Source organism: Engystomops pustulosus, chromosome 5, assembly GCF_040894005.1.
Source record: "Engystomops pustulosus chromosome 5, aEngPut4.maternal, whole genome shotgun sequence".
Lineage (NCBI taxonomy): Eukaryota > Metazoa > Chordata > Amphibia > Anura > Leptodactylidae > Engystomops > Engystomops pustulosus.
Genome location: NC_092415.1, coordinates 5281716 through 5353804, shown reverse-complemented (window position 1 = coordinate 5353804; position 72089 = coordinate 5281716).

The window sequence follows — 72089 nt, the reverse complement described above, 5'->3', positions numbered from 1 at the left end:
AGAGGGAGGAGGAGGCTGAGGAACCACTCACCAGAGGCAGGAGGAGGCTGAGGAACAACTCACCAGAGGGAGGAGGAGGCTGAGGAACATCTCACCAGAGGGAGGAGGAGGCTGAGGAACAACTCACCAGAGGGAGGAGGAGGCTGAGGAGCAACTCACCAGAGGGAGGAGGAGGCTGAGGAACATCTCACCAGAGGGAGGAGGAGGCTGAGGAACATCTCACCAGAGGGAGGAGGAGGCTGAGGAGCAACTCACCAGAGGGAGGAGGAAGCTGAGGAACATCTCACCAGAGGGAGGAGGAGGCTGAGGAACATCTCACCAGAGGGAGGAGGAGGCTGAGGAACATCTCACCAGAGGGAGGAGGAGGCTGAGGAACATCTCACCAGAGGGAGGAGGAAGCTGAGGAACAACTCACCAGAGGGAGGAGGAGGCTGAGGAACATCTCACCAGAGGGAGGAGGAGGCTGAGGAACATCTCACCAGAGGGAGGAGAAGGCTGAGGAACAACTCACCAGAGGGAGGAGGAGGCTGAGGAGCATCTCACCAGAGGGAGGAGGAGGCTGAGGAACAACTCACCAGAGGGAGGAGGAGGCTGAGGAGCAACTCACCAGAGGGAGGAGGAGGCTGAGAACAACTCACCAGAGGGAGAAGGAGGCTGAGGAACAACTCACCAGAGGGAGGAGGAGGCTGAGGAGCAACTCACCAGAGGGAGGATGAGGCTGAGGAACATCTCACCAGAGGGAGGAGGAGGCTGAGGAACATCTCACCAGAGGGAGGAGGAGGCTGAGGAACAACTCACCAGAGGGAGGAGGAGGCTGAGGAACAACTCACCAGAGGGAGGAGGAGGCTGAGGAACATCTCACCAGAGGGAGGAGGAGGCTGAGGAACAACTCACCAGAGGGAGGAGGAGGCTGAGGAACATCTCACCAGAGGGAGGAGGAGGCTGAGGAACATCTCACCAGAGGGAGGAGGAGGCTGAGAACAACTCACCAGAGGGAGGATGAGGCTGAGGAACAACTCACCAGAGGGAGGAGGAGGCTGAGGAACATCTCACCAGAGGGAGGAGGAGGCTGAGGAGCAACTCACCAGAGGGAGGAGGAGGCTGAGGAACATCTCACCAGAGGGAGGAGGAGGCTGAGGAACAACTCACCAGAGGGAGGAGGAGGCTGAGGAACAACTCACCAGAGGGAAGAGGAGGCTGAGGAACAACTCACCAGAGGGAGGAGGAGGCTGAGGAACAACTCACCAGAGGGAGGAGGAGGCTGAGGAACAACTCACCAGAGGGAGGAGGAGGCTGAGGAACCACTCACCAGAGGGAGGAGGAGGCTGAGGAACATCTCACCAGAGGGAGGAGGAGGCTGAGGAACAACTCACCAGAGGGAGGAGGAGGCTGAGGAACAACTCACCAGAGGGAGGAGGAGGCTGAGGAACATCTCACCAGAGGGAGGAGGAGGCTGAGGAACAACTCACCAGAGGGAGGAGGAGGATGAGGAACATCTCACCAGAGGGAGGAGGAGGCTGAGGAGCAACTCACCAGAGGGAGGATGAGGCTGAGGAACATCTCACCAGAGGGAGGAGGAGGCTGAGGAACATCTCACCAGAGGGAGGAGGAGGCTGAGGAACATCTCACCAGAGGGAGGAGGAGGCTGAGGAGCAACTCACCAGAGGGAGGAGGAGGCTGAGGAACATCTCACCAGAGGGAGGAGTAGGCTGAGGAACATCTCACCAGAGGGAGGAGGAGGCTGAGGAACAACTCACCAGAGGGAGGAGGAGGCTGAGGAACAACTCACCAGAGGGAGGAGGAGGCTGAGGAACATCTCACCAGAGGGAGGAGGAGGCTGAGGAACAACTCACCAGAGGGAGGAGGAGGCTGAGGAACATCTCACCAGAGGGAGGAGGAGGCTGAGGAACATCTCACCAGAGGGAGGAGGAGGCTGAGAACAACTCACCAGAGGGAGGATGAGGCTGAGGAACAACTCACCAGAGGGAGGAGGAGGCTGAGGAACAACTCACCAGAGGGAGGAGGAGGCTGAGGAACAACTCACCAGAGGGAGGAGGAGGCTGAGGAACAACTCACCAGAGGGAGGAGGAGGCTGAGGAACATCTCGCCAGAGGGAGGAAGAGGCTGAGGAACATCTCACCAGAGGGAGGAGGAGGCTGAGGAACATCTCGCCAGAGGGAGGAGGAGGCTGAGGAACAACTCACCAGAGGGAGGAGGAGGCTGAGGAACATCTCACCAGAGGGAGGAGGAGGCTGAGGAACAACTCACCAGAGGGAGGAGGAGGCTGAGGAACATCTCACCAGAGGGAGGAGGAGGCTGAGGAACAACTCACCAGAGGGAGGAGGAGGATGAGGAACATCTCACCAGAGGGAGGAGGAGGCTGAGGAGCAACTCACCAGAGGGAGGAGGAGGCTGAGGAACATCTCACCAGAGGGAGGAGGAGGCTGAGGAACAACTCACCAGAGGGAGGAGGAGGCTGAGGAACAACTCACCAGAGGGAGGAGGAGGCTGAGGAACAACTCACCAGAGGGAGGAGGAGGCTGAGGAACCACTCACCAGAGGGAGGAGGAGGCTGAGGAACATCTCACCAGAGGGAGGAGGAGGCTGAGGAACAACTCACCAGAGGGAGGAGGAGGCTGAGGAACAACTCACCAGAGGGAGGAGGAGGCTGAGGAACATCTCACCAGAGGGAGGGGGAGGCTGATATTATACAAGTCATACAAACAACAAAGAATTACATTGTACATTGAGGCTGGAGGACGCAGCTATGAGATGCTACATGAAACTCATAAGAGGAGTCAGGATGACCATCACAATTTACTACTGAACTGCAGATCTTCCTCAGTCTTGGGGCCTTGTGTGCCCATCAGACACTGTAACCACTAAGCTGTGTGCCCATCAGACACTGTAACCACTAATCTGTGCGTCCATCAGATACTGTAACCACTAAGCTGTGCGCCCATCAGATACTGTAACCACTAAGCTGTGCGCCCTTCAGACACTGTAACCACTAAGCTGTGCGCCCATCAGACACTGTAACCACTAAGCTGTGCGCCCATCAGACACTGTAACCACTAAGCTGTACGCCCATCAGACACTGTAACCACTAAGCCGTGCGCCCATCAGACACTGTAACCACTAAGCTGTGCGCCCATCAGATACTGTAACCACTAAGCAGTGCGCCCTTCAGACACTGTAACCACTAAGCTGTGCACCCATCAGACACTGTAACCACTAAGCTGTGCGCCCATCAGACACTGTAACCACTAAGCTGTGCGCCCATCAGACACTGTAACCACTAAGCTGTGCGCCCATCAGACACTGTAACCACTAATCTGTGTGCCCATCAGACACTGTAACCACTAAGCTGTACGCCCATCAGACACTGTAACCACTAAGCTGTGCGCCCATCAGACACTGTAACCACTAAGCTGTGTGCCCATCAGACACTGTAACCACTAAGCTGTGCGCCCATCAGACACTGTAGCAACTAAGCTGTGCGCCCATCAGACACTGTAACCACTAAGCTGTGCGCCCATCAGACACTGTAACCACTAAGCTGTGCGCCCATCAGACACTGTAACCACTAAGCTGTGCGCCCATCAGATACTGTAACCACTAAGCTGTGCGCCCTTCAGACACTGTAACCACTAAGCTGTGCGCCCATCAGACACTGTAACCACTAATCTGTGTGCCCATCAGACACTGTAACCACTAAGCTGTGCGCCCTTCAGACACTGTAACCACTAAGCTGTGCGCCCATCAGACACTGTAACCACTAAGCTGTGCACCCATCAGACACTGTAACCACTAAGCTGTGCACCCATCACACACTGTAACCACTAAGCTGTGCGCTCATCAGATACTGTAACCACTAAGCTGTGCGCCCATCAGATACTGTAACCACTAAGCTGTACGCCCATCAGATACTGTAACCACTAAGCTGTGCGCCCATCAGATACTGTAACCACTAAGCTGTGCGCCCATCAGACACTGCAACCACTAAGCTGTGCGCCCATCAGACACTGTAACCACTAAGCTGTGCGCCCATCAGACACTGTAACCACTAAGCTGTGTGCCCATCAGACACTGTAACCACTAAGCTGTGCGCCCATCAGATACTGTAACCACTAAGCTGTGCGCCCATCTTACACTGTAACCACTAAGCTGTGCGCCTATCACACACTGTAACCACTAAGCTGTGCGCCCATCAGACACTGTAACCACTAAGCTGTGCGCCCATCAGATACTGTAACCACTAAGCTGTGCGCCCATCAGACACTGTAACCACTAAGCTGTGCGCCCATCAGACACTGTAACCACTAAGCTGTGCGCCCATCAGATACTGTAACCACTAAGCTGTGCGCCCATCACACACTGTAACCACTAAGCTGTGCGCCCATCAGACACTGTAACCACTAAGCTGTGCGCCCATCACACACTGTAACCACTAAGCTGTGCGCCCATCAGACACTGTAACCACTAAGCTGTGCACCCATCCCACACTGTAACCACTAAGCTGTGCGCCCATCACACACTGTAACCACTAAGCTGTGCGTCCATCAGACACTGTAACCACTAAGCTGTGTGCCCATCAGACACTGTAACCACTAAGCTGTGCGTCCATCAGACACTGTAACCACTAAGCTGTGCGCCCATCAGACACTGTAACCACTAAGCTGTGCGCCCATCAGACACTGTAACCACTAAGCTGTGCAGCCATCAGACACTGTAACCACTAAGCTGTGCGCCCATCAGACACTGTAACCACTAAGCTGTGCACCCATCAGATACTGTAACCACTAAGCTGTGCGCCCATCAGACACTGTAACCACTAAGCTGTGCGCCCATCAGACACTGTAACCACTAAGCTGTGCGCCCATCAGACACTGTAACCACTAAGCTGTGCGCCCATCACACACTGTAACCACTAAGCTGTGCGCCCATCAGACACTGTAACCACTAAGCTGTGCGCCCATCACACACTGTAACCACTAAGCTGTGCGCCCATCAGACACTGTAACCACTAAGCTGTGCGCCCATCAGACACTGTAACCACTAAGCTGTGCGCCCATCACACACTGTAACCACTAAGCTGTGCGCCCATCAGACACTGTAACCACTAAGCTGTGCGCCCATCACACACTGTAACCACTAAGCTGTGCGCCCATCAGACACTGTAACCACTAAGCTGTGCACCCATCAGACACTGTAACCACTAAGCTGTGCGCCCATCAGACACTGTAACCACTAAGCTGTGCACCCATCAGACACTGTAACCACTAAGCTGTGCGCCCATCAGACACTGTAACCACTAAGCTGTGCAGCCATCAGACACTGTAACCTCTAAGCTGTGCGCCCATCAGACACTGTAACCACTAAGCTGTGCGCCCATCAGACACTGTAACCACTAAGCTGTGCGCCCATCAGATACTGTAACCACTAAGCTGTGCGCCCATCAGATACTGTAACCACTAAGCTGTGCACCCATCAGACACTGTAACCACTAAGCTGTGCACCCATCAGATACTGTAACCACTAAGCTGTGCGCCCATCAGACACTGTAACCACTAAGCTGTGCGCCCATCAGATACTGTAACCACTAAGCTGTGCGCCCATCAGACACTGTAACCACTAAGCTGTGCGCCCATCTTACACTGTAACCACTAAGCTGTGCGCCCATCAGATACTGTAACCACTGAGCTGTGCGCCCATCACACACTGTAACCACTAAGCTGTGCGCCCATCACACACTGTAACCACTAAGCTGTGCGCCCATCAGATAGTGTAACCACTAAGCTGTGCGCCCATCAGACACTGTAACCACTAAGCTGTGCACCCATCAGATACTGTAACCACTAAGCTGTGCGCCCATCACACACTGTAACCACTGAGCTGTGCGCCCATCAGACACTGTAACCACTAAGCTGTGCGCCCATCACACACTGTAACCACTAAGCTGTGCGCCCATCAGACACTGTAACCACTAAGCTGTGCACCCATCAGATACTGTAACCACTAAGCTGTGCACCCATCAGATACTGTAACCACTAAGCTGTGCGCCCATCAGACACTGTAACCACTAAGCTGTGCAGCCATCAGACACTGTAACCACTAAGCTGTGCGCCCATCACACACTGTAACCACTAAGCTGTGCGCCCATCACACACTGTAACCACTAAGCTGTGCGCCCATCAGACACTGTAACCACTAAGCTGTGCACCCATCAGATACTGTAACCACTAAGCTGTGCACCCATCAGATACTGTAACCACTAAGCTGTGCGCCCATCAGACACTGTAACCACTAAGCTGTGCGCCCATCAGATACTGTAACCACTAAATGTGTAAAGCCATAAAAAAAATGTCTGAAAGTTAATAAAGAATAATTCATACTGTCATAAATATGCGGTCTAATTGATTGTCCGGGTTCCATACTCCCTCAGTGAGCGGAGGCTGCTGCTGGACATTTCAGTGAGCGGAGGCTGCTGCTGGACATTTCAGTGAGTGGAGGCTGCTGCTGGACATTTCAGTGAGCGGAGGCTGCTGCTGGACATTTCAGTGAGCGGAGGCTGCTGCTGGATATTTCAGTGAGCGGAGGCTGCTGCTGGACATTTCAGTGAGCGGAGGCTCCTGCTGGACATTTCAGTGAGCGGAGGCTGCTGCTTGACATTTCAGTGAGTGGAGGCTGCTGCTGGACATTTCAGTGAGCGGAGGCTGCTGCTGGACATTTCAGTGAGCGGAGGCTGCTGCTGGACATTTCAGTGAGTGGAGGCTGCTGCTGGACATTTCAGTGAGTGGAGGCTGCTGCTGGACATTTCAGTGAGCGGAGGCTGCTGCTGGACATTTCAGTGAGCGGAGGCTGCTGCTGGACATTTCAGTGAGCGGAGGCTGCTGCTGGACATTTCAGTGAGCGGAGGCTGCTGCTGGACATTTCAGTGAGCGGAGGCTGCTGCTGGACATTTCAGTGAGTGGAGGCTGCTGCTGGACATTTCAGTGAGTGGAGGCTGCTGCTGGACATTTCAGTGAGCGGAGGCTGCTGCTGGACATTTCAGTGAGTGGAGGCTGCTGCTGGACATTTCAGTGAGCGGAGGCTGCTGCTGGACATTTCAGTGAGCGGAGGCTGCTGCTGGACATTTCAGTGAGTGGAGGCTGTTGTCGGTCATTTATTTTGAGTGAAGGCTGCTGTTGGTCATTTTTATTAAGTTGAGGCTGCTGCTGGACATTTTAAATGGAGGCTGCTGTGTGGGAAGGCTGTGTGATGTGTGAGAAGGGGGTGGCAGCATAATGGGGACCCTGGACCACAGTTCACATCGGGGCCACTTGTTACACCACTGGCAACCATAACCATGTACAGTCTTCTCTGTTTTCAAAAGTCGTTCTCCTGTTTCCAGGAGCACAAGAGCAGGACACTTTCCCCTCCCCAATCGTGACATCATCAAAGGTCCTTTACTAAAGGTTCAACGCCTTGCAATCAACACAACCCAGATCATGCTCCCTCTAGTGGCCAACAGCAGAATAAATTTATAAAATATTTATTACGTAATTTCTAATATCTGTGACCGTCTTCAGGGGTCTTTTAAACTAATCAAAATATATTAATAAATATGCAAAAAAATATATGAATTTTTAGAAAAACAAATCCAGAAAAACTTTCATAAAGTTCTAGGAGAGTAGATATTTGTACAATGGAGACGCTGCCACGAATCAGAATGAATACATGCACACGGCAGCCACGTTTCTAGGGTCCTTTCTCTTTGTTCGATACGAGATACCGGAGGATATCCGGGGACACGATAAAGTATTCACATAATACAAAAATTCTACAAGTGTCTTGGAATGTGGTTGACGTTGAACCGGTGGCCATAACTAGTTCTGATCGGACCCGAACCGCAATACCTGGGTCCATGCTGAACATTGCCGGTTCCTGTTCCCAAGAACTTCAGCCAGAAGTTTGTGTTCAGGCTCAACAACTACCAGAAACACCAGTGGGTTTTAACCCTTTAAATGTCATCAGCAAAGTCATTCTCCATAGGATCTGTTCTACGTGATGACCTCACGTGGATCAATGATCCTAGGGAAAATTGCGGCACATGGGGCTTTTTCGGGAGACATTTAAAGGGTGTTAGCGGGTGTCAGCAATGTGATAGGGCTCCGTAGCTGAACCAAACTTCTGTTCAAGGTTTGTCTGAACTTGCCGAACCCAAACTTTAATGGGTCCGCTCGTCCCTGGTCATAAATTAGGCCAAAGAGAAGAGAGAAGATCAAAGCCGTGATGGAACTCGGACCACATTGTCCTTGCAAGAGTCGAAACATGTTGAATCATTGCTCACTTAGGGACAAAAAAGAAATCACAAAGACTCCTAAAAATAGAATTTTAACACAACGAGACGAGACCGAAGCCGACGTCTTTGTAACAGTAATTGTGGGGTAGAATCCTACGAAACTTTGTGGTAAGAAACAACTTAAAGAGTAAAGCGCCTGGCGGCCATGGCCCCGGGACCGGGTGCGTCATCACTCGGGAGGACGTGTCGTAAAGTTGTCTTGTGTTTTGTGTCTTGCCAATTACAGGTCTTGATGGGGAATAAAGGCCGTGGAGGGTTTTCTGCTGCCGGTATTGTTGTATCTGAAAGGACATGGCAGTTACGGAGTGTGGAGAGGATGAGTGCCGTATTATCTACTGTACAAGAGACTCTCAGCTAAAAGCTGATGCCCAAGTGGACTTTTTAGCTATTAGGAAGGCTCTGAGTGCCTGGAATTATCTGCTGTCTCATACCACTCAAATTACTGTTTGGGCTCCTGAGCGATACACACTGACTTTACTACATTCCACCACTGTCCCGTCTCTCAGCCAGTTGCTGCCACCTTCAGTCTCTTCAGAGATGATCAGAATGAGAGTCACCATATAGACAATGCCATCCGATGATCAGTCACCATATAGACGATGCCATCCGATGATCAGCCACCATATAGACGATGGCATCCGATGATCAGTCACCATATAGACGATGCCATCCGATGATCAGTCACCATATAGACGATGCCATCCGATGATCAGTCACCATATAGACGATGCCATCCGATGATCAGTCACCATATAGACGATGCCATCCGATGATCAGTCACCATATAGACGATGCCATCCGATGATCAGCCACCATATAGACAATGCCATCCGATGATCAGTCACCATATAGACGATGCCATCCGATGATCAGTCACCATATAGACGATGCCATCCGATGATCAGTCACCATATAGACGATGCCATCCGATGATCAGTCACCATATAGACGATGCCATCCGATGATCAGTTACCATATAGAGATGCCATCCGATGATCAGTCACCATGTAGACGATGCCATCCGAGGATCAGTCACCATATAGACGATGCCATCCGATGATCAGTCACCATATAGACGATGCCATCCGATGATCAGTCACCATATAGACGATGCCATCCGATGATCAGTTACCATATAGAGATGCCATCCGATGATCAGTCACCATGTAGACGATGCCATCCGAGGATCAGTCACCATATAGACGATGCCATCCGATGATCAGTCACCATATAGACGATGCCATCCGATGATCAGTCACCATATAGACGATGCCATCCGATGATCAGTCACCATATAGACGATGCCATCTAATGATCAGTCACCATATAGACGATGCCATCCGAGGATCAGTCACCATATAGACGATGGCATCCGATGATCAGTCACCATATAGACGATGCCATCCGATGATCAGTCACCATATAGACAATGCCATCCGATGATCAGTCACCATATAGACGATGCCATCTAATGATCAGTCACTATGTAGACGATGCCATCCGATGATCAGTCACCATACAGACGATGCCATCCGACGATCAGTCACCATATAGACGATGCCATCTGATGATCAGTCACAAAATAGACTATGCCATCCGATGATCAGTCACCATATAGACGATGCCATCCGATGATCAGTCACCATATAGACAATGCCATCCGATGATCAGTCACCATACAGACGATGCCATCCGATGATCAGTCACCATATAGACGATGCCATCCGATGGTCAGCCACCATATAGACGATGCCATCCGATGATCAGCCACCATATAGACAATGCCATCCGATGGTCAGCCACCATATAGACGATGCCATCCGATGATCAGTCACCATATAGACAATGCCATCCTATGATCAGTCACCATATAGACGATGCCATCCGATGATCAGTTACCATATAGAGATGCCATCCGATGATCAGTCACCATGTAGACGATGCCATCCGAGGATCAGTCACCATATAGACGATGCCATCCGATGATCAGTCACCATATAGACGATGCCATCCGATGATCAGTCACCATATAGACGATGCCATCCGATGATCAGTCACCATATAGACGATGCCATCTAATGATCAGTCACCATATAGACGATGCCATCCGAGGATCAGTCACCATATAGACGATGGCATCCGATGATCAGTCACCATATAGACGATGCCATCCGATGATCAGTCACCATATAGACAATGCCATCCGATGATCAGTCACCATATAGACGATGCCATCTAATGATCAGTCACTATGTAGACGATGCCATCCGATGATCAGTCACCATACAGACGATGCCATCCGACGATCAGTCACCATATAGACGATGCCATCTGATGATCAGTCACAAAATAGACTATGCCATCCGATGATCAGTCACCATATAGACGATGCCATCCGATGATCAGTCACCATATAGACAATGCCATCCGATGATCAGTCACCATACAGACGATGCCATCCGATGATCAGTCACCATATAGACGATGCCATCCGATGGTCAGCCACCATATAGACGATGCCATCCGATGATCAGCCACCATATAGACAATGCCATCCGATGGTCAGCCACCATATAGACGATGCCATCCGATGATCAGTCACCATATAGACAATGCCATCCTATGATCAGTCACCATATAGACGATGCCATCAATGCGTTGTTTCATTTCATTCCTTTTTTTACTATAATTGTCCTGACCTGTGACTGTTTCTGAACTACTACCCTGTCTGACCTTAGCCTTTTATCTAGAATTTGATCCTTACTGTCCCATTGGTGCCATAATTTAAATTTTGGCACAACCCCGGCGCCGATGCGACACATTTCGATCGTGTGCCCCAAAAACCCAGGGCAATTCGGCGCAAACTGGTAATTTTTCGGGAAACCCGACGAAAATGAGCGATTCGGGCCCTTAGTAAATTAGCCCCACTGTGCCTCACTAACAGAAGCCTTAGGATGTCATTCCACTGATCATCTGAGATGATCCCAGGTCCAGTTACTTCCCGACAGCTCTGACTGTACATCAACTACGTTCCAGTCTGTCCCGACCTTAGCCTGTACGTAGACTATGCTCCTGACTGTCCCCTTGGTTCATCCTGCAATGGGACATCTGTAAGAGGTAGTGACCTGGTGGTTTCCCTATAAAGTCTAGATCCTGTATGTAGGTTATAGGGTTAAAACTTGGGAGGTCACTTATATAGAGATTTGAGGAGAGCCCAAAGTCAAGCTTGTTTGGGCGACACTTTAGGGTCCACATTCAATGTGTTCTGGAGGCTTTAAAGCAGCTTGAAATCAAGATAACATAAATTAAGCGAAGGATTTTCAAGGTTATTAATAGAATGTGATGCACGCACTGATCTCCAAAGGTAGAGTTTCCCTTTAAGCCTTGAAGCGAATCAACATCAACCAAGAGTTAAAAGCAGCAATTCTTCTTCAAGGTTTGGAAATATTTGGAAGATGGAGAAATCGTCCGGCGCCTCTTTGTTGTTCGCACTAATGTTTATTGGTCTTGCAGCTTTCAGATAACGGGATTGCCAAACGCGTCGCTCATCTCTGCGTGTGAATTTATTACGACAAGTTTAATACCATAATCCAAATTATCTAAACGCGCCACCTGGGAGAAGAGGAACATCGGCATTGTGGAGACGCAGACGAGTCTTAAGACTTTCAAATTGGAGCGAAAACACGGAGACGGCTCTTTCATGTATGAGGCTTTCAATAACGAGGACAAATATGGCTGACAACTTCTTGTGTGTCTCCTGACTACCCCTCCATGAGAATCCCCCTGACCACCCCTCCATGAGAATCCCCCTGACCACCCCTCCATGAGAATCCCCCTGACCACCCCTCCATGAGAATCCCCCTGACCACCCCTCCATGAGAATATCCCTGACCACCCCTCCATGAGAATCCCCCTGACCACCCCTCCATGAGAATCCCCCTGACCACCCCTCCATGAGAATCCCCCTGACCACCCCTCCATGAGAATCCCCCTGACCACCCCTCCATGAGAATCCCCCTGACCACCCCTCCATGAGAATCCCCCTGACCACCCCTCCATGAGAATCCCCCTGACCACCCCTCCATGAGAATCCCCCTGACCACCCCTCCATGAGAATCCCCCTGACCACCCCTCCATGAGAATCCCCCTGACCACCCCTCCATGAGAATCCCCCTGACCACCCCTCCATGAGAATCCCCCTGACCACCCCTCCATGAGAATCCCCCTGACCACCCCTCCATGAGAATCCCCCTGACCACCCCTGAGAATCCCCCTGACCACCCCTCCATGAGAATCCCCCTGACCACCCCTGAGAATCCCCCTGACCACCCCTCCATGAGAATCCCCCTGACCACCCCTCCATGAGAATCCCAGGACGAATAGGATTCAGGAAAGAAAAGGATAGGCCCTGATTTCTGAAGACCACACACCGATAGCGGAGATCTACCACAGATCACAGGGAGAGATCCATTAGTGGTTGTGGATGAGTGAATGAATGGGTGATCCTGAGATTCTTCCATCATTGTTAGTAGATATACTATGCGGACGGCGAAAATTTACAGAGATTTATGTTTTTACTATTATGTGAACTTGATTATGTGTGATCCAGTCTACTGTTCCCCTGTATCTAAGCTCATCAAGTATGATTTGCTTTATTAAAAAGGACCTGTCACCCCCTAAAAATACCCCCACCAAATATGTTCCCCCTAATCCTCTCCCCAGCTGCTTTATATTTATTCAATTTTTATTAAAATTTTGTTTGCAAAGTTTGTTTTAATCAATCCGACCTCTTACCAAATAAGAGGTTGGATCGTCGTACAGGTCTCCGGGCGGTCGGCCGTATTGATGAGGGGGGCGGCAGACACACCCCCTCCACGCCCCTGTCTGTCGGGGACCTGTAAGACCTGCGATACAGCATGATAATTGTGTGTATCTAAACCTATAATATACAGTGGGGGAAATATGTTTTTGGCCAATTTTGGAAGTTTTTCCCACCTACAAAGAATGGAGAGTTCTGTAATTTTCATCGTAGGTCGCTTCAACTGTAAAAAACGAAATCCAGAAAATCAGATTGTACGATTTTTAAATAATTAATTAGTAATTAATAAGTATGTGATCCCACAGATTAACAGAACATAGTGGGGGGTAATTTACTAAGGGCCCGATTCGCGTTTTCCCGATGTGTTAGCCGAATATTTCCGATTTGTGTCAGGAGACACACAAGAAGTTGTCAGCCACATTTGTCCCCGTTATTGAAAGCCTCCAACATGAAAGAGCCATCTCCTGTTTTCGCTCCAATTTGAAAGTTTTAAGACTCGTCTGCGATCACTGGAAGATCAGAGGATTGAGGAGAAAATGTAATAGTAATAGACAGAATGGGGAATATAGACCTGAGTTTGTAGTTTGAGTAGACATTGGAACAAAATTAGATGGAATGGATGAAAGCAAGAACTACAAAAACTGGAGAGGAACTAATCGTCATGGGTGCTCCAGCGTCCCATGTCTAGGGTCACGGGCTCACCCTTGCCCCTCCGAGGCCCCAGCGCCCTGTAGCTTGTACTCACCTGTCCTCGCTCCTGCTTCCGGTCCGGCGGCCATGCACGTGCGTCCTTGTCTCCTAGTGTGCACGCCTTCAGAAGATTTAAAGGGCTAGCGCGCCGTTAGTTGGTGCTGGCCATACCCAGAATCCTTTATAATCCAGCCTCTCCCTGCACACCCTGCCGGATCTTTATGCCTCAAAGCCGTATAAAAAGCTTGTTGAATGCCTTGTGCTATTGTTCTGTATTCCTGTTGGGGTCCCTGATTCTGTTATTGACTTTGATCCTGTTGCTATGTCCCTGACTGATCCCGGTCTTGCCGTCCTGACCTCCTGCCTGTCCCCGACTACGATTTTGCTCAACATCTCTGTACCTCGCCTTGGCTGCCACCACGAACATAGTCGCACCTGTGGAATGACCTGGTGGTAGCACGCTGCAGCAAGTCCAACCCGCTTTGCGGTGGGCTCTGGTGAAAACCAGGTGCCACTTAGACTCCACTCCGAGGTGTCGGCATACCCCAGTACCCCTGGAGCCTGACACTAATAGTTTTGAAGAGCAAAAAAAGGTAAAGTAAAAAACACAGATCAATGAATCAAGTAGTAGATAAGAGAAGAGACAGAATTTAAAAAAATTAGATGGTTCTATTAGAGAAACTGGACTGTAATTTAAACAGTAGAAGAAAAAATATTCAACATGCGGCCAAGGTAAAGGAGAATTACAACCAAGAAGGGTCCAGTAGTCAGGTCAAGTCAATAAGTCAAAATAAACATGAAAATAAAAATAAATTAATAGTCAAAATGATGATTAAAGAAGGACCCTACATAAGATGATAAGACACAAGACGCGTAAAAGCATTAAATACAAAATAAATGGAAAACACAAGTCAATGAAGACTCAAGTCTGAAGATCAGAACCAGACCTAAAATAGACCAGATGAGAAGAGAAAATGAAATGTGGTGTCATCAGGACAAGGCAAAAGATTCATCTCAGGTCACTGGACGTATAAAGAACAAATGTGAAAAATCAAGATGGGTCAATGACGGATCAGGTGTGAAGAACGCTTGACCGAAACCAAGAACAATTCAGACGGGTCAATAGAGAACTGGGGCAAAAGTATCAAAAGTATCGGGAGAGGACAAGCAGCAGTCACATCAGTGCAACATATAAAAGAAGACACGTCCTAGGTGAGGCTGTTACAAAAGTTGAAACTTAGTAGGAGATGACATCATCTAAATGTTCCAAAAATGTTGAGACATTTTGGAATATTTGTAATGTTTTGGAGGAGCCATGAGACAATTCAGTCCATGCTAGAAGTTTCCCAGACTGACCCCCTTCCCACACGATGGAGTCACCCTGCCCCATCCTCCGCACTATCCTCCGCAATATCCGCCGCTATCAACAAAATGTTTTTTGACTTTTAAAATTTAGAGAAACAAAAGTGTAAAGGTCTCATCGAAAGATTCAGCTGCATTTGGGAAAGTAAGTGATAATGATCACTGAGTCATCTCCTCCGCCCCCACCTGAGTGCATTACAGTCAAATTACAGTTATTAAAAACTTAGGGGAAAAATGTCACAGAATTGGTGAAAATCTAACTGTAAAATCATCAGCCAGAAACAAAGAGTGCCGTGAGGAGACAGAGGTGATGTCCTTAAAGGATAACTTTAATGTCAAAATGATTTTTACCAAATTTGCGTATATGATTCCCCTTTTAAATACAAATAGAACAATGCCCGCACTGTGCTTCTCGTATTATTCTTTCTAGAGATATGTAATTTTCTGTTTTAAAGTTACTTCTGAGAAATCTCCCTCAGTAGATGTACAGCGGGCGGAGTCTGACTTCTTCCTGGATTTGCTCTGTAGCTGAGTAAAAGTTAGCATACCCAAAGTTGCATGATGCTTTGTGTTTTCTCCATCAGTAATTTAGCAGTATATTCCTATACATAAATCCGCTGAACATGGCATAGTGTATATACGGGATCTATACAGTGAGTAGCCGGGCAGCTTTTATCACATGGAGGAGCATGGAATAAGTAGTAGAAACCAGCAGGGAAACATATGCATAAAGTGTATAGTTATATAGTGTGTTAACACTTATGGCTAATACTTTCTCTCATGTCCAGGGAGAGACAGGAAAGCATAAGGGGGGGAGTGGGTCTTCAGAGGACTGTATGACACAGCATGAGGTGCAGAGAGACAGAGAAAGTTCAGCAGAATCACAGACTAGGATGGAGAGACAATGGAGAGATAATGAGGGGTGATCTTTTACCTCACTAATCTATGTAGCAGACTTCTGTATCCACAGCCCGGAACACACTCCTGTCACATGACCTCCCCCTTCTCCCTCCAGAGAGAGCAGGGAGCAGCAGCCCCTTCTCTCCATGAAACTGTATGTCTAAGCAACTCTACAGAATCACAGGAGAAATCAGCACAGCCAGGAGACACAACTAATGCCGGAATAGGCTAAACTGAGGGGTATAGCAGAGAAACTGCTGTACATAGATAATCAAGATAATAGGCAAAGCTGTTCTACATCCTAACAGCTACTGATGCGTGTGAAGAAAAAAATATCAGAGTTTTCACTTTAAGAGGGAACGCCCCATGGTGGCCGGGGGTAGGGGTAATATAAAAGAGAAGCCATACATACTGAACCCTGATGCTGTGGTTGACGTGTGTGGCCACATTTGCTCCATATCTGGTTATACTGAGATCGGAAGAGCAAGGATCACATGACAAGTGCTGGACCCTCATTGGCTTCAGTGGTCACGTGATGTCTTCAGGGGCCTAAATACATTGTCCTATCAGCAATAACTTCAACACAGTGGGGCAGATTTACTTACCCGGTCCATTCGCGATCCAGCGGCGCGTTCTCTGCGGTGGATTCGGGTCTGGCCCGGATTCACTAAGGAAGTTCCTCCGGCGTCCACCAGGTGGCGTTGCTGCGCGGAAGACTATCGGAATGCACTGAAGTTCACTGGCCTATCCTAGGTGAATGTCGAGCGACCCTTTTTTTTTTTTTTAAGTGCGGCGGTTTTTCCGAATCCGTCGGGTTTTCGTTCGGCCACGCCCCGAGGATCATGGGGTACACTGTTGGAACAGAGAGCAGGAGGTAAAGTCTTCATTCCTCCCCCATCCACCTGTTAGTTTTACATCCCTTTAAATCTTTGGGCAAGCACTTTTTTTGTGACAAGGGCTGAAATAACACATAGGCCCACATTTATCAAGTGCTGTGTGTACTATGTGCAGTGTGTACTATGTGCAGTGTCCTGTGTAGTGTGTACTATGTGCAGGGTGTGTACTATGTGCAGTATGTACTATGTGCAGGGTGTGTACTATGTGCAGTGTGTACTATGTGCAGTGTCCTGTGTAGTGTGTACTATGTGCAGGGTGTGTACTATGTGCAGTATGTACTATGTGCAGTGTGTACTATGTGCAGTGCGTGTACTATGTAAAGTGTCCTGTGTACTATGTGCAGTGTGTGTACTATGTGCAGGGTGTGTACTATGTAAAGTGTCCTGTGTACTATGTGCAGTGTGTACTATGTGCAGGGTGTACTATGTGCAGGGTGTGTACTGTGTGCAGGGGGTGTAATATGTGCAGGGTGTGCACTATGTGCAGTGTGTACTATGTGCAGGGTGTGTACTATGTGCAGTGTGTACTATGTGCAGGGTGTGTACTATTTGCAGTGTGTACTATGTGCAGGGTGTGTACTATTTGCAGTGTGTACTATGTGCAGGGTGTACTATGTGCAGGGTGTGTACTATGTGCAGGGGGTGTACTATGTGCAGTGTGTACTATATGCAGTGTGTACTATGTGCAGGGTGTGCACTATGTGCAATGTGTACTATGTGCAGTGTGGACCATGTGCAGTGTGGACCATGTGCAGTGTGGACCATGTGCAGTGTGTACTATGTTCAGCGTCCTGTGTACTATGTGCAGGGTGTGTACTATGTGCAGGGTGTGTACTATGTGCATGGTGTGTACTATGTGCAGCGTTCTTTGTACTATGTGCAGATGGTGTACTATGTGTACTGTGTACTATGTGCAGTGTGTACTATGTGCAGGGGGTGTACTATGTGCAGTGTGTACTATGTGCAGGGTGTGTACTATGTGCAGGGGGTGTACTATGTGCAGGGTGTGTACTATGTGCAGGGTGTGTACTATGTGCAGGGTGTACTATGTGCAGTGTGTACTATGTGCAGTGTGTACTATGTGCAGGGGGTGTACTATGTGCAGTGTGTACTATGTGCACGGGGTGTACTATGTGCAGGGTGTACTATATACAGTGTGTACTATGTGCAGTGTGTGTGCTATGTGCAGGGTGTACTATGTGCAGTGTCCTGTGTACTATGTGCAGTCTGCTAACGAGCTGTATACCCAGAAGAGTAAGAGATTTTTATTAAAGAAAATTGCTAAATTAAACCTCAGATTAACTATAATAATTTACAAATGGTCTCCTTAAAAGTAAGCCGACCCTTTAAAAAACCAGAAAACAAAGAGAATAAATATAGTTACAATTGTACAAAATTTGTTCTCCTCAACTGTAATTTTATTAAGGTTTTATTTTTTGTTGAATCCCATATTTATGGAATGTCAGTGCAGAAAAAACTTCACCTCCACAAATATAGTGGCCAATTCTTTATTACCTGAGCTATAAATACAGGAGATATAAATCGTACAAAATATCACTGCAAGAAACCAGAACAACACAACAACCTCTGCCTCAGATCAGAGCGGAGACAGATCATTGCACCAGCTTACCATAGGATAGTGCATAGGGGGCAGTATTATAGTAGTTATATTCCTGTACATAGGGGGCAGTATTATAGTAGTTATATTCTTGTACATAGGGGGCAGTATTATAGTAGTTATATTCTTGTACATAGGGGGCAGTATTATAGTAGTTATATTCTTGTACATAGGGGGCTATATTATAGTAGTTATATTCCTGTACATAGGGGGCAGTATTATAGTAGTTATATTCCTGTACATAGGGGGCAGTATTATAGTAGTTATATTCTTGTACATAGGGGGCAGTATTATAGTAGTTATATTCCTGTACATAGGGGGCAGTATTATAGTAGTTATATTCTTGTACATAGGGGGCAGTATTATAGTAGTTATATTCCTGTACATAGGGGGCAGTATTATAGTAGTTATATTCCTGTACATAGGGGGCAGTATTATAGCAGTTATATTCCTGTACATAGGGGGCAGTATTATAGTAGTTATATTCCTGTACATAGGGGGCAGTATTATAGTAGTTATATTCCTGTACATAGGGGGCAGTATTATAGTAGTTATATTCCTGTACATAGGGGGCAGTATTATAGTAGTTATATTCCTGTACATAGGGGGCAGTATTATAGTAGTTATATTCTTGTACATAGGGGGCAGTATTATAGTAGTTATATTCTTGTACATAGGGGGCAGTATTATAGTAGTTATATTCTTGTACATAGGGGGCAGTATTATAGTAGTTATATTCTTGTACATAGGGGGCAGTATTATAGTAGTTATATTCTTGTACATAGGGGGCAGTATTATAGTAGTTATATTCCTGTACATAGGGGGCAGTATTATAGTAGTTATATTCTTGTACATAGGGGGCAGTATTATAGTAGTTATATTCCTGTACATAGTGGGCAGTATTATAGTAGTTATATTCCTGTACATAGGGGGCAGTATTATAGTAGTTATATTCTTGTACATAGGGGGCAGTATTATAGTAGTTATATTCTTGTACATAGGGGGCAGTATTATAGTAGTTATATTCCTGTACATAGGGGGCAGTATTATAGTAGTTATATTCCTGTACATAGGGGGCAGTATTATAGTAGTTATATTCTTGTACATAGGGGGCAGTATTATAGTAGTTATATTCCTGTACATAGTGGGCAGTATTATAGTAGTTATATTCCTGTACATAGGGGGCAGTATTATAGTAGTTATATTCTTGTACATAGGGGGCAGTATTATAGTAGTTATATTCTTGTACATAGGGGGCTATATTATAGTAGTTATATTCCTGTACATAGTGGGCAGTATTATAGTAGTTATATTCCTGTACATAGGGGGCAGTATTATAGTAGTTATATTCCTGTTATTCCTGTACATAGAGGGCAGTATTATAGTAGTTATATTCTTGTACATAGGGGGCAGTATTATAGTAGTTATATTCTTGTACATAGGGGGCAGTATTATAGTAGTTATATTCCTGTACATAGGGGGCAGTATTATAGTAGTTATATTCCTGTACATAGGGGGCAGTATTATAGTAGTTATATTCTTGTACATAGGGGGCAGTATTATAGGAGTTATATTCCTGTACATAGGGGGCAGTATTATAGTAGTTATATTCTTGTACATAGGGGGCAGTATTATAGTAGTTATATTCCTGTACATAGGGGGCAGTATTATAGTAGTTATATTCTTGTACATAGGGGGCAGTATTATAGTAGTTATATTCTTGTACATAGGGGGCAGTATTATAGTAGTTATATTCCTGTACATAGGGGGCAGTATTATAGTAGTTATATTCTTGTACATAGGGGGCAGTATTATAGTAGTTATATTCTTGTACATAGGGGGCAGTATTATAGTAGTTATATTCTTGTACATAGGGGGCTATATTATAGTAGTTATATTCCTGTACATAGGGGGCAGTATTATAGTAGTTATATTCCTGTACATAGGGGGCTGTATTATAGTAGTTATATTCTTGTACATAGGGGGCAGTATTATAGTAGTTATATTCCTATACATACGGGGCAGTATTATAGTAGTTATATTCTTGTACATAGGGTGCAGTATTATAGTAGTAATATTCCTGTACATAGGGGCAGTATTATAGTAGTTATATTCCTGTACATAGGTGGCAGTATTATAGTAGTTATATTCCTGTACATAGGGGGCAGTATTATAGTAGTTATATTCCTGTACATAGGGGGCAGTATTATAGTAGTTATATTCTTGTACATTGGGGGCAGTATTATAGTAGTTATATTCTTGTACATAGGGGGCAGTATTATAGTAGTTATATTCCTGTACATAGGGGGCAGTATTATAGTAGTTATATTCCTGTACATAGGGGGCAGTATTATAATAGTTATATTCCTGTACATAGGGGGCAGTATTATAGTAGTTATATTCTTGTACATAGGGGGCAGTATTATAGTAGTTATATTCTTGTACATAGGGGGCAGTATTATAGTAGTTATATTCTGTACATAGGGGCAGTATTATAGTAGTTATATTCTTGTACATAGGGGGGCAGTATTACAGTAGTTATATTCTTGTACATAGGGGGCAGTATTATAGTAGTTATATTCCTGTACATAGGGGGCAGTATTATAGTAGTTATATTCTTGTACATAGGGGCAGTATTATAGTAGTTATATTCTTGTACATAGGGGGCAGTATTATAGTAGTTATATTCCTGTACATAGGAGGCAGTATTATAGTAGTTATATTCTTGTACATAGGGGGCAGTATTATAGTAGTTATATTCTTGTACATAGGGGGCAGTATTATAGTAGTTATATTCCTGTACGTAGGGGGCAGTATTATAGTAGTTATATTCCTGTACATAGGGGGGCAGTATTATAGTAGTTATATTCCTGTACATAGGGGGCAGTATTATAGTAGTTATATTCTTGTACATAGGGGGCAGTATTATAGTAGTTATATTCTTGTACATAGGGGGCAGTATTATAGTAGTTATATTTCTGTACATAGGGGGCAGTATTATAGTAGTTATATTCCTGTACATAGGGAGCAGTATTATAGTAGTTATATTCTTGTATAGAGGGGCAGTATTATAGTAGTTATATTCTTGTACATAGGGGGCAGTATTATAGTAGTTATATTCTTGTACATAGGGAGGCAGTATTATAGTAGTTATATTCTTGTACATAGGGGGGCAGTATTATAGTAGTTATATTCTTGTACATAGGGGGCAGTATTATATTAGTTATATTCTTGTACATAGGGGCCAGTATTATAGTAGTTATATTCTTGTACATAGGAGGCAGTATTATAGTAGTTATATTCTTGTACAGAGGGGGCAGTATTATAGTAGTTATATTCTTGTACATAGGGGGCAGTATTATAGTAGTTATATTCCTATACATACGGGGCAGTATTATAGTAGTTATATTCTTGTACATAGGGTGCAGTATTATAGTAGTAATATTCCTGTACATAGGGGCAGTGTTATAGTAGTTATATTCCTGTACATAGGTGGCAGTATTATAGTAGTTATATTCTTGTACATAGGGAGCAGTATTATAGTAGTTATATTCCTGTACATAGGGGGCAGTATTATAGTAGTTATATTCCTGTACATAGGGGGAAGTATTATAGTAGTTATATTCCTGTACATAGGGGGCAGTATTATAGTAGTTATATTCTTGTACATTGGGGGCAGTATTATAGTAGTTATATTCTTGTACATAGGGGGCCGTATTATAGTAGTTATATTCTTGTACATAGGGGGCAGTATTATAGTAGTTATATTCCTGTACATAGGGGGCAGTATTATAGTAGTTATATTCTTGTACATAGTGGGCAGTATTATAGTAGTTATATTCTTGTACATAGGGGGCAGTATTATAGTAGTTATATTCCTGTACATAGGGGGCAGTATTATAGTTATATTCTTGTATCGGGGGCAGTATTATAGTAGTTATATTTCTGTACATAGGGGGCAGTATTATAGTAGTTATATTCCTGTACATAGGGGGCAGTTTTATAGAAGTTATATTCTTGTACATAGGGGGCAGTATTATAGTAGTAATATTATTGTACATAGGGGGCAGTACTATAGTAGTTATATTCCTGTACATAGGGGGCAGTATTATAGTAGTTATATTCTTGTACATAGAGGGCAGTATTATAGTAGTTATATTCTTGTACATAGGGGGCAGTATTATAGCAGTTATATTCCTGTACATAGGGGGCAGTATTATAGTAGTTATATTCTTGTACATAGGGGGCAGTATTATAGTAGTTATATTCTTGTACATAGGGGGCAGTATTATAGTAGTTATATTCCTGTACATAGGGGGCTTTATTATAGTAGTTATATTCTTGTACATAGGAGGCAGTATTATAGTAGTTATATTCCTGTACATAGGGGGCAGTATTATAGTAGTTATATTCTTGTACATAGGGGGCAGTATTATAGTAGTTATATTCTTGTACATAGGGGGCAGTATTATAGTAGTTATATTCTTGTACATAGGGGGCAGTATTATAGTAGTTATATTCTTGTACATAGGGGGCAGTATTATAGTAGTTATATTCTTGTACATAGGGAGCAGTATTATAGGAGTTATATTCTTATACATAGGTGGCAGTATTATAGTAGTTATATTCCTGTACATAGGGGGCAGTATTATAGTAGTTATATTCTTGTACATAGGGGCAGTATTATAGTAGTTATATCCCTGTACATAGGGGGCAGTATTATAGTAGTTATATTCCTGTACATAGGGGGCAGTATTATAGTAGTTATATTCTTGTACTTAGGGGGCAGTATTATAGTAGTTATATTCCTGTACATAGGGGGCAGTATTATAGTAGTTATATCCCTGTACATAGGGGGCAGTATTATAGTAGTTATATTCTTGTACATAGGGCGCAGTATTATAGTAGTTATATTCCTGTACATAGTGGGCAATATTATAGTAGTTATATTCTTGTACATAGGGGGCAGTATTATAGTAGTTATATTCTTGTACATAGGGGGCAGTATTATAGTAGTTATATTCCTGTACATAGTGGGCAATATTATAGTAGTTATATTCTTGTACATAGGGGGCAGTATTACAGTAGTTATATTCTTGTACATAGGGGGCAGTATTATAGTAGTTATATTCCTGTACATAGGGGGCAGTATTATAGTAGTTATATTCTTGTACATAGGGGCAGTATTATAGTAGTTATATTCTTGTACATAGGGGGCAGTATTATAGTAGTTATATTCCTGTACATAGGAGGCAGTATTATAGTAGTTATATTCTTGTACATAGGGGGCAGTATTATAGTAGTTATATTCTTGTACATAGGGGGCAGTATTATAGTAGTTATATTCCTGTACGTAGGGGGCAGTATTATAGTAGTTATATTCCTGTACATAGGGGGGCAGTATTATAGTAGTTATATTCCTGTACATAGGGGGCAGTATTATAGTAGTTATATTCTTGTACATAGGGGGCAGTATTATAGTAGTTATATTCTTGTACATAGGGGGCAGTATTATAGTAGTTATATTTCTGTACATAGGGGGCAGTATTATAGTAGTTATATTCCTGTACATAGGGAGCAGTATTATAGTAGTTATATTCTTGTATAGAGGGGCAGTATTATAGTAGTTATATTCTTGTACATAGGGGGCAGTATTATAGTAGTTATATTCTTGTACATAGGGAGGCAGTATTATAGTAGTTATATTCTTGTACATAGGGGGGCAGTATTATAGTAGTTATATTCTTGTACATAGGGGGCAGTATTATATTAGTTATATTCTTGTACATAGGGGCCAGTATTATAGTAGTTATATTCTTGTACATAGGAGGCAGTATTATAGTAGTTATATTCTTGTACAGAGGGGGCAGTATTATAGTAGTTATATTCTTGTACATAGGGGGCAGTATTATAGTAGTTATATTCCTATACATACGGGGCAGTATTATAGTAGTTATATTCTTGTACATAGGGTGCAGTATTATAGTAGTAATATTCCTGTACATAGGGGCAGTGTTATAGTAGTTATATTCCTGTACATAGGTGGCAGTATTATAGTAGTTATATTCTTGTACATAGGGAGCAGTATTATAGTAGTTATATTCCTGTACATAGGGGGCAGTATTATAGTAGTTATATTCCTGTACATAGGGGGAAGTATTATAGTAGTTATATTCCTGTACATAGGGGGCAGTATTATAGTAGTTATATTCTTGTACATTGGGGGCAGTATTATAGTAGTTATATTCTTGTACATAGGGGGCCGTATTATAGTAGTTATATTCTTGTACATAGGGGGCAGTATTATAGTAGTTATATTCCTGTACATAGGGGGCAGTATTATAGTAGTTATATTCTTGTACATAGTGGGCAGTATTATAGTAGTTATATTCTTGTACATAGGGGGCAGTATTATAGTAGTTATATTCCTGTACATAGGGGGCAGTATTATAGTTATATTCTTGTATCGGGGGCAGTATTATAGTAGTTATATTTCTGTACATAGGGGGCAGTATTATAGTAGTTATATTCCTGTACATAGGGGGCAGTTTTATAGAAGTTATATTCTTGTACATAGGGGGCAGTATTATAGTAGTAATATTCTTGTACATAGGGGGCAGTACTATAGTAGTTATATTCCTGTACATAGGGGGCAGTATTATAGTAGTTATATTCTTGTACATAGAGGGCAGTATTATAGTAGTTATATTCTTGTACATAGGGGGCAGTATTATAGCAGTTATATTCCTGTACATAGGGGGCAGTATTATAGTAGTTATATTCTTGTACATAGGGGGCAGTATTATAGTAGTTATATTCTTGTACATAGGGGGCAGTATTATAGTAGTTATATTCCTGTACATAGGGGGCTTTATTATAGTAGTTATATTCTTGTACATAGGAGGCAGTATTATAGTAGTTATATTCCTGTACATAGGGGGCAGTATTATAGTAGTTATATTCTTGTACATAGGGGGCAGTATTATAGTAGTTATATTCTTGTACATAGGGGGCAGTATTATAGTAGTTATATTCTTGTACATAGGGGGCAGTATTATAGTAGTTATATTCTTGTACATAGGGGGCAGTATTATAGTAGTTATATTCTTGTACATAGGGAGCAGTATTATAGGAGTTATATTCTTATACATAGGTGGCAGTATTATAGTAGTTATATTCCTGTACATAGGGGGCAGTATTATAGTAGTTATATTCTTGTACATAGGGGCAGTATTATAGTAGTTATATCCCTGTACATAGGGGGCAGTATTATAGTAGTTATATTCCTGTACATAGGGGGCAGTATTATAGTAGTTATATTCTTGTACTTAGGGGGCAGTATTATAGTAGTTATATTCCTGTACATAGGGGGCAGTATTATAGTAGTTATATCCCTGTACATAGGGGGCAGTATTATAGTAGTTATATTCTTGTACATAGGGGGCAGTATTATAGTAGTTATATTCCTGTACATAGTGGGCAATATTATAGTAGTTATATTCTTGTACATAGGGGGCAGTATTATAGTAGTTATATTCTTGTACATAGGGGGCAGTATTATAGTAGTTATATTCCTGTACATAGTGGGCAATATTATAGTAGTTATATTCCTGTACATAGGGGGCAGTATTATAGTTATATTCGTGTATCGGGGGCAGTTTTATAGTAGTTATATTTCTGTACATAGGGGGCAGTATTATAGTAGTTATATTCCTGTACATAGGGGGCAGTATTATAGTAGTTATATTCTTGTACATAGGGGGCAGTATTATAGTAGTTATATTCTTGTACATAGGGGCAGTATTATAGTAGTTATATTCTTGTACATAGGGGGCTATATTATAGTAGTTATATCCCTGTACATAGAGGGCAGTATTATAGTAGTTATATCCTGTACATAGGGGGCAGTATTATAGTAGTTATATTCTTGTACATAGGGGATAGTATTATAGTAGTTATATTCCTGTACATAGGGAGCAGTATTATAGTAGTTATATTCCTGTACATAGGGGGAAGTATTATAGTAGTTATATTCTTGTACATAGGGAGGCAGTATTATAGTAGTTATATTCCTGTACATAGGGGGCAGTATTATAGTAGTTATATTCTTGTACATAGGGGGCAGTATTATAGTAGTTATATTCCTGTACATAGGGGGCAGTTTTATAGTAGTTATATTCTTGTACATAGAGGGCAGTATTATAGTAGTTATATTCTTGTACATAGGGGGCAGTATTATAGCAGTTATATTCCTGTACATAGGGGGCAGTATTATAGTAGTTATATTCTTGTACATAGGGGGCAGTATTATAGTAGTTATATTCTTGTACATAGGGGGCAGTATTATAGTAGTTATATTCCTGTACATAGGGGGCTTTATTATAGTAGTTATATTCTTGTACATAGGAGGCAGTATTATAGTAGTTATATTCCTGTACATAGGGGGCAGTATTATAGTAGTTATATTCTTGTACATAGGGGGCAGTATTATAGTAGTTATATTCTTGTACATAGGGGGCAGTATTATAGTAGTTATATTCTTGTACATAGGGGCAGTATTATAGTAGTTATATTCTTGTACATAGGGGGCTATATTATAGTAGTTATATCCCTGTACATAGAGGGCAGTATTATAGTAGTTATATCCTGTACATAGGGGGCAGTATTATAGTAGTTATATTCTTGTACATAGGGGATAGTATTATAGTAGTTATATTCCTGTACATAGGGAGCAGTATTATAGTAGTTATATTCCTGTACATAGGGGGAAGTATTATAGTAGTTATATTCTTGTACATAGGGAGGCAGTATTATAGTAGTTATATTCCTGTACATAGGGGGCAGTATTATAGTAGTTATATTCTTGTACATAGGGGGCAGTATTATAGTAGTTATATTCCTGTACATAGGGGGCAGTTTTATAGTAGTTATATTCTTGTACATAGAGGGCAGTATTATAGTAGTTATATTCTTGTACATAGGGGGCAGTATTATAGCAGTTATATTCCTGTACATAGGGGGCAGTATTATAGTAGTTATATTCTTGTACATAGGGGGCAGTATTATAGTAGTTATATTCTTGTACATAGGGGGCAGTATTATAGTAGTTATATTCCTGTACATAGGGGGCTTTATTATAGTAGTTATATTCTTGTACATAGGAGGCAGTATTATAGTAGTTATATTCCTGTACATAGGGGGCAGTATTATAGTAGTTATATTCTTGTACATAGGGGGCAGTATTATAGTAGTTATATTCTTGTACATAGGGGGCAGTATTATAGTAGTTATATTCTTGTACATAGGGGGCAGTATTATAGTAGTTATATTCTTGTACATAGGGGGCAGTATTATAGTAGTTATATTCTTGTACATAGGGAGCAGTATTATAGGAGTTATATTCTTATACATAGGTGGCAGTATTATAGTAGTTATATTCCTGTACATAGGGGGCAGTATTATAGTAGTTATATTCTTGTACATAGGGGCAGTATTATAGTAGTTATATCCCTGTACATAGGGGGCAGTATTATAGTAGTTATATTCCTGTACATAGGGGGCAGTATTATAGTAGTTATATTCTTGTACTTAGGGGGCAGTATTATAGTAGTTATATTCCTGTACATAGGGGGCAGTATTATAGTAGTTATATCCCTGTACATAGGGGGCAGTATTATAGTAGTTATATTCTTGTACATAGGGGGCAGTATTATAGTAGTTATATTCCTGTACATAGTGGGCAATATTATAGTAGTTATATTCTTGTACATAGGGGGCAGTATTATAGTAGTTATATTCCTGTACATAGGGGGCAGTATTATAGTTATATTCGTGTATCGGGGGCAGTTTTATAGTAGTTATATTTCTGTACATAGGGGGCAGTATTATAGTAGTTATATTCCTGTACATAGGGGGCAGTATTATAGTAGTTATATTCTTGTACATAGGGGGCAGTATTATAGTAGTTATATTCTTGTACATAGGGGCAGTATTATAGTAGTTATATTCTTGTACATAGGGGGCTATATTATAGTAGTTATATCCCTGTACATAGAGGGCAGTATTATAGTAGTTATATCCTGTACATAGGGGGCAGTATTATAGTAGTTATATTCCTGTACATGGGGGGCAGTATTATAGTAGTTATATTCTTGTACATAGGGGATAGTATTATAGTAGTTATATTCCTGTACATAGGGAGCAGTATTATAGTAGTTATATTCTTATACATAGGGGGCAGTATTATAGTAGTTATATTCTTGTACATAGGGAGCAGTATGATAGTAGTTATATTCTTGTACATAGGGAGCAGTATTATAGTAGTTATATTCCTGTACATAGGGGGCAGTATTATAGTAGTTATATTCCTGTACATAGGGGCAGTATTATAGTAGTTATATCCCTGTACATAGGGGGCAGTATTATAGTAGTTATATTCCTGTACATAGGGGCAGTATTATAGTAGTTATATTCTTGTACATAGGGGGAAGTATTATAGTAGTTATATTCTTGTACATAGGGGGCAGTATTATAGTAGTTATATTCCTGTACATACGGGCAGTATTATAGTAGTTATATTCTTGTACATAGGGGGCAGTATTATAGTAGTTATATTCTTGTACATAGGGGGCAGTATTATAGTAGTTATATCCCTGTACATAGGGGGCAGTATTATAGTAGTTATATTCTTGTACATAGGGGGCAGTATTATAGTAGTTATATTCCTGTACATAGGGGGCAGTATTATAGTAGTTATATTCCTGTACATAGGGGACAGTATTATAGTAGTTATATTCTTGTACATAGGGGGCAGTATTATAGTAGTTATATTCTTGTACATAGGGGCAGTATTATAGTAGTTATATTCTTGTACATAGGGGGCAGTATTATAGTAGTTATATTCCTGTACATAGGAGGCAGTATTATAGTAGTTATATTCCTGTACATAGGGGGTAGTATTATAGTAGTTATAGTCTTGTACATAGGGAGCAGTATTATAGTAGTTATATTCTTGTACATAGGGGGCAGTATTATAGTAGTTATATTCCTGTACATAGGGGGAAGTATTATAGTAGTTATATTCCTGTACATAGGGGGTAGTATTATAGTAGTTATATTCCTGTACATAGGGGGCAGTATTATAGTAGTTATATTCTTGTACATAGGGGGCAGTATTATAGTAGTTATATTCCTGTACATAGGGGGCAGTATTATAGTAGTTATATTCCTGTACATAGGGGGCAGTATTATAGTAGTTATATTCCTGTACATAGGGGGCAGTATTATAGTAGTTATATTCTTGTACATAGGGGGCAGTATTATAGTAGTTATATTCTTGTACATAGGGGGCAATATTATAGTAGTTATATTCTTGTACATAGGGGCCAGTATTATAGTAGTTATATTCCTGTACATAGGGGGCGGTATTATAGTAGTTATATTCTTGTACATAGGGGGCAGTATTATAGTAGTTATATTCCTGTACATAGGGGGCAGTATTATAGTAGTTATATTCCTGTACATAGGGGGCAGTATTATAGTAGTTATATTCTTGTACATAGGGGGCAGTATTATAGTAGTTATATTCTTGTACATAGGGGGCAGTATTATAGTAGTTATATTCTTGTACATAGGGGCAGTATTATAGTAGTTATATTCTTGTACATAGGGGGCAGTATTATAGTGGTATTATACAAAGGAAATATGAATCTCATAACTGGAATCTCTTAGTAGATGGTGGTAGCAGGATTTCTTCTTAGTCAGTATCTTTATCCCTGGACTTCATGTTATGAGACTGAATTACATTGAGTGACATTGATTCTCATGTAATTGATATCCAGAATATCTGACTACAGTGCACACTACACGCTCTCCCTCCCCCGATGCGTCCTGTCGGGTCCAGCTGTGTGTGAGTAGCCGCCTGCTGTGAAGTAACTGAATGACGCTGCTTCGCTTTGCATAATTTTGTTCGTATTTTGCATATGTCTTTTTCTAATAACTTCAATTACATTGAACAAGCTAAAAAACCCTTTAAACTCAGAGAGAATAATAAACGTCTTATAGTTAGATGGATAGAGCGCCATCTACAGGACACCCGGGGTTCTGCACCCCAGAACCTGCTGCTTACACTCCTCTTGTCCTTTGCCGCAGCTCCTGAGATATAAATGTTCTTTTCTATGAAATATCTTATTTATCACTTAAACTAAAACAGACTCCAAATTGTATTTATATCCTCCTGCACCACCTGGAGGAAGACCAATCCACCCAGGCCTGCTCTCTCCTCCCCAGGGAGGGAGTGGGTTACTGGGATGAGTGAAGCAGGAAAGTCCCAGGCTCCTGTCTCCCGGACCAGGCCGGCGGGGGGCAGGAGAAGCCAGTTACCGGCCAAAGCGGAGGGGGTAAGAAGATCTGCCCGGAGCCAAGGACGCAGCGATGTGACCTCGGCTGCCACCCCCAAGACCCAGGGAAGCCGCAAGGTCTCCGGAACACAGAAGATCAAGGCAAGTGACATCAGCCTAAGTGCTCCTCCTGGAAAGCTGGGTGTATGTGCGGGAAAGCTGGGTGGTTCAGCTGGAAAGCTGGGTGCTCACGGAGGTGTACAAAAAGCATGGGGTGATCTTAAGGCCCGGGAGTCTGCTTCCATCTATGGCTCCCGAATTGCTGAGCACCTCCGTGAGTACGAGGAAGCTGGCAAGGCGATGAATAGGCTCCAGGAGGAGATACGCGAGACCTTGGCCCTAGTGGGGGTGGCCACTAAGAAGAAGAAGCCTGATCTTCTTATCACCATCAACAGGCTTAAAGCCCGCACCAACACCAGCAGGCCTCGCACGACAGGCTGCCTGCGGAGCAAGCGCCATTACCATCAGGCTGCGGCTCTGCCAACCTGGAGGAGGAAAGTGATGGCAGCGGCCAGGGGGGGGCGCTAATGGCTCAGATCCGACAACTCGAGTCACCAGTTCACCTCCAGAACTTTTCCTTTGTTTGTAGTAGCAAGGATGGTGCAGGGAAGGCATCGGCCAAAAGCCCGGACAGTGAGGGCGATCCAGCAGGTCCTGGTACAGTGGGAGGGGGGGTGGCCCGGTGCCAGGGGCAGTGGCTCCTGTGGCCCCTAGTGCTGTTGCTGCTGCTTGCTCCGGTGAACAGCGGCAGTGTGATGGGGCAGGAAAGGGCACAGGAAAAATCTTATTATGTATTGGCACATCAGACTCTGGAGATGTGAATGGCACAAAGAGACTGTCCGGACTTTATAAGGACAAGAGGCCTCCTGCATCCAGTGATGCACAAACATTAAAAAAATTGCTGGACAACAAGGGGTTAATGCCAATGAGGCAGAGGGCACAAGTAAGATCGAGGTTGGAGCTGCCTCTTCTCAGGCTGTATCAGCTATGGAGGTGGCTCTACCCCCAGTGTCCAGTGACGCCGAGGCAACCCCAGGTCCTCCTGGCCCAGCTGGTGTGAGTGATGCAGGGAAGCGAGGCAGTAATGTACATAGTGTGGTGAATGTGGGGGTGGTGAATGGTGCTGAGGGGGGTGATCCTGGTATGAGTGCTGGTCCATCTGCACCCCCAGTGGTGGCCGCTCCCATAAGGAGCTATTGATCGTGAGAAAGGTGCTAAGTCCTCCTCGTCCTCCCATTATGAGAGTATGAAAACGCGGCCTATCTAAGGTACCTAAGGAAGGGAAAACCTCCTTCTCTCTGGTTGAGCTTTCCAAACGGTTCCTCACCCTCGATGAGATCGCCTCCACGAGAGGAGAGACTGAGGGTGGGGTTCTGGAGGTGACGGAGCAGCCTGCAGGGGGCGCCGAGTCTCTATCCTCTGGGGATGCTGGGTCCTCAGAGTGGGAGACTGACTCAGAGTCAGGAGACAAGGACGAAGGAGAGGGTTGTTCCATGTGGGTCTTTTGGGGCCAAAAAAACCCACAGGAAGTGTCTCTTTATGAGGATCAAGCCCTACCTTTTTACAAGTCGGCAGGTGGTCTTTGGAGGGGACTTCAATGCTGTCACGAGGTCCCAGGATAGGGGAGGTTCCAGAGACAAGCTGACTTATGATAGCGTCGCTCATAATAGCATAGCTAGTGAGGCTCGCCTGGTGGATGTCCACATCCGGCACACCCCAGGCCACGCGGGGTTCACCTATCATAGGGGTAGCTGCAGGTCTAGAATAGACAGGTTTTATTTAAAAAGTAATTTAGAAAAGCCATTTAGGGGGATTACCCCATGCAAAACTGGGATGGCAGGCTTAAGATCGCCGCTCAGAAGGTGGACCAGTGGAAGGGTTGGTCTTTGACCCTCAGAGAAAGGGTGAATCTGATCAAAACTTACCTGCTCCCATTGCTGATATATCTGGGCAGTGTGTGCATGTTGCCAGAACCCCTCTGGACTCGGGTCTACAGTCTGTTCTTCCAGCTGTTATGGGGGAATAGGCTGAACCTAATCAAGAGGGAGGTTACTTACCGCACGAGGAGACAAGGAGGGTTGTGTATGGTCAACCCTGTGGTGTTCCTAGTGAATACCTTTCTTAAGATCAATGTAGCAAACCTCTGGAAAGAGAGGGCTCCTCCGTGGGTATACTCCTGCAGGGGATGGGCTCCTCCGTGGGTATACTCCTGCAGGGGATGGGCTCCTCCGTGGGTATACTCCTGCAGGGGATGGTTTCGGCCTTTCTTCCAGGAATGAGAGACAGGAGGACATGAAGGATCTCCGTACACCGCATGGGCATCTTCCGGCTTACGCTACCCCGGTTCTGAAGGTGATTCGCCGGTGGGGTCTGGGAATGTGGGAGATCAGGACCATGTCGAGGAAACTCCTTGACAAAAGGGTTCTGTTTGCCCGTTTCCAGAAGCCTCTGGCCCTCAGGGATTGCCCAAGTCGGGATCTGAGGGTAGGTTTAGGTCTTTTGAATTCCATCAGGATCCCTTTGAAGTTTTGAGATGTAACTTGGAGTGTGGTGGCCTGCTGGAGAGCATGGACCACTTCCTGCTTCAGTGCCCCTTTAACACAGAGGTGTACAACCGGGTGGGCGCTTCCATCCATTGGCCCGGGTTGGCCGGTCTCTCCTACGCGGAGTGGGCCTATGGAGCATTCAGAGGCCTGGGTGGCCGGGACCGCTGCACGTTATTCCTAGTCAGTCTAGTGGTCAGGTACCACACGTGGAACGCACGGTGTTTAGTATCGACGCAGCGTAAAATCCTCCCGGTGGATGAGGTGGTTAGGAACATTCTGGGTGACCTGGTGAAGGTGCGCTCTCTGGAGTATGAGAGGCTGGGCACGGGGAGGGCCTCTCTCCTTAGTGTCCCCTAGTCTGTCCTCTCCCCTCCTGGTGAAGGTGCGCTCTCTGGAGTATGAGAGGCTGGGCACGGGGAGGGCCTCTCTCCTTTGGAGGGGGTTCTCCTTTAGTGTCCCTTAGTCTGTCATCTCCGCTCCTGGTGTTGGGCTGATGCTGACACTGTAGATTTTTGTTTTGTGTTCTGAGGTTATAGTGATGTAGCGGCTTGCAGGCGCCGAACCTGGGCTTTATGTGGTATTGATTTTCTAATGATATGTTTAATGTGTTTGTATTTTGTGTGCTGTAAGTTATAGTTATATAGTAGTTTTATTTCATTTCTATATAGGTTGGTTGGTTTTGGGGTGTAGGGATTAGATTGGGGGGATGGGAGTATATTGGACTATATGATCCTGGGCACTGGTCTGGACTATATAACGCAAACTTTGGATGTTAGACCAGTGTCTGGGTGGGAGGGTGATGGGCGTGGGATTTAGTTATACACTCACCGGCCACTTTATTGGGTACACCTGTCCAACTGCTCGTTAACACTTAATTTCTAATCAGCCAATCACATGGCGGCAGCTCAGTGCATTTAGGCATGTAGACATGGTCAAGACAATCTCCTGCAGTTCTCCCGAGCATCAGTATGGGGAAGAAAGGTGATTTGAGGCCTTTGAACGTGGCATGGTTGTTGGTGCCAGAAGGGCTGGTCTGAGTATTTCAGAAACTGCTGATCTACTGGGATTTTCACGCACAACCATCTCTAAGGTTTACAGAGAATGGTCCGAAAAAGAAAAAACATCCAGTGAGCGGCAGTTCTGTGGGCGGAAATGCCTTGTTGATGCCAGAGGTCAGAGGAGAATGGGCAGACTGGTTCGAGCTGATAGAAAGGCAACAGTGACTCAAATCGCCACCCGTTACAACCAAGGTAGGCAGAAGAGCATCTCTGAACGCACAGTACGTCCAACTTTGAGGCAGATGGGCTACAGCAGCAGAAGACCACACCGGGTGCCACTCCTTTCAGCTAAGAACAGGAAACTGAGGCTACAATTTGCACAAGATCATCGAAATTGGACAGTAGAAGATTGGAAAAACGTTGCCTGATCTGATGAGTCTCGATTTCTGCTGCGACATTCGGATGGTAGGGTCAGAATTTGGCGTCAACAACATGAAAGCATGGATCCATCCTGCCTTGTATCAGCGGTTCAGGCTGGCGGTGTCATGGATCCATCCTGCCTTGTATCAGCGGATCAGGCTGGTGGTGGTGGTGTCATGGATCCATCCTGCCTTGTATCAGCGGGTCAGGCTGGTGGTGGTGGTGTCATGGATCCATCCTGCCTTGTATCAGCGGCTCAGGCTGGTGGTGGTGGTGTCATGGATCCATCCTGCCTTGTATCAGCGGATCAGGCTGGTGGTGGTGGTGTCATGGATCCATCCTGCCTTGTATCAGCGGGTCAGGCTGGTGCTGGTGGTGTCATGGATCCATCCTGCCTTGTATCAGCGGCTCAGGCTGGTGGTGGTGGTGTCATGGATCCATCCTGCCATGTATCAGCGGCTCAGGCTGGTGGTGGTGGTGTCATGGATCCATCCTGCCTTGTATCAGCGGCTCAGGCTGGTGGTGGTGGTGTCATGGATCCATCCTGCCTTGTATCAGCGGCTCAGGCTGGTGGTGGTGGTGTCATGGATCCATCCTGCCTTGTATCAGCGGCTCAGGCTGGTGGTGGTGGTGTCATGGATCCATCCTGCCTTGTATCAGCGGGTCAGGCTGGTGGTGGTGGTGTCATGGATCCATCCTGCCTTGTATCAGCGGGTCAGGCTGGTGGTGGTGGTGTCATGGATCCATCCTGCCTTGTATCAGCGGGTCAGGCTGGTGGTGGGGGTGTCATGGTGTCTTTGGGCCCCTTGGTACAACGCCACAGCCTACCTGAGTATTGTTGCTGCCCATGTCCATCCCTTTATGAGCACAATGTACCCTGTAACATCTGATGGCTACTTTCAGCAGGATAATGCGCCATGTCATAAAGCTGGAATCATCTCAGACTGGTTTCTTGAACATGACAATGAGGTCACTGGACTCAAATGGCTCCACAGTCACCAGATCTCAATCCAATAGAGCATCTTTGGGATGTGGTGGAACGGGAGATTCTCATCATGGATGTGCAGCCGACAAATCTGCGGCAACTGTGTGATGCCATCATGTCAATATGGAGCAAAATCTCTGAGGAGCTTCCAGCACCTTGTTGTATCTATGCCACGAAGAATTGAGGCAGTTCTGAAGGCAAAAGGGGGTCCAACCCGTTACTAGCATGGTGCACCTAATAAAGTGGCCGGTGAGTGTATATTTAATGTTATTTTTCTTTGTGTCTTTTTCTGCTTAGTATTGTTTAGTTATTTATGTAAAAAAATTCTAAAAATATAAAAGATATTTGTGTGGCTGGGCCAGGAGGTTTTGTAAGTTTGTTTTAGTTTATATTTGTTCTTTTGTAATTCTTTTGCCAGAAGTTATGGCTTGATTTCTGTTTATTATTGTTATGTTTTTCACTTTTATATATAATAAAAGATCTACAGGATGTTCCAGCAGCAGAATAGTGAGTGCAGCTCTGGGGTATAATACCAGTAGCGGCACTTGTGGAGTTAGTGGCCATGTTCTACCTCCCGGCTGGTAATGATAATAGGACAGACACAGAATTTGCGCTCCTGACGCTCAGTGAGAGTTTGACCTTTGCAGTCGGTCCAGTCAAAGGAGTCGGATGAGCAGATGCTTCTCAAGTAAATTAAAATCTGAGAAGGTTACAAGTGCAGGACTAGGGGGAGCAGGGACCGCAGTGCATCTCAGTGTCTTGGCAGTCCCGGCATATGGTGTAATACTCTGCGGCTGCCTCCGTCTTGTAATGAACGCCAGGATGATGTCTTGGAGCTGTCAGTGCCGGCGCCGCTGCCTTCATCCTGACAGGGATCTCATTATAACCCAAGGCAGAGGGGGAAACAAAATTCATTAGCACCAGCCAGTTGTCAGTCAGTGCGGCCGGGTGTGCGCTCAGGTGAGGGGTGTCTGATTAGCACCTTTTTTTATTTTTTGTGCATTTGCATTTCACGTCTTCGGGTTTTTCTGGAGGACGAGGAGAAGGAATTCCAAGTAATGGGAAAATCGATGCGCTCTGCATTCCAAGTGTATTCCTGAGCTCCGCACTGACATTAATCTTCTGGCCTCACATTCTTACCCCCTCAGGTGTCAACAAATTCTCTCCACATAATGTAATCCTGTTTGTCATTCACCTGGTGGGGGGGAGCCCTGAACGGCTGCAGCTCCATGTACTTCTAGGAACAAGTGCAGAGGACGGAGAGTACAAAGAAATCTGCTGCACACGGCAATATTTTATCCACATTCAATCCAAATAAGGCGACATTTTACTACCGGAATTATGGTACAATAAACTGTATACACATCACCCACTAGGGGGAGCTCAGGAGATTACCACATACTGGGGCAGATTTACTTACCCGGTCCGTTCGCGATCCAGCGGCGCGTTTTCTGCGGTGGATTTGGGTCCGGTCGGGATTCACTAAGGTAGTTCTTCCGACGTCCACCAGGTGTCGTTTCTGCGCTGAAGAGCATCGGAACGCACTCAAATACACCGGCCTATCCTGGATGAAGGTAAGTGCAAGCTCCGCGACACTTTCGGTTTTTTAAATGCGGCGGTTTTTCCAAATCCGTCGAATTTTCGTTCGGCCACGCCCCCCAATTTCCGTCGCATGCATGCCAGCGCCAATGCGCCAAAATCCGATCGCGTGTGCCAAAAACCCGGGACAATACAGGGAAAATCGGTGCAAATCGGAAATATTCGGGTAACACGTCGGGAAAACGCGAATCGAGCCCTTACTACATACTGTATATACAGCCACCTCTAGGGGGAGCTCAGGAGATTACTACATACTGTATATACAGCCACCTCTAGGGGGAGCTCAGGGGATTACTACATACTGTATATACAGCCACAACTAGGGGAAGCTCAGGAGATTACTACATACTGTATATACAGCCACCACTAGGAGGAGCTCATGAGATTACTACATACTGTATATACAGCCACCTCTAGGGGGAGCTCAGGACATTACTACATACTGTATATACAGCCACCTCTAGGGGGAGCTCAGGAGATTACTACATACTGTATATACAACCACTACTAGGGGGAGTTCAGGAGATTAGTACATACTGTATATACAACCACTACCAGGAGGAACTCAGGAGATTACTACACACTTTATATACAACCACCGCTAGGAGGAGCTCAGGAGATTACTACACACTTTATATACAACCACCGCTAGGAGGAGCTCAGGAGATTACTACATACTGTATATACAGCCACCACTAGGAGGAGCTCAGGAGATTACTACATACAGTATATACAGACACCACTAGGAGGAGCTCTGATAATTACTACATACTGTATATACAGCCACCACTAGGAGGAGCTCAGGATATTACTACATACTGTATATACAGCCACCACTAGGAGGAGCTCAGGAGATTACTACATACTGTATATACAGCCATCACTAGGAGGAGCTCAGGAGATTACTACATACTGTATATACAGCCACCACTAGGAGGAGCTCAGGAGATTACTACATACTGTATATACAGCCACCACTAGGAGGAGCTCAGGAGATTACTACATACAATATATACAGCCATCACTAGGAGGAGCTCAGGAAATTACTACATACTGTATGTACAGCCACCACTAGGGAGAGCTCAGGAGATTACTACATAATATATATACAACCACTACTAGGGGGAGTTCAGGAGATTACTACATACTGTATATACAGCCACCACTAGGAGGAGCTCAGGAGATTACTACATACTGTATATACAGCCATCACTAGGAGGAGCTCAGGAGATTACTACATACTGTATATACAGCCACCACTAGGAGGAGCTCAGGAGATTACTACATACTGTATATACAGCCACCACTAGGAGGAGCTCATGAGATTACTACATACTGTATATACAGCCACCTCTAGGGGGAGCTCAGGAGATTACTACATACTGTATATACAGCCACCTCTAGGGGGAGCTCAGGAGATTACTACATACTGTATATACAACCACTACTAGGGGGAGTTCAGGAGATTAGTACATACTGTATATACAACCACTACTAGGAGGAACTCAGGAGATTACTACACACTTTATATACAACCACCGCTAGGAGGAGCTCAGGAGATTACTACACACTTTATATACAACCACCGCTAGGAGGAGCTCAGGAGATTACTACATACTGTATATACAGCCACCACTAGGAGGAGCTCAGGAGATTACTACATACAGTATATACAGACACCACTAGGAGGAGCTCTGATAATTACTACATACTGTATATACAGCCACCACTAGGAGGAGCTCAGGATATTACTACATACTGTATATACAGCCACCACTAGGAGGAGCTCAGGAGATTACTACATACTGTATATACAGCCATCACTAGGAGGAGCTCAGGAGATTACTACATACTGTATATACAGCCACCACTAGGAGGAGCTCAGGAGATTACTACATACTGTATATACAGCCACCACTAGGAGGAGCTCAGGAGATTACTACATACAATATATACAGCCATCACTAGGAGGAGCTCAGGAAATTACTACATACTGTATGTACAGCCACCACTAGGGAGAGCTCAGGAGATTACTACATAATATATATACAGCCACCACTAGGGGGAGCTCAGGAGATTACTACATACTGTATATACAGCCACCACTAGGGGGAGCTCAGGAGATTACTACATACTGTATATACAGCCACCACTAGCAGGAGCTCAGGAGATTACTACATACTGTATATACAGCCACCACTAGGAGGAGCTCAGGAGATTACTACATACTGTATATACAGCCACCACTAGGAGGAGCTCAGGAGATTACTACATACTGTATATACAGCCACCTCTAGGGGGAGCTCAGGAGACTACTACATACTGTATATACAGCCAGCACTAGGAGGAGCTCAGGAGATTACTACATACTGTATATACAGCCACCACTAGGAGGAGCTCATGAGATTACTACATACTGTATATACAGCCACCTCTAGGGGGAGCTCAGGAGATTACTACATACTGTATATACAGCCACAACTAGGGGAAGCTCAGGAGATTACTACATACTGTATATACAGCCACCACTAGGAGGAGCTCATGAGATTACTACATACTGTATATACAGCCACCTCTAGGGGGAGCTCAGGAGATTACTACATACTGTATATACAGCCACCTCTAGGGGGAGCTCAGGGGATTACTACATACTGTATATACAACCACTACTAGGGGGAGTTCAGGAGATTAGTACATACTGTATATACAACCACTACTAGGAGGAGCTCAGGAGATTACTATATACTGTATATACAGCCACCACTAAGAGGAGCTCATGAGATTACTACATACTGTATATACAGCCACCTCTAGGGGGAGCTCAGGAGATTACTACATACTGTATATACAGACACCACTAGGAGGAGCTCAGGAGATTACTACATACAGTATATACAGACACCACTAGGAGGAGCTCTGATAATTACTACATACTGTATGTACAGCCACCACTAGGAGGAGCTCAGGAGATTACTACATACTGTATATACAGCCACCGCTAGGAGGAGCTCAGGAGATTACTACATACTGTATATACAGCCATCACTAGGAGGAGCTCAGGAGATTACTACATACTGTATATACAGCCACCACTAGGAGGAGCTCAGGAGATTACTACATACTGTATATACAGCCATCACTAGGAGGAGCTCAGGAGATTACTACATACTGTATATACAGCCACCACTAGAGGGCGCTCAGGAGATTACTATATACTGTATATACAGCCACCACTAGGAGGTGCTCAGGGGATTACTACATACTGTATATACAGCCACCACTAGGAGGAGCTCTGATAATTACTACACATTGTATATACATCTCTGTGTTACATAGGACTGCAGATGACATCTACTACATGATCTGTACTCAGAGATATCACTGTGTTATCTGTGGTGTTACATAGGACTGCAGGACACATCTACTACATGATCTGTACTCAGAGATATCACTGTGTTATCTGTGGTGTTACATAGGACTGCAGGACACATCTACTACATGATCTGTACTCAGAGATATCACTGTGTTATCTGTGGTGTTACATAGGACTGCAGGGCACATCTACTACATGATCTGTACTCAGAGATATCACTGTGTTATCTGTGGTGTTACATGGGACTGCAGGACACATCTACTACATGATCTGTACTCAGAGAGATCACTGTGTTATCTGTGGTGTTACATAGGACTGCAGGTCACATCTACTACATGATCTGTACTCAGAGATATCACTGTGTTATCTGTGGTGTTACATGGGACTGCAGGACACATCTACTACATGATCTGTACTCAGAGATATCACTGTGTTATCTGTGGTGTTACATAGGACTGCAGGACACATCTACTACATGATCTGTACTCAGAGATATCACTGTGTTATCTGTGGTGTTACATGGGACTGCAGGACACATCTACTACATGATCTGTACTCAGAGATATCACTGTGTTATCTGTGGTGTTACATAGGACTGCAGGACACATCTACTACATGATCTGTACTCAGAGATATCACTGTGTTATCTGTGGTGTTACATAGGACTGCAGGAGACATCTACTACATGATCTGTACTCAGAGATATCACTGTGTTATCTGTAGTGTTACATAGGACTGCAGGACACATCTACTACATGATCTGTACTCAGAGATATCACTGTGTTATCTGTGGTGTTACATAGGACTGCAGGACACATCTACTACATGATCTGTACTCGGAGATATCACTGTGTTATCTGTGGTGTTACATAGGACTGCAGGACACATCTACTACATGATCTGTACTCAGAGATATCACTGTGCTATCTGTGGTGTTACATAGGACTGCAGGTCACATCTACTACATGATCTGTACTCAGAGATATCACTGTGTTATCTGTGGTGTTACATGGGACTGCAGGACACATCTACTACATGATCTGTACTCAGAGATATCACTGTGTTATCTGTGGTGTTACATAGGACTGCAGGTCACATCTACTACATGATCTGTACTCAGAGATATCACTGTGTTATCTGTGGTGTTACATGGGACTGCAGGACACATTTACTACATGATCTGTACTCAGAGATATCACTGTGTTATCTGTGGTGTTACATAGGACTGCAGGACACATCTACTACATGATCTGTACTCAGAGATATCACTGTGTTATCTGTGCTGTTACATGGGACTGCAGGACACATCTACTACATGATGTGTACTCAGAGATATCACTGTGTTATCTGTGGTGTTACATAGGACTGCAGGTGACATCTACTACATGATCTGTACTCAGAGATATCACTGTGTTATCTGTGGTGTTACATAGGACTGCAGGGCATATCTACTACATGATCTGTACTCAGAGATATCACTGTGTTATCTGTGGTGTTACATAGGACTGCAGGACACATCTACTACATGACCTGTACTCAGAGATATCACTGTGTTATCTGTGCTGTTACATAGGACTGCAGGGCACATGTACTACATGATCTGTACTCAGAGATATCACTGTGTTACCTGTGGTGTTACATAGGACTGTAGGACACATCTACTACATGATCTGTACTCAGAGATATCACTGTGTTATCTGTGGTGTTACATAGGACTGCAGGACACATCTACTACATGATCTGTACTCAGAGATATCACTGTGTTATCTGTGGTGTTACATAGGACTGCAGGTCACATCTACTACATGATCTGTACTCAGAGATATCACTGTGTTATCTGTGGTGTTACATGGGACTGCAGGACACATCTACTACATGATCTGTACTCAGAGATATCACTGTGTTATCTGTGGTGTTACATGGGACTGCAGGACACATCACTACATGATCTGTACTCAGAGATATCACTGTGTTATCTGTGGTGTTACATAGGACTGCAGGACACATCTACTACATGATCTGTACTCAGAGATATCACTGTGATATCTGTGGTGTTACATAGGACTGCAGGACACATCTACTACATGAGTCTGCGCTGGGGTGATGGCGCAGGTGCCCATAGAGAGGGCTCTGAGCGCCACCTCTGGCACCCGTGCCATAGGTTCGCCACCACTGTACTCCATAGGTTATTGATATTGTTATTGTTATGTTTTGCAATCAGGAAAGTAATGATCCCTACGTTCCGCCATCACATATGTTTTACAGTAATAGATTCAGGATTAATAAATGTGTCTGTGCCGGATTCTGCGGCTTCTCTCATTATATAACTGTACCATATGTCTGTAATTTGCAGTTTGTGCCATTTGCATACACATCACGGCTTCACTTTTTTAATAGATGCAATTATTTTAATTATTTTTGAGCCAAATTCATTGTCATAGCACAATTTTGGGATATCCGATTGTAGCTGATGTTTGGCAGAGACAAGGATTGTAGATGTAGCTGAGCTGAGAAATCCATTAACAGCTTTGTTGAGCCTTTGCATAGGACTGCAGGTAATTTCTGGAGTCGGCAGGACAGTCTGATATTCCTGGAGCTGTCCTGCTGCACCAATTTTTCCTCAGGACACAAATGGAGTTGATCACAAAACTCCGCTGTATCCCTTGTGCCTAGAAACCAGGTGTTTTTCTCCCATTCCTCTGTAATGCCCTGACACCAGGTGCCCTTTCTTCCTTGTTCCAAGCTGCCCTGACACCAGGTGCCCTTTCTGCCATGTTCCAGGCTGCCCTGACACCAGGTGCCCTTTCTTCCTTGTTCCAAGCTGCCCTGACACCAGGTGCCCTTTCTTCCTTGTTCCAAGCTGCCCTGACACCAGGTGCCCTTTCTTCCTTGTTCCAGGCTGCCCCGACACCAGATGCCCTTTCTTCCTTGTTCCAATCTGCCCTGACACCAGGTGCCCTTTCTTCCTTGTTCCAGGCTGCCCCGACACCAGATGCCCTTTCTTCCTTGTTCCAGGCTGCCCTGACACCAGGTGCCCTTTCTGCCATGTTCCAGGCTGCCCCGACACCAGATGCCCTTTCTTCCTTGTTCCAGGCTGCCCCGACACCAGGTGCCCTTTCTGCCATGTTCCAGGCTGCCCTGACACCAGGTGCCCATTCTTCCTTGTTCCAGGCTGCCCCGACACCAGGTGCCCTTTCTTCCTTGTTCCAGGCTGCCCTGACACCAGGTGCCCTTTCTGCCATGTTCCAGGCTGCCCTGACACCAGGTGCCCTTTCTTCCTTGTTCCAGGCTGCCCTGACACCAGGTGCCCTTTCTGCCATGTTCCAGGCTGCCCTGACACCAGGTGCCCTTTCTTCCTTGTTCCAGGCTGCCCCGACACCAGGTGCCCTTTCTGCCATGTTCCAGGCTTCCCTGACACCAGGTGCCCTTTCTTCCTTGTTCCAGGCTGCCCTGACACCAGGTGCCCTTTCTGCCATGTTCCAGGCTGCCCTGACACCAGGTGCCCTTTCTGCCATGTTCCAGGCTGCCCTGACACCAGGTGCCCTTTCTGCCATGTTCCAGGCTGCCCTGACACCAGGTGCCTTTTCTGCCATGTCCCAGGCTGCCCTGACACCAGGTGCCTTTTCTGCCATGTCCCAGGCTGCCCTGACACCAGGTGCCCATTCTTCCTTGTTCCAGGGTGCCCTGACACCTGATGCCCTTTCTGCCATGTCCCAGGCTGCTCTGACACCTGGTGCCTTTTCTGCCATGTTCCAGGCTACTCAGACTCAAGGTGCCCTTTGTTCCTTGTTCCAGGCTGCCCGACACCAGGTGCCCTTTCTGCCATGTTCCAGGCTGCCCTGACACCAGGTGCCCTTTCTGCCATGTTCCAGGCTGCCCGACACCAGGTGCCCTTTCTGCCATGTTCCAGGCTGCCCTGACACCAGGTGCCCTTTTCTTTTTAGAGTCAGGCTTTCCAAACACAAGATCAAATATTCAGATGTGATACTGACAGGCACAGTACTGCCCTCCTGGAGCCCTGACTTCACCATAGGGTTCTTGGTCTTCCATCTCTCAGACATCTAGGAAGGTGCCTTCCGGGATCCCCGACCCAGCTACTTTATACAATCCTTCCAATCTTGGGAGAAATTCTGTTGCCACCAGAGCAAGGCACCAGGCTGTGTCCAAAGAAGTGTCCAGGAGGTTGTATAGGGCTTCCACTACCTCCAGGTCTCACCTATCCAACATCCTGGAGCCCTTCAGGGCAATGGCCTTGTCCTGGTCATGGCAGAAATCCAGAAAGGTGTAAGACGTATATATATATATATATATATATATATATATATATATATAGATGTGGGAATGAATTATGGTGTGAGGAGAGTAGATTATTTAGTAAAGTGTGGGACGTAGTTGTTATCCAGGTGACATAATGTAAGTTTCCGTGGCATTTTTTGGAGCACAGTGTGGAGATGTGCTGCAAGGAGCTGAAGACATCTGGGGGGAAATACAGCAGCTATAAATCACAGCCAGGAGAAGTCATTGGGGAACATTTACTTACCCGGTCCAGTCGCGATCCTGCGGAGCATTGTCCGACGAGGATTCAAGTCTGCCGGGATTCACTAAGGTCCGTGCGCCCGATATCCAACAGGTGTCGCTGCTGCGCCGAGGTTTGTCGGAGTTCCACTTCTTTGTCCCGGTGCATGTGAGTGCTTGATCTTGCAACACAAATGTTATTTTAAATTCTGCGGTTTTTCCGAATCCGTCGGGATGTCTGACGGCCACACCCCCGATTTCTGTCGCATGAAAGCGATTGCATACGCCAAGATCCCGGGGCAATTCGCCGCAAATCGGAAATTCTTTGGGAAACCTCACGAAAGTGCGCGATTCGGACCCTTAGTAAATGAGCCCCATTGTGTCACCCGTGACCTACTAGACGCCACGTCTGCCGTGTCTGATCAGTCCAGTAGTCACCTCCTAGTGTGTGACACAATGATATGTCATGGGGCTCACTATGGTAAACATTAATGTGTGTGAAAAGATGAAGTGGCGAGGGAGGGGGCTGCACGATTTCAGGACCCAGAGTTCCTGGGTGTGAAATATTTTGCAGCCTTCTGTGGATTAATATTCTTTGGAGATAGTTGGTGTCATCTGTCACTTTCCCCTATGACATGTGACAATGTATTTTATTGCCCCTGATCTGTGTCAGGTTGGTCCATGTATATAAAGCCCATGTAAATCACAGGGTCCGGGCAGCGGGGGTCCGCACCTGTCAGCGCTCTGCGGGGGAGATCTTTCTCACTCGTCTCTTTGGAGAAGTCGATAATGACAAAAAAGTTAAGAAAACGCGTAAATCACATGACGTGTCACCGCGACAATGTTTTATCTCTCCCCATAAACCTCAGCCCTTTGTTATGCGCAGATGATTCACGTTCGCCTCCAGATTACGAGGACAGAAGTTTTTTTTGTAAATCTTTCTATAGATTTAATAAATAATTGGGATAAGAAGTTGATGTTCCAAAGGGCAAACATGTCATCGCGGGCGCGGGGACACATCTCTCATGTCCGCACTGCCGCCATCATTCACTCCATCTCCTCTCCCAGGCTGACGGGATAATCCCTGCTCCATCACTAGGACTGAGGATCAGGACATAACTCATGGATGAACCCGACATCACCGGTCTAAAGGGTGGTCCTAGTCTAATACTAAAGACATCTACATAATATATAATCTGTATGTAGTAAGCTCCTCCTAGTGGTGGTGTATAATCTGTATGTAGTGATCTCCCCCTAGTGGTGGTGTATAATGTGTATGTAGTGATCTCCCCCTAGTGGTGGTGTATAATCTGTATGTAGTGATCTACCCCTAGTGGTGATGTATAATCTGTATGTAGTGATCCCCCCCTAGTGGTGGTGTATAATGTGTATGTAGTGATCTCCTCCTAGTGGTGGTGTATAATCTGTATGTAGTGATCTCCCCCTAGTGGTGGTGTATAATGTGTATGTAGTGAGCTCCCCCTAGTGGTGGTGTATAATGTGTATATAGTGATCTCCTCCTAGTGGTGGTGTATAATCTGTATGTAGTGATCTCCCCCTAGTGGTGGTGTATAATCTGTATGTAGTGATCTCCCCCTAGTGGTGGTGTATAATCTGTATGTAGTGATCTCCTAGTGGTGGTGTATAATGTGTATGTAGTGATCTCCCTCTAGTGGTGGTGTATAATCTGTATGTAGTGATCTCCCCCTAGTGGTGGTGTATAATCTGTATGTAGTGATCTCCCCCTAGTGGTGGTGTATAATGTGTATGTAGTGATCTCCTCCTAGTGGTGGTGTATAATCTGTATGTAGTGATCTCCCCCTAGTGGTGATGTATAATGTGTATGTAGTGATCTCCTCCTAGTGGTGGTGTATAATGTGTATGTAGTGATCTCCTCCTAGTGGTGGTGTATAATGTGTATGTAGTGAGCTCCCCCTAGTGGTGGTGTATAATGTGTATGTAGTGATCTCCCCCTAGTGGTGGTGTATAATGTGTATGTAGTGATCTCCTCCTAGTGGTGGTGTATAATCTGTATGTAGTGATCTCCTCCTAGTGGTGGTGTATAATCTGTATGTAGTGAGCTCCTCCTAGTGGTGGTGTATAATCTGTATGTAGTGATCTCCCCCTAGTGGTGGTGTATAATGTGTATGTAGTGATCTCCCCCTAGTGGTGGTGTATAATCTGTATGTAGTGCTCTCCTCCTAGTGGTGGTGTATAATCTGTATGTAGTGCTCTCCTCCTAGTGGTGGTGTATAATGTGTATGTAGTGATCTCCTCCTAGTGGTGATGTATAATCTGTATGTAGTGAGCTCCCCCTAGTGGTGGTGTATAATGTGTATGTAGTGATCTCCTCCTAGTGGTGATGTATAATCTGTATGTAGTGATCTTCCCCTAGTGGTGGTGTATAATCTGTATGTAGTGATCTCCTCCTAGTGGTGATGTATAATCTGTATGTAGTGATCTTCCCCTAGTGGTGGTGTATAATCTGTATGTAGTGAGCTCCCCCTAGTGGTGGTGTATAATCTGTATGTAGTGATCTCCCCCTAGTGGTGGTGTATAATCTGTATGTAGTGATCTCCCCCTAGAGGTGGTGTATAATCTGTATGTAGTGATCTCCCCCTAGTGGTGGTGTATAATGTGTATGTAGTGAGCTCCTCCTAGAGGTGGTGTATAATCTGTATGTAGTGATCTCCCCCTAGTGGTGGTGTATAATGTGTATGTAGTGATCCCCCCCTAGTGGTGGTGTATAATGTGTATGTAGTGATCTCCTCCTAGTGGTGGTGTATAATCTGTATGTAGTGATCTCCTCCTAGTGGTGGTGTATAATCTGTATGTAGTGAGCTCCTCCTAGTGGTGGTGTATAATCTGTATGTAGTGATCTCCCCCTAGTGGTGGTGTATAATCTGTATGTAGTGAGCTCCCCCTAGTGGTGGTGTATAATCTGTATGTAGTGAGCTCCCCCTAGTGGTGGTGTATAATCTGTATGTAGTGAGCTCCCCCTAGTGGTGGTGTATAATCTGTATGTAGTGAGCTCCCCCTAGTGGTGGTGTATAATCTGTATGTAGTGATCTCCCCCTAGTGGTGGTGTATAATCTGTATGTAGTGAGCTCCTCCTAGTGGTGGTGTATAATCTGTATGTAGTGAGCTCCCCCTAGTGGTGGTGTATAATGTGTATGTAGTGATCTCCCCCTAGTGGTGGTGTATAATCTGTATGTAGTGAGCTCCCCCTAGTGGTGGTGTATAATCTGTATGTAGTGATCTCCTCCTAGTGGTGGTGTATAATCTGTATGTAGTGAGCTCCTCCTAGTGGTGGTGTATAATCTGTATGTAGTGAGCTCCCCCTAGTGGTGGTGTATAATGTGTATGTAGTGATCTCCCCCTAGTGGTGGTGTATAATCTGTATGTAGTGAGCTCCCCCTAGTGGTGGTGTATAATCTGTATGTAGTGATCTCCTCCTAGTGGTGGTGTATAATGTGTATGTAGTGATCTCCCCCTAGTGGTGGTGTATAATCTGTATGTAGTGATCTCCCCCTAGTGGTGGTGTATAATGTGTATGTAGTGATCTCCCCCTAGTGGTGGTGTATAATCTGTATGTAGTGCTCTCCTCCTAGTGGTGGTGTATAATCTGTATGTAGTGCTCTCCTCCTAGTGGTGGTGTATAATGTGTATGTAGTGATCTCCTCCTAGTGGTGATGTATAATCTGTATGTAGTGAGCTCTCCCTAGTGGTGGTGTATAATGTGTATGTAGTGATCTCCTCCTAGTGGTGATGTATAATCTGTATGTAGTGATCTTCCCCTAGTGGTGGTGTATAATCTGTATGTAGTGAGCTCCCCCTAGTGGTGGTGTATAATCTGTATGTAGTGATCTCCTCCTAGTGGTGGTGTATAATCTGTATGTAGTGAGCTCCTCCTAGTGGTGGTGTATAATCTGTATGTAGTGATCTCCCCCTAGTGGTGGTGTATAATCTGTATGTAGTGAGATCCCCCTAGTGGTGGTGTATAATCTGTATGTAGTGAGCTCCCCCTAGTGGTGGTGTATAATCTGTATGTAGTGAGCTCCCCCTAGTGGTGGTGTATAATCTGTATGTAGTGAGCTCCCCCTAGTGGTGGTGTATAATCTGTATGTAGTGATCTCCCCCTAGTGGTGGTGTATAATCTGTATGTAGTGAGCTCCTCCTAGTGGTGGTGTATAATCTGTATGTAGTGATCTCCCCCTAGTGGTGGTGTATAATCTGTATGTAGTGATCTCCCCCTAGTGGTGGTGTATAATCTGTATGTAGTGATCTCCCCCTAGTGGTGATGTATAATCTGTATGTAGTGATCTCCTCCTAGTGGTGGTGTATAATCTGTATGTAGTGATCTCCTCCTAGTGGTGGTGTATAATCTGTATGTAGTGATCTCCTCCTAGTGGTGGTGTATAATCTGTATGTAGTGATCTCCCCCTAGTGGTGGTGTATAATGTGTATGTAGTGATCCCCCCCCTAGTGGTGGTGTATAATCTGTATGTAGTGAGCTCCCCCTAGTGGTGGTATATAATCTGTATGTAGTGATCTCCTCCTAGTTGTGGTGTATAATCTGTATGTAGTGATCTCCTCCTAGTGGTGGTGTATAATCTGTATGTAGTGATCTCCTCCTAGTGGTGGTGTATAATCCGTATGTAGTGAGCTCCCCTTAGTGGTGGTGTATAATCTGTATGTAGTGATCTCCTCCTAGTGGTGGTGTACAATCTGTATGTAGTGAGCTCCCCCTAGTGGTGGTGTATAATGTGTATGTAGTGATCTCCTCCTAGTGGTGATGTATAATCTGTATGTAGTGATCTTCCCCTAGTGGTGGTGTATAATCTGTATGTAGTGAGCTCCCCCTAGTGGTGGTGTATAATCTGTATGTAGTGATCTTCCCCTAGTGGTGGTGTATAATCTGTATGTAGTGATCTCCCCCTAGTGGTGGTGTATAATCTGTATGTAGTGAGCTCCCCCTAGTGGTGGTGTATAATCTGTATGTAGTGAGCTCCCCCTAGTGGTGGTGTATAATCTGTATGTAGTGAGCTCCCCCTAGTGGTGGTGTATAATCTGTATGTAGTGAGCTCCCCCTAGTGGTGGTGTATAATCTGTATGTAGTGATCTCCCCCTAGTGGTGGTGTATAATCTGTATGTAGTGAGCTCCTCCTAGTGGTGGTGTATAATCTGTATGTAGTGAGCTCCCCCTAGTGGTGGTGTATAATGTGTATGTAGTGATCTCCCCCTAGTGGTGGTGTATAATCTGTATGTAGTGAGCTCCCCCTAGTGGTGGTGTATAATCTGTATGTAGTGATCTCCTCCTAGTAGTGGTGTATAATCTGTATGTAGTGAGCTCCTCCTAGTGGTGATGTATAATCTGTATGTACTGATCTCCCCCTAGTGGTGGTGTATAATCTGTATGTAGTGATCTCCTCCTAGTGGTGGTGTATAATCTGTATGTAGTGATCTCCCCCTAGTGGTGGTGTATATTCTGTATGTAGTGATCTCCCCCTAGTGGTGGTGTATAATCTGTATGTAGTGATCTCCCCCTAGTGGTGGTGTATAATCTGTATGTAGTGATCTCCCCCTAGTGGTGATGTATAATCTGTATGTAGTGATCTCCTCCTAGTGGTGGTGTATAATCTGTATGTAGTGATCTCCTCCTAGTGGTGGTGTATAATCTGTATGTAGTGATCTCCTCCTAGTGGTGGTGTATAATCTGTATGTAGTGATCTCCCCCTAGTGGTGGTGTATAATGTGTATGTAGTGATCCCCCCCCTAGTGGTGGTGTATAATCTGTATGTAGTGAGCTCCCCCTAGTGGTGGTATATAATCTGTATGTAGTGATCTCCTCCTAGTGGTGGTGTATAATCTGTATGTAGTGATCTCCTCCTAGTGGTGGTGTATAATCTGTATGTAGTGATCTCCTCCTAGTGGTGGTGTATAATCTGTATGTAGTGAGCTCCCCTTAGTGGTGGTGTATAATCTGTATGTAGTGATCTCCTCCTAGTGGTGGTGTACAATCTGTATGAAGTGAGCTCCCCCTAGTGGTGATGTATAATCTGTATGTAGTGATCTCCCCCTAGTGGTGGTGTAAAATCTGTATGTAGTGATCTCCCCCTAGTGGTGGTGTATAATCTGTATGTAGTGAGCTCCCCTTAGTGGTGGTGTATAATCTGTATGTAGTGATCTCCTCCTAGTGGTGGTGTATAATCTGTATGTAGTGAGCTCCCCGTAGTGGTGATGTATAATCTGTATGTAGTGATCTCCCCCTAGTGGTGGTGTATAATCTGTATGTAGTGATTTCCCCCTAGTGGTGGTGTATAATCTGTATGTAGTGATCTCCTCCTAGTGGTGGTGTATAATCTGTATGTAGTGATCTCCTCCTAGTGGTGGTGTATAATCTGTATGTAGTGATCTCCTCCTAGTGGTGGTGTATAATCTGTATGTAGTGAGCTCCCCTTAGTGGTGGTGTATAATCTGTATGTAGTGATCTCCTCCTAGTGGTGGTGTACAATCTGTATGAAGTGAGCTCCCCCTAGTGGTGATGTATAATCTGTATGTAGTGATCTCCCCCTAGTGGTGGTGTAAAATCTGTATGTAGTAATCTCCCCCTAGTGGTGGTGTATAATCTGTATGTAGTGAGCTCCCCTTAGTGGTGGTGTATAATCTGTATGTAGTGATCTCCTCCTAGTGGTGGTGTATAATCTGTATGTAGTGAGCTCCCCGTAGTGGTGATGTATAATCTGTATGTAGTGATCTCCCCCTAGTGGTGGTGTATAATCTGTATGTAGTGATTTCCCCCTAGTGGTGGTGTATAATCTGTATGTAGTGATCTCCCCCTAAAGGTGGTGTATAATCTGTATGTAGTGATCTCCTCCTAGTGGTGGTGTATAATCTGTATGTAGTGATCTCCTCCTAGTGGTGGTGTATAATCTGTATGTAGTGAGCTCCCCTTAGTGGTGCTGTACAATCTGTATGTAGTGATCTCCCCCTTGTGGTGGTGTATAATCTGTATGTAGTGATCTCCCCCTAGTGGTGGTGTATAATCTGTATGTAGTGATCTCCCCCTAGTGGTGGTGTATAATCTGTATGTAGTGATCTCCCCCTAGTGGTGGTGTATAATCTGTATGTAGTGATCTCCTCCTAGTGGTGGTGTATAATGTGTATGTAGTGATCTCCTCCTAGTGGTGGTGTATAATCTGTATGTAGTGAGCTCCCCCTAGTGGTGACTGTATAATCTGTATGTAGTGATCTCCTCCTAGTGGTGGTGTATAATCTGTATGTAGTGATCCCCCCTAGTGGTGGTGTATAATCTGTATGTAGTGATCTCCTCCTAGTGGTGGTGTATAATCTGTATGTAGTGATCTCCCCCTAGTGGTGGTGTATAATCTGTATGTAGTGAGCTCCCCCTAGTGGTGGTGTATAATCTATATGTAGTGATCTCCTCCTAGTGGTGATGTATAATCTGTATGTAGTTATCTCCTCCTAGTGGTGGTGTATAATCTGTATGTAGTGATCTCCCCCTAGTGGTGGTGTATAATCTGTATGTAGTGATCTCCCCCTAGTGGTGGTGTATAACCTGTATGTAGTGATCTCCCCCTAGTGGTGGTGTATAATGTGTATGTAGTGAGCTCCCCCTAGTGGTGGTGTATAATGTGTATGTAGTGATCTCCTCCTAGTGGTGGTGTATAATCTGTATGTAGTGATCTCCTCCTAGTGGTGGTGTATAATGTGTATGTAGTGATCTCCTCCTAGTGGTGATGTATAATGTGTATGTAGTGAGCTCCCCCTAGTGGTGGTGTATAATGTGTATGTAGTGATCTACCCCTAGTGGTGGTGTATAATGTGTATGTAGTGATCTCCCCCTAGTGGTGGTGTATAATCTGTATGTAGTGATCTCCCCCTAGTGGTGGTGTATAAGCTGTATGTAGTGATCTCCCCCTAGTGGTGGTGTATAATCTGTATGTAGTGATCTCCTCCTAGTGGTGGTGTATAATCTGTATGTAGTGATCTCCTCCTAGTGGTGGTGTATAATCTGTATGTAGTGATCTCCTCCTAGTGGTGGTGTATAATCTGTATGTAGTGATCTCCTCCTAGTGGTGACTGTATAATCTGTATGTAGTGATCTCCCCCTAGTGGTGGTGTATAATCTGTATGTAGTGATCTCCCCCTAGTGGTGGTGTATAATCTTTATGTGGTGATCTTCCCCTAGTGGTGGTGTATAATCTGTATGTAGTGATCTCCTCCTAGTGGTGGTGTATAATCTGTATGTAGTGATCTCCTCCTAGTGGTGATGTATAATGTGTATGTAGTGAGCTCCCCCTAGTGGTGGTGTATAATGTGTATGTAGTGATCTCCCCCTTGTGGTGGTGTATAATCTGTTTGTAGTGATCCTCCCCTAGTGGTGGTGTATAAGCTGTATGTAGTGATCTCCCCCTAGTGGTGGTGTATAATCTGTATGTAATGATCTCCTCCTAGTGGTGGTGTATAATCTGTATGTAGTGATCTCCTCCTAGTGGTGGTGTATAATGTGTATGTAGTGATCTCCTCCTAGTGGTGGTGTATAATCTGTATGTAGTGAGCTCCCCCTAGTGGTGACTGTATAATCTGTATGTAGTGATCTCCTCCTAGTGGTGGTGTATAATCTGTATGTAGTGATCCCCCCTAGTGGTGGTGTATAATCTGTATGTAGTGATCTCCTCCTAGTGGTGGTGTATAATCTGTATGTAGTGATCTTCCCCTAGTGGTGGTGTATAATCTGTATGTAGTGAGCTCCCCCTAGTGGTGGTGTATAATCTATATGTAGTGATCTCCTCCTAGTGGTGGTGTATAATCTGTATGTAGTTATCTCCTCCTAGTGGTGGTGTATAATCTGTATGTAGTGATCTCCCCCTAGTGGTGGTGTATAATCTGTATGTAGTGATCTCCCCCTAGTGGTGGTGTATAACCTGTATGTAGTGATCTCCCCCTAGTGGTGGTGTATAATGTGTATGTAGTGAGCTCCCCCTAGTGGTGGTGTATAATGTGTATGTAGTGATCTCCACCTAGTGGTGGTGTATAATCTGTATGTAGTGATCTCCTCCTAGTGGTGGTGTATAATGTGTATGTAGTGATCTCCTCCTAGTGGTGATGTATAATCTGTATGTAGTGATCTCCTCCTAGTGGTGATGTATAATGTGTATGTAGTGAGCTCCCCCTAGTGGTGGTGTATAATGTGTATGTAGTGATCTACCCCTAGTGGTGGTGTATAATGTGTATGTAGTGATCTCCCCCTAGTGGTGGTGTATAATCTGTATGTAGTGATCTCCCCCTAGTGGTGGTGTATAAGCTGTATGTAGTGATCTCCCCCTAGTGGTGGTGTATAATCTGTATGTAGTGATCTCCTCCTAGTGGTGGTGTATAATCTGTATGTAGTGATCTCCTCCTAGTGGTGGTGTATAATCTGTATGTAGTGATCTCCTCCTAGTGGTGACTGTATAATCTGTATGTAGTGAGCTCCCCCTAGTGGTGGTGTATAATGTGTATGTAGTGATCTCCCCCTAGTGGTGGTGTATAATCTGTTTGTAGTGATCCTCCCCTAGTGGTGGTGTATAAGCTGTATGTAGTGATCTCCCCCTAGTGGTGGTGTATAATCTGTATGTAATGATCTCCTCCTAATGGTGGTGTATAATCTGTATGTAGTGATCTCCTCCTAGTGGTGGTGTATAATCTGTATGTAGTGATCTCCTCCTAGTGGTGACTGTATAATCTGTATGTAGTGATCTTCCCCTAGTGGTGGTGTATAATCTGTATGTAGTGATCTCCCCCTAGTGGTGGTGTATAATCTGTATGTAGTGATCTCCCCCTAGTGGTGGTGTATAATCTGTATGTAGTGATCTCCTCCTAGTGGTGGTGTATAATCTGTATGTAGTGAGCTCCCCCTAGTGGTGGTGTATAAACTGTATGTAGTGATCTCCCCCTAGTGGTGGTGTATAATCTGTATGTAGTGAGCTCCCCCTAGTGGTGGTGTATAATCTGTATGTAGTGATCTCCTCCTAGTGGTGGTGTATAATCTGTATGTAGTGATCTCTCCCTAGTGGTGGTGTATAATCTGTATGTAGTGATCTCCCCCTAGTGGTGGTGTATAATCTGTATGAGCTCCCCCTAGTGGTGCTGTATAATATGTATGTAGTTATCTCCCCCTAGTGGTGGTGTATAATCTGTATGAGCTCCCCCTAGTGGTGCTGTATAATATGTATGTAGTGATCTCCCCCTAGTGGTGGTGTATAATCTGTATGAGCTCCCCCTAGTGGTGATGTATAATGTGTATGTAGTGAGCTCCTCCTAGTGGTGGTGTATAATGTGTATGTAGTGAGCTCCTCCTAGTGGTGGTGTATAATCTGTATGTAGTGAGCTCCTCCTAGTGGTGGTGTATAATCTGTATGTAGTGATCTCCCCCTAGTGGTGGTGTATAATCTGTATGTAGTGATCTCCCCCTAGTGGTGGTGTATAATCTGTATGTAGTGATCTCCTCCTAGTGGTGGTGTATAATCTGTATGTAGTGATCTCCCCCTAGTGGTGTCGTACAATGTGTATGTAGTGATCTTCTCCTAGTGGTGGTGTATAATCTGTATGTAGTAATCTCTTCCTAGTGCTGTTGTATAATCTGTATGTAGTGAGCTCCCCCTAGTGGTGGTGTATAATCTGTATGTAGTGATCTCCCCCTAGTGGTGGTGTATAATCTGTATGTAGTGATCTCCCCCTAGTGGTGGTGTATAATCTGTATGTAGTGATCTCCTCCTAGTGGTGGTGTATAATCTGTATGTAGTAAACTCCCCCTAGTGGTGACTGTATAATCTGCATGTAGTGATCTCCTCTTAGTGGTGGTGTATAATCTGTATGTAGTGATCCCCCCCTAGTAATGGTGTTTAATCTGTATGTAGTGATCTCCCCCTAGTGGTGGTGTATAATCTGTATGTAGTGATCTCCTCCTAGTGGTGGTGTATAATCTGTATGCAGTGATCTCCCCCTAGTGGTGGTGTATAATGTGTATGTAGTGATCTCCCCCTAGTGGTGGTGTATAATCTGTATGTAGTGAGCTCCCCCTAGTGGTGGTGTATAATCTGTATGTAGTGATCTCCTCCTAGTGGTGGTGTATAATCTGTATGTAGTGATCTCTCCCTAGTGGTGGTGTATAATCTGTATGTAGTGATCTCCCCCTAGTGGTGGTGTATAATCTGTATGAGCTCCCCCTAGTGGTGGTGTATAATATGTATGTAGTGATCTCCCCCTAGTGGTGGTGTATAATCTGTATGAGCTCCCCCTAGTGGTGATGTATAATATGTATGTAGTGATCTCCTCCTAGTGGTGGTGTATAATGTGTATGTAGTGAGCTCCTCCTAGTGGTGGTGTATAATCTGTATGTAGTGAGCTCCTCCTAGTGGTGGTGTATAATCTGTATGTAGTGAGCTCCTCCTAGTGGTGGTGTATAATCTGTATGTAGTGAGCTTCCCCTAGTGGTGGTGTATAATCTGTATGTAGTGATCTCCCCCTAGTGGTGGTGTATAATCTGTATGTAGTGATCTCCTCCTAGTGGTGGTGTATAATCTGTATGTAGTGATCTCCCCCTAGTGGTGGTGTATAATGGGGGTCATTTACTAAGGGCCCGATTCGCGTTTTCCCGACGTGTTACCCGAATATTTCCGATTTGCGCCGCTTGTACATGAATTGCCCCGGGTTTTTGGCGCACGCGATCGGATTGTGGCGCATCGGGGCCGGCATGCGCGCGACAGAAATCGGGGGGCGTGGCCGAACGAAAGCCCGACGTATTCGGAAAAACCGCCGCATTTAAAAACCGAAAATGTGTCGCTTGGGGAGCGCTCACCTTCACCTTCTATGGGATGGTGCATTCCGGGGCGTTAAGATTATTTTCGGCGCTGCAGCGCCACCTGGTGGACGGCGGAGGAACTACCTTCTTAAATCCCAGCCGAACCCGAATCCTGTGCAGAGAACGCGCCGCTGGATCGCGAATGGGCCGGGTAAGTAAATGTGCCCCAATGTGTATGTAGTGATCTCCCCCTAGTGGTGGTGTATAATCTGTATGTAGTGAGCTCCCCCTAGTGGTGGTGTATAATCTGTATGTAGTGATCTCCTCCTAGTGGTGGTGTATAATCTGTATGTAGTGATCTCCCCCTAGTGGTGGTGTATAACCTGTATGTAGTGATCTCCCCCTAGTGGTGGTGTATAATCTGTATGTAGTGATCTCCTCCTAGTGGTGGTGTATAATCTGTATGTAGTGAGCTCCCCCTAGTGGTGGTTTATAAACTGTATGTAGTGATCTCCTCCTAGTGGTGGTGTATAGTCTGTATGTAGTGATCTCCTCCTAGTGGTGGTGTATAATCTGTATGTAGTGATCTCCTCCTAGTGGTGGTGTATAATCTGTATGTAGTGATCTCCCCCTAGTGGTGGTGTATAATGTGTATGTAGTGATCTCCCCCTAGTGGTGGTGTATAATCTGTATGTAGTGATCTCCTCCTAGTGGTGGTGTATAATCTGTATGTAGTGATCTCCCCCTAGTGGTGGTGTATAACCTGTATGTAGTGATCTCCCCCTAGTGGTGGTGTATAATGTGTATGTAGTGATCTCCCCCTAGTGGTGGTGTATAATCTGTATGTAGTGAGCTCCCCCTAGTGGTGGTGTATAAACTGTATGTAGTGATCTCCTCCTAGTGGTGGTGTATAGTCTGTATGTAGTGATCTCCTCCTAGTGGTGGTGTATAATCTGTATGTAGTGATCTCCTCCTAGTGGTGGTGTATAATCTGTATGTAGTGATCTCCCCCTAGTGGTGGTGTATAATGTGTATGTAGTGATCTCCCCCTAGTGGTGGTGTATAATCTGTATGTAGTGAGCTCCCCCTAGTGGTGGTGTATAATCTGTATGTAGTGATCTCCTCCTAGTGGTGGTGTATAATCTGAATGAAGCGATCTCTCCCTAGTGGTGGTGTATAATCTGTATGTAGTGATCTCCCCCTAGTGGTGGTGTATAATCTGTATGAGCTCCCCCTAGTGGTGGTGTATAATATGTATGTATTGATCTCCCCCTAGTGGTGGTGTATAATCTGTATGAGCTCCCCCTAGTGGTGATGTATAATATGTATGTAGTGATCTCCTCCTAGTGGTGGTGTATAATATGTATGTAGTGATCTCCCCCTAGTGGTGGTGTATAATCTGTATGTAGTGATCTCCCCCTAGTGGTGGTGTATAATCTGTATGAGCTCCCCCTAGTGGTGATGTATAATGTGTATGTAGTGAGCTCCTCCTAGTGGTGGTGTATAATGTGTATGTAGTGAGCTCCTCCTAGTGGTGGTGTATAATCTGTATGTAGTGAGCTCCTCCTAGTGGTGGTGTATAATCTGTATGTAGTGAGCTCCCCCTAGTGGTGGTGTATAATCTGTATGTAGTGATCTCCCCCTAGTGGTGGTGTATAATCTGTATGTAGTGATCTCCTCCTAGTGGTGGTGTATAATCTGTATGTAGTGATCTCCCCCTAGTGGTGTCGTACAATGTGTATGTAGTGATCTTCTCCTAGTGGTGGTGTATAATCTGTATGTAGTAATCTCTTCCTAGTGCTGTTGTATAATCTGTATGTAGTGAGCTCCCCCTATTGGTGGTGTATAATCTGTATGTAGTGATCTCCCCCTAGTGGTGGTGTATAATCTGTATGTAGTGATCTCCCCCTAGTGGTGGTGTATAATCTGTATGTAGTGATCTCCTCCTAGTGGTGGTGTATAATCTGTATGTAGTGATCTCCCCCTAGTGGTGACTGTATAATCTGTATGTAGTGATCTCCTCCTAGTGGTGGTGTATAATCTGTATGTAGTGATCCCCCCCTAGTGGTGGTGTTTAATCTGTATGTAGTGATCTCCCCCTAGTGGTGGTGTATAATCTGTATGTAGTGATCTCCTCCTAGTGGTGGTGTATAATCTGTATGCAGTGATCTCCCCCTAGTGGTGGTGTATAATGTGTATGTAGTGATCTCCCCCTAGTGGTGGTGTATAATCTGTATGTAGTGAGCTCCCCCTAGTGGTGGTGTATAATCTGTATGTAGTGATCTCCTCCTAGTGGTGGTGTATAATCTGTATGTAGTGATCTCTCCCTAGTGGTGGTGTATAATCTGTATGTAGTGATCTCCCCCTAGTGGTGGTGTATAATCTGTATGAGCTCCCCCTAGTGGTGGTGTATAATATGTATGTAGTGATCTCCCCCTAGTGGTGGTGTATAATCTGTATGAGCTCCCCCTAGTGGTGATGTATAATATGTATGTAGTGATCTCCTCCTAGTGGTGGTGTATAATGTGTATGTAGTGAGCTCCTCCTAGTGGTGGTGTATAATCTGTATGTAGTGAGCTCCTCCTAGTGGTGGTGTATAATCTGTATGTAGTGAGCTCCTCCTAGTGGTGGTGTATAATCTGTATGTAGGGAGCTCCCCCTAGTGGTGGTGTATAATCTGTATGTAGTGATCTCCCCCTAGTGGTGGTGTATAATCTGTATGTAGTGATCTCCTCCTAGTGGTGGTGTATAATCTGTATGTAGTGATCTCCCCCTAGTGGTGTCGTACAATGTGTATGTAGTGATCTTCTCCTAGTGGTGGTGTATAATCTGTATGTAGTAATCTCTTCCTAGTGCTGTTGTATAATCTGTATGTAGTAAGCTCCCCCTAGTGGTGGTGTATAATCTGTATGTAGTGATCTCCCCCTAGTGGTGGTGTATAATCTGTATGTAGTGATCTCCCCCTAGTGGTGGTGTATAATCTGTATGTAGTGATCTCCTCCTAGTGGTGGTGTATAATCTGTATGTAGTGAGCTCCCCCTAGTGGTGACTGTATAATCTGTATGTAGTGATCTCCTCCTAGTGGTGGTGTATAATCTGTATGTAGTGATCTCCCCCTAGTGGTGGTGTATAATCTGTATGTAGTGATCTCCCCCTAGTGGTGGTGTATAATCTGTATGTAGTGATCTCCTCCTAGTGGTGGTGTATAATCTGTATGTAGTGATCTCCTCCTAGTGGTGGTGTATAATCTGTATGTAGTGATCTCCTCCTAGTGGTGGTGTATAATCTGTATGTAGTGATCTCCTCCTAGTGGTGGTGTATAATCTGTATGTAGTGATCTCCCCCTAGTGGTGGTGTATAATCTGTATGTAGTGATCTCCTCCTAGTGGTGGTGTATAATCTGTATGTAGTGATCTCCTCCTAGTGGTGGTGTATAATCTGTATGTAGTAAGCTCCCCCTAGTGGTGGTGTATAATCTGTATGTAGTGATCTCCTCCTAGTGGTGGTGTATGATCTGTATGTAGTGAGCTCCCCCTAGTGGTGGTGTATAATCTGTATGTAGTGATCTCCCCCTAGTGGTGGTGTATAATCTGTATGTAGTGATCTCCTCCTAGTGGTGGTGTATAATCTGTATGTAGTGATCTCCCCCTAGTGGTGGTGTATAATCTGTATGTAGTGATCTCCTCCTAGTGGTGGTGTATAATCTGTATGTAGTGATCTCCCCCTAGTGGTGGTGTATAATCTGTATGTAGTGATCTCCTCCTAGTGGTGGTGTATAATCTGTATGTAGTGATCTCCCCCTAGTGGTGGTGTATAATCTGTATGTAGTGATCTCCTCCTAGTGGTGGTGTATAATCTGTATGTAGTGATCTCCCCCTAGTGGTGGTGTATAATCTGTATGTAGTGATCTCCTCCTAGTGGTGGTGTATAATCTGTATGTAGTGATCTCCCCCTAGTGGTGGTGTATAATCTGTATGTAGTGATCTCCTCCTAGTGGTGGTGTATAATCTGTATGTAGTGATCTCCTCCTAGTGGTGGTGTATAATCTGTATGTAGTAAGCTCCCCCTAGTGGTGGTGTATAATCTGTATGTAGTGATCTCCTCCTAGTGGTGGTGTATAATCTGTATGTAGTGAGCTCCTCCTAGTGGTGGTGTATAATCTGTATGTAGTGATCTCCTCCTAGTGGTGGTGTATAATCTGTATGTAGTGAGCTCCCCCTAGTGGTGGTGTATAATCTTTATGTAGTGATCTCCCCCTAGTGGTGGTGTATAATCTGTATGAAGTGATCTCCCCCTAGTGGTGGGTGAGCTCCCCCTAGTGGTGGTGTATAATCTGTATGTAGTGAGCTCCTCCTACTGGTGGTGTATAATCTGTATGTAGTGATCTCCTCCTAGTGGTGGTGTATAATGTGTATGTAGTGATCTCCTCCTAGTGGTGGTGTATAATGTGTATGTAGTGATCTCCTCCTAGTGGTGGTGTATAATGTGTATGTAGTGATCTCCCCCTAGTGGTGGTGTATAATCTGTATGTAGTGATCTCCTCCTAGTGGTGGTGTATAATGTGTATGTAGTGATCTCCCCTAGTGGTGGTGTATAATGTGTATATAGTGATCTCCCCCTAGTGGTGGTGTATAATGTGTATGTAGTGATCTCCCCTAGTGGTGGTGTATAATCTGTATGTAGTGATCTCCTCCTAGTGGTGATGTATAATCTGTATGTAGTGATCTCCTCCTAGTGGTGGTGTATAATGTGTATGTAGTGATCTCCCCCTAGTGGTGGTGTATAATCTGTATGTAGTGATCTCCCCCTAGTGGGGGTGTATAATCTGTATGTAGTGAGCTCCCCATAGTGGTGGTGTATAATCTGTATGTAGTGAGCTCCCCCTAGTGGTGGTGTATAATCTGTATGTAGTGATCTCCCCCTAGTGGTGGTGTATAATCTGTATGTAGTGATCTCCCCCTAGTGGTGGTGTATAATCTGTATGAAGTGATCTCCCCCTAGTGGTGGGTGAGCTCCCCCTAGTGGTGGTGTATAATCTGTATGTAGTGATCTCCTCCTAGTGGTGGTGTATAATGTGTATGTAGTGATCTCCCCCTAGTGGTGGTGTATAATCTGTATGTAGTGAGCTCCCCCTAGTGGTGGTGTATAATCTGTATGTAGTGATCTCCTCCTAGTGGTGGTGTATAATCTGTATGTAGTGATCTCCTCCTAGTGGTGATGTATAATATGTATGTAGTGAGCTCCCCCTAGTGGTGGTGTATAATGTGTATGTAGTGATCTCCTCCTAGTGGTGGTGTATAATCTGTATGTAGTGATCTCCTCCTAGTGGTGGTGTATAATGTGTATGTAGTGATCTCCTCCTAGTGGTGGTGTATAATCTGTATGTAGTAATCTCCCCCTAGTGGTGGTATATAATCTGTATGTAGTGAGCTCCCCCTAGTGGTGGTGTATAATCTGTATGTAGTGATCTCCTCCTATTGGTGGTGTATAATGTGTATGTAGTGATCTCCTCCTAGTGGTGGTGTATAATCTGTATGTAGTGATCTCCTCCTAGTGGTGGTGTATAATCTGTATGTAGTGATCTCCTCCTAGTGGTGGTGTATAATGTGTATGTAGTGATCTCCTCCTAGTGGTGGTGTATAATGTGTATGTAGTGATCTCCCCCTAGTGTTGATGTATAATCTGTATGTAGTGCTCTCCCCCTAGTGGTGGTTTATAATGTGTATGTAGTGATCTCCTCCTAGTGGTGGTGTATAATGTGTATGTAGTGATCTCCCCCTAGTGGTGGTGTATAATCTGTATGTAGTGATCTCCTCCTAGTGGTGGTGTATAATGTGTATGTAGTGATCTCCCCCTAGTGGTGGTGTATAATGTGTATGTAGTGATCTCCCCCTAGTGGTGGTGTATAATCTGTATGTAGTGATCTCCCCCTAGTGGTGGTGTATAATCTGTATGTAGTGATCTCCTCCTAGTGGTGGTGTATAATGTGTATGTAGTGATCTCCCCCTAGTGGTGGTGTATAATCTGTATGTAGTGATCTCCCCCTAGTGGTGGTGTATAATCTATATGTAATGATCTCCTCCTAGTGGTGGTGTATAATGTGTATGTAGTGATCTCCCCCTAGTGGTGGTGTATAATCTGTATGTAGTGATCTCCCCCTAGTGGTGGTGTATAATGTGTATGTAGTGATCTCCTCCTAGTGGAGGTGTATAATGTGTATGTAGTGATCTCCCCCTAGTGGTGGTGTATAATGTGTATGTAGTGATCTCCTCCTAGTGGTGGTGTATAATGTGTATGTAGTGATCTCCTCCTAGTGGTGGTGTATAATGTGTATGTAGTGATCTCCCCCTAGTGGTGGTGTATAATCTGTATGTAATGATCTCCTCCTAGTGGTGGTGTATAATCTGTATGTAGTGATCTCCTCCTAGTGGTGGTGTATAATCTGTATGTAGTGATCTCCTCCTAGTGGTGGTGTATAATGTGTATGTAGTGATCTCCCCCTAGTGGTGGTGTATAATCTGTATGTAGTGCTCTCCTCCTAGTGGTGGTGTATAATCTGTATGTAGTGATCTCCTCCTAGTGGTGGTGTATAATGTGTATGTAGTGATCTCCTCCTAGTGGTGGTGTATAATGTGTATGTAGTGATCTCCTCCTAGTGGTGGTGTATAATGTGTAAGTAGTGATCTCCTCCTAGTGGTGGTGTATAATGTGTAAGTAGTGATCTCCTCCTAGTGGTGGTGTATAATCTGTATGTAGTGAGCTCCCCCTAGTGGTGGTGTATAATCTGTATGTAGTGAGCTCCCCCTAGTGGTGGTGTATAATCTGTATGTAGTGATCTCCCCCTAGTGGTGGTGTATAATCTGTATGTAGTGATCTCCCCCTAGTGGTGGTGTATAATGTGTATGTAGTGATCTCCTCCTAGTGGTGGTGTATAATCTGTATGTAGTGATCTCCCCCTAGTGGTGGTGTATAATGTGTATGTAGTGATCCCCCCCCTAGTGGTGGTGTATAATCTGTATGTAGTGATCTCCTCCTAGTGGTGGTATATAATCTGTATGTAGTGATCTCCCCCTAGTGGTGGTGTATAATCTGTATGTAGTGATCTCCTCCTAGTGGTGGTGTATAATGTGTATGTAGTGATCTCCTCCTAGTGGTGGTGTATAATCTGTATGTAGTGATCTCCCCCTAGTGGTGGTGTATAATCTGTATATAGTGAGATCCACAATGTATATGATAAATATTACTGCATTTCCCTTATAATGTTGTGGGACCTAATTTGGGATTGAGAAGGTGTTTCTAGAAGTTTCTCATGACCTCGGATGACCTGAGTAACTTCCCAGTGATCTGGACTATCTGATAATCCGGCCCCTCCGCACACCCGTCCTATCTGCAGTCTCCAGGGATAACATGTAACATAACATCAGATACCAGAAAAACAAGATCTAGTTTTTTAATTTGGAACAATTTCCCCATTCAGTCAGTAATTAGTCTAATTATGAATGGTCCAACGGCAACATGAAAAGGCGCCGATACATTGTAACAAACCCCCTGTTTTACGGAACAATCAGCCGTCCTCGGGGGGAACACGACCGGCGCTGATACATTTGTCATTGGGCTAATGAAATATTTCACATCAGACGCGGAGAGACCTTATTGCATTTTAATGACTCGCTACTAGAGTTAAATGATTCCGCCTAATTGATATGACCTTAACTCCTGCCGCTCTAATATGCATGATGAATGCCGGGGGAGGGGCCGATCAGGAATCATGGGTAATCTGCTGCCAATTAGTGAATATTCACCACCTCATTTCAATAACTTTGCATATGATGTATTTATTTTAGAATAAATGTAACAAATTCTAACACTCCAGTCACAGCCAAAGCAGCTTCAAATCAAACTTTATCTACAAAGCGCAAGCATGGGACGTGACAGAACTGATCTCCACGCAGCGTTCAACGAATTGCTTGCATTTCATGCTCGCAGGTGGATTTCTAAAAAAAAACTGAGCTCTATAGCAAAATAGCCCCCCCCCCCCTTTATTTAAATGGATTGTCCAAAATATGTCCTACAGAAACAGCGGCACATCTGTCCATGACTTGTAGGTTAGACTTGTAGGTTGGTTCTATTAAAGTGGATGTGGCTCAGGTGTAATACCACACACGACCTGCGTACAAGAGTGGAGCTGTTCTCAGGGGCAAAGAAAATTTTGGACAACAATAGAGAGGGCACCTGATGCACGAGCCCTGCGGCCCCCACCAGTGAGCAGCAGAAGGGGGTGCTTATATGGAGCTTCTGCAGCAGCTGAGGTTTTTTATGAAGAGGTTCTGCAGCAGCTATGGTGCGTTTATAAAGGTTCTGCGGCAGTTGAGGTGTGTTATGAGGTTCTGCAGTAGCTAAAGTGCATATATAGAGGTTCTGCAGCAGCTGAGGTGTGAATGTAGAATTTCCAGTAACTACAACATGTTAACCCTGTATTGTGTTAAAGGCATCTTACGCTGTTGTGGTCCTGACTAGTCTGAGCTGTGGGCCTCCCCTGACATTGTGGGCCCTATAGCCGCTGCTACAGGAGTAGCTTCACCTACGGGACACTCCTAAGGCCATTATCTATGTGACCCACTTGGTTTTCACCATATAAACTGATAAGTATATCTTGACTTCACTGTAGGGAGGCCCCCAGGGTGGTAACTCCTAAAGTGGTCCTGGTGCAGGTAACAGCTGGCCTATGGACGAGAGCTTCTCATACACAGCACCGAGGACCGGCCAAAGGATAGTCAGGTACAGGCCGAGGTCAGGCAGTGTACCGGGAAAGTTACAGGCAAGCCAGAGTCATCAGTGATCGGTAGGTCAAGGATGGGAAACAGTAGGTAAGTCATCAAAAGCCAGCCAAAGTCAGATACATGGGATGAGGTCAGGATGAAGGAATAAAGAAACTTGCTGCTCAGGCACCTTATTGTTGGGGGAAGGTGCCTGAGCAGGGTGGATGTTACTGAAGGTGACGGAGGGGAAGACACTGATTGCCTGGGAGCACACAATGTCCCTTTATTATCAGAGAGGAATGTGAGCACACCATAGGCCAGAGCAGCAGGGGGAGAGGGGTTTGTGTCCAGGGTCCCGGCAGAGGGCCACCTGCTGGAGACTAGAGGTAATCCAGTATCCGTGACTGGCTGGAGGAGTGAGTATAAGGAAAAACCATCCTTAAAAGAAGGCGACCCTCACAATCAGCTCCGTCCCTTCCTTGTGAATATCATTTACTAAAGCAGATGAAGCAATGACGCCGATTCCTCCTGCGACCCCTGTAAGAGGCGGAGGGTTTGTTTATTCACTAATCCCTGTCATCAGTGGGTAAACGGCACAATATTGCATCGCCCGTCCGCCGAGCGTCTTATCTATAATGTCCTTATTATATCTATTAGGCAGCGCCCTCGTGCGACTTCGCTCTATTACACATAAATACATATTTGTCAGAATAACTTTTTCTGACTTCGGCTCCGATATTCCTCCCCCGTCCCGCTGAGCCGCTCCGATCCGGCAGCCGCTAAGCTCTATTGAGTGGAGACGGTCGCACTACCTCGAGCTTATTCTGTCAGATTGCAATAATTACCGCAGGAATAGTCAAGTGCGCCTCCCGCTGGTGGCCTCCCATGCTGTTCCTCAAGTGTTCTCGTAATTCAAAGATCCCCCATTTCCTCCTCTCGAGGAGACCAATTTTCTTAACAACTCTCAGCATCCCGGACTCTTCTGATCTTCTCTTTGGAAATATTATCATAGAAAGTTCTAGCGGTGGAAGGATACAATAGAATCTGTCCTCCCGTCATAGCGATCGCCGCACCATCCCTGTAGGTGGCGCCGCTGGTGATGCCGATTAGGAAAATTCTATTTATTTTATGACGTTTTCCTCATACACATCTGCTCCATGAATATATCAGCACGGAATATTGTCTACCATTATTCAAAATATGGAAATGATAAGATATTTAAAGGGGTCCTCCACCAAATTCACTTATACAGGAAAATGGTTAGTATAGACCTAGGCTTAAAGGGGTTCTCCATTTTTAGGTATGAAAGAATATAAGGTCATTGTTGGTAGACCTGTGGCTCCAAGTGTTAAGATGTGATTTAGGAAGGAATTTGGGAGTGATCCGTCCCTCTGCGCCGCCACCAGAGTGGTTATTAAAACTAATAGAAGGACGAGTAAGGTCCCAGGGTAAGGGGGGAGGTCAAAATCACGGCCACCAAATCTCCCGGATGCACTAGTAGGGATTGTACCTTACAGTCTTTCCACACGGGGAGAACAAGGTCCCATCGCAGCGACTGATGAAGACTAGGTCCATCAGGCAGAAATAAAATTAGTTCTAGCTGTTTATGAGAAGATGTGCTGAGGCATCATGGGATTGATAGCATATAGCACAGAAGTAGTAAAGTTTAAAAGTCAAGAGTGTGTTTGACAGGACAAAACAGCAGATTGCTCTCTAGGGCAGCTAAAGGGATGATGGAAGTGGTGAAGGGCTTCTCAAACATCTCAGGCTCTCTGGATGCTACCACACAAGGTCTTCACGGGTGGAGTGTACAATCTACCATAAAAGTTACTGGTGATAATTAGACAAGCTCCTGTCACACAGGGATAATGAGGTGATAACCATACAGCCTCCCTGACTGTATACTTATGCTAGATTCTTAGTGGGCATAGAGAGAAAAATGATAACACTATCCTCCCAGCAGGCAGAGATACAAGAGACGATAATGGGGAACACAAACTCCTATCACAGTTACTGCTGATAATTAGACAGGCTCCTGTCACACAGAGATAATGAAGTAGATGACAGCACAGCCTCCCTGACTGTATACTTATGCTAGATTCTTAGTGGGCATAGAGAGAAAAATGATAACACTATCCTCCCAGCAGGTACATATACAATAGAAGATAATGGGGAGCACAAACTCCAATCAGAGTTACTTCTGATAATTAGACAGATTTTTAGCTGGGTGCAAACAGATGGATAATCACAACTTTCCACCCAGGGGGCAGAGATAGCATTAACTTTAGCTGTCCGTGCAATGCTGTGCTGAGGCATCATGGGATAGATGGCGGACAGCACAGAGATTTAATCTAACACTCAAGATTACATATCAGTGTGTGATTATGTGTTGTCATATTGTTGGTAGTAGAGCAACTGTTCAGGAAGAACACTCCTGGAGGAAGAAGATCATCTCTCTGCCGCCACCTAGAGGTTACTGTGTGACTCCAAAGCCGCCTCTGGGGACAAGGATCCTTGATGTGCTGATCTTTATACTGCATTTTATCGGGCGCTGATCCCCCGTCCGCTGTCTGTCTAATAAACGGTTACAATACGCACTTAGCGGAGATGGAGAATCGATAATCCTCTTCTGTTATAGGGGATACAATGTATTACAGGAGCGCAGCGCCGCACCAGCATCCACGCAATGATGGAGGAAGCCAATAGATGCCGCGTCTGTTTCCCTCACGTCTTTGTAGGAGCTGATGTAGGACTGAAGGGGGAAATGAAGGTAAAATATGGCGCAGCGTTTATGGGGAAGGATTTAGTGCAGGATTCAGCAGGTTTATAAAATAACAAAAACAAAGTAACAAGTTATTGAGAATCAATTGTTTCCAAACCTCCGTGGAATGTAACAAAGAGAAGAAAATAACACGGCTGTCCAGACGTACAAATTCTGTACATTTGTATTTACAACACATGATAAAAAAATAAGGAAGGGAAAATCCTTAAAGGGAACCTGTCAGCAAGTGTGAGCCCCACAGGCTGCAGCCAGTTATGTATTGTCCCTGGAGAGATGTGTAATCAGACCTCACACTGCTGTGCTCTGTGCTCTCTGCAGCCAGTGTTATGTATTACCCCTGGAGAGATGTGTAATCAGACCTCACACTGCTGTGCTCTGTGCTCTCTGCAGCCAGTGTTATGTATTGTCCCTGGAGAGATGTGTAATCAGACCTCACACTACTGGGCTCTGTGCTCTCTGCAGCCAGTGTTATGTATTGTCCCTGGAGAGATGTGTAATCAGACCTCACACTGCTGTGCTCTATGCTCTCTGCAGCCAGTGTTATGTAATGTCCCTGGAGAGATGTGTAATCAGACCTCACACTGCTGTGCTCTGTGCTCTCTGCAGCCAGTGTTATGTATTGTCCCTGGAGAGATGTGTAATCAGACCTCACACTGCTGTGCTCTGTGCTCTCTGCAGCCAGTGTTATGTAATGTCCCTGGAGAGATGTGTAATCAGACCTCACACTGCTGTGATCTGTGCTCTCTGCAGCCAGAGTTATGTATTGTCCCTGGAGAGATGTGTAATCATACCTCACACTGCTGTGCTCTGTGCTCTCTGCAGCCAGTGTTATGTAATGTCCCTGGAGAGATGTGTAATCAGACCTCACACTGCTGTGATCTGTGCTCTCTGCAGCCAGAGTTATGTATTGTCCCTGGAGAGATGTGTAATCAGTCCTCACACTGCTGTGCTCTGTGCTCTCTGCAGCCAGTGTTATGTAGTGTCCCTGGAGAGATGTGTAATCAGACCTCACACTGCTGTGCTCTGTGCTCTCTGCAGCCAGTGTTATGTATTACCCCTGGAGAGATGAGTAATCAGACCTCACACTGCTGTGCTCTGTGCTCTCTGCAGCCAGTGTTATGTGTTGTCCCTGGAGAGATGTGTAATCAGACCTCACACTGCTGTGCTCTGTGATCTCTGCAGCCAGTGTTATGTATTGTCCCTGGAGAGATGTGTAATCAGACCTCACACTGCTGTGCTCTGTGCTCTCTGCAGCCAGTGTTATGTATTGTCCCTGGAGAGATGTGTAATCAGACCTCACACTGCTGTGCTCTGTGCTCTCTGCAGCCAGTGTTATGTATTGTCCCTGGAGAGATGTGTAATCAGACCTCACACTGCTGTGCTCTGTGCTCTCTGCAGCCAGTGTTATGTATTGTCCCTGGAGAGATGTGTAATCAGACCTCACACTGCTGTGCTCTGTGCTCTCTGCAGCCAGTGTTATGTATAGTCCCTGGAGAGATGTGTAATCAGACCTCACACTGCTGTGCTCTGTGCTCTCTGCAGCCAGTGTTATGTATTGACCCTGGAGAGATGTGTAATCATTCTTTTGGGTATATTAAAAGTTGCAGCGGGACTGTTATATATGGATTTAAATTCCAGGATTGTTACTTCTCTAAGTATACAGGGGGGTTTTCCTCACACTGCTGTGCTCTCTGTAGATAGTCCCACAGAGCAGGACTGTGAAAAGTGGATTATTATTCAAAGATTTTATCTACTCCAAATGCACTGGGAGAGTGTCCTCACACTGCTGTGCTCTTAGCTCCTGCCTCATTGAGCTACTCCATAGCCCATCCCCACTACACTGCATGGCATTGAACAAGTAACCGGCGAAGGCTTTTATTCAGAGCAGATGGAAGGGTCTATAGAGAGAGCACAGAGCACAGCAGGGTTAGGATACGCCACCAGTTTTGAGGATTGTCATATCCTGGGTGTTTCACTTTCCGTCCTATGCCCAGCGCTTAGAATATTACGAGGTGATGACTTCTGCTCTCGTGTGACCGTGTGCCAAGTCCCCACCATCTCCCTACGTGGCAGTTATACATCATGGAGTCGCCTCTCAGCCCGGAGATCCACAACGGATCATTTTGTCCATAATTTTCCCATTTTTTTTATCCTTTTTATTAATTTTTTCCCTCTCATTACCGCCGCCGCTCTGCACCTCACTTCCCATTCACCAGTAATTTCTCAAACTCCCCCGGTAATGACTCATCTCTGCGGCTGTCATCAGCTCCCAACCTTTGATGAATTGTCCGTCCTGCGCGGCTCTTGCGCCATTCTCACTGATTAAAGCTGAAACAATTTCAAAAATTAAATTCTTTGCAAATCATCGCGTGTTTCATGAATGTAAAAGCGCGAGACTCGTGTCATAAAGATGATCAGTTCATCAATCACAATCTGGAGGCGGGAGGCCGGCGTCATGTATCAGGAGCGGAGGATAATAGCGCAATGTGGAGTCTACCGGAGGAGCAGCGGCACCATCTCCTGCTCCGTGCTCCAGGACTTCAGCTCATTGGGGCACATGCATCACAAGTCCGGCTTTGTCCGTCTGGTTTTTGGGATTTTTCTTGGCTTTCCTGCTGCTCGGATGTATCTTACCGGTCTTTCCTTATTGGCACATGAGGCGTTTGGGCTTTAGTGAATTTGCAACTTTTAAAACAAAAGTCACAAAAAGTTTCCAAAAGTCCCAATTAGTTCCAAGCTATTTCCTACGCCTGGTCAGGGGCAGCCGCAGATTTGTAACTTCTTTAAAGGGAACCTGTCACAAAAACACAGTTTTTAGGTTCTCCCAAGTGCCCACAGTCATTCCCACGCATATCCAATCAGATTTCTGGCTTTTCTAAAATTTTACCTGGCTCCCTGCCAAGTCGCCCCGTGGGCGTGGTCATTGTTTCTCAAAGTAATTGCCCCTCCCATCTCCTTCCACTACATTGCTTCTTGCTCCGCCTCCAAGCATATTCTTGCAGACCTGTTCATTCAACTCGAGCATAGGGTTGCGGCGGCTACGCAACTCCCAACGGAGTTTGTGTACCTGCATCTGCCTCACAGACTACCAACCCTGTGCTGAACCCGGCGCATGCGCAGATAGAGTGGGGACCGTCTGCGCTTCTCCACTCCTGTCTGCGCAAGTCCGCGATCTGATACGGACAGCGTAAGCAAATTGCTTCCCCGGTCCACGAGAGTTTGCAGGAAGGTGGAGACATGAAGCAATGTAGCGGAGGGAGGTGGGAGGGGTTTTTAATT